This window comes from Oppia nitens, unplaced genomic scaffold, assembly GCF_028296485.1.
Source record: "Oppia nitens isolate AA-2021 unplaced genomic scaffold, nextdenovo-longstitch-racon4-pilon3 scaffold2_pilon_pilon_pilon, whole genome shotgun sequence".
Lineage (NCBI taxonomy): Eukaryota > Metazoa > Arthropoda > Arachnida > Sarcoptiformes > Oppiidae > Oppia > Oppia nitens.
In genome coordinates this window covers 4,713,862-4,783,525 of record NW_026533210.1, presented here as the reverse complement: position 1 = coordinate 4,783,525, position 69,664 = coordinate 4,713,862, and the positions used below count along the sequence as shown (strand labels likewise).

General features: G+C 25.5%; 13 protein-coding genes across 13 annotated transcripts in view; 5 read left to right on the top strand and 8 right to left on the bottom strand.

The window, feature by feature from the left end:
• Window positions 1-9,152: 9,152 nt before the first annotated feature.
• On the bottom strand, window positions 9,153-10,121 carry LOC128955455 (pre-mRNA-splicing factor CWC22 homolog). The gene is made up of 2 exons (XM_054301127.1): window positions 9,756-10,121; window positions 9,153-9,508 (listed from the first exon to the last, which is right to left on the bottom strand). Exons 1-2 carry the CDS (start codon window positions 9,994-9,996, stop codon window positions 9,201-9,203), a joined length of 549 nt encoding a protein of 182 aa, XP_054157102.1. The 5' UTR covers window positions 9,997-10,121; the 3' UTR covers window positions 9,153-9,200.
• A 515-nt stretch (window positions 10,122-10,636) lies between these two features.
• Window positions 10,637-11,472, bottom strand: LOC128955779 (serum response factor homolog A-like). Its single transcript, XM_054301454.1, has 2 exons — window positions 11,277-11,472; window positions 10,637-11,170 (listed from the first exon to the last, which is right to left on the bottom strand). Exons 1-2 carry the CDS (start codon window positions 11,397-11,399, stop codon window positions 10,637-10,639), a joined length of 657 nt encoding a protein of 218 aa, XP_054157429.1. The 5' UTR covers window positions 11,400-11,472.
• A 2,838-nt stretch (window positions 11,473-14,310) lies between these two features.
• LOC128955481 (uncharacterized) lies at window positions 14,311-15,193 on the bottom strand. The gene is made up of 3 exons (XM_054301157.1): window positions 15,083-15,193; window positions 14,909-14,976; window positions 14,311-14,836 (listed from the first exon to the last, which is right to left on the bottom strand). Exons 1-3 carry the CDS (start codon window positions 15,129-15,131, stop codon window positions 14,354-14,356), a joined length of 600 nt encoding a protein of 199 aa, XP_054157132.1. The 5' UTR covers window positions 15,132-15,193; the 3' UTR covers window positions 14,311-14,353.
• Window positions 15,194-17,488: 2,295 nt separating this feature from the next.
• Window positions 17,489-18,488, bottom strand: LOC128955471 (uncharacterized). Its single transcript, XM_054301145.1, has 2 exons — window positions 18,320-18,488; window positions 17,489-18,080 (listed from the first exon to the last, which is right to left on the bottom strand). The coding sequence occupies exons 1-2, from the start codon at window positions 18,440-18,442 to the stop codon at window positions 17,604-17,606; spliced, it is 600 nt and encodes a 199-aa protein (XP_054157120.1). The 5' UTR covers window positions 18,443-18,488; the 3' UTR covers window positions 17,489-17,603.
• A 14,561-nt stretch (window positions 18,489-33,049) lies between these two features.
• On the bottom strand, window positions 33,050-33,355 carry LOC128955778 (aldehyde dehydrogenase, cytosolic 2-like). The gene has a single exon (XM_054301452.1). It carries the CDS (start codon window positions 33,353-33,355, stop codon window positions 33,050-33,052), a length of 306 nt encoding a protein of 101 aa, XP_054157427.1.
• A 171-nt stretch (window positions 33,356-33,526) lies between these two features.
• On the bottom strand, window positions 33,527-34,279 carry LOC128956175 (uncharacterized). The gene is made up of 2 exons (XM_054301858.1): window positions 33,820-34,279; window positions 33,527-33,730 (listed from the first exon to the last, which is right to left on the bottom strand). Exons 1-2 carry the CDS (start codon window positions 34,235-34,237, stop codon window positions 33,540-33,542), a joined length of 609 nt encoding a protein of 202 aa, XP_054157833.1. The 5' UTR covers window positions 34,238-34,279; the 3' UTR covers window positions 33,527-33,539.
• Window positions 34,280-35,748: 1,469 nt separating this feature from the next.
• LOC128955777 (uncharacterized) lies at window positions 35,749-36,448 on the bottom strand. Its single transcript, XM_054301451.1, has 2 exons — window positions 36,021-36,448; window positions 35,749-35,942 (listed from the first exon to the last, which is right to left on the bottom strand). The coding sequence occupies exons 1-2, from the start codon at window positions 36,412-36,414 to the stop codon at window positions 35,749-35,751; spliced, it is 588 nt and encodes a 195-aa protein (XP_054157426.1). The 5' UTR covers window positions 36,415-36,448.
• A 577-nt stretch (window positions 36,449-37,025) lies between these two features.
• LOC128955776 (uncharacterized) lies at window positions 37,026-37,734 on the bottom strand. The gene is made up of 2 exons (XM_054301450.1): window positions 37,288-37,734; window positions 37,026-37,216 (listed from the first exon to the last, which is right to left on the bottom strand). Exons 1-2 carry the CDS (start codon window positions 37,679-37,681, stop codon window positions 37,026-37,028), a joined length of 585 nt encoding a protein of 194 aa, XP_054157425.1. The 5' UTR covers window positions 37,682-37,734.
• Window positions 37,735-44,589: 6,855 nt separating this feature from the next.
• Window positions 44,590-46,026, top strand: LOC128955774 (ATP-binding cassette sub-family G member 1-like). Its single transcript, XM_054301449.1, has 3 exons — window positions 44,590-45,204; window positions 45,264-45,590; window positions 46,012-46,026. Exons 1-3 carry the CDS (start codon window positions 44,641-44,643, stop codon window positions 46,024-46,026), a joined length of 906 nt encoding a protein of 301 aa, XP_054157424.1. The 5' UTR covers window positions 44,590-44,640.
• An 818-nt stretch (window positions 46,027-46,844) lies between these two features.
• Window positions 46,845-47,950, top strand: LOC128955773 (ATP-binding cassette subfamily G member 4-like). Its single transcript, XM_054301448.1, has 4 exons — window positions 46,845-47,261; window positions 47,322-47,590; window positions 47,711-47,854; window positions 47,920-47,950. The coding sequence occupies exons 1-4, from the start codon at window positions 46,845-46,847 to the stop codon at window positions 47,948-47,950; spliced, it is 861 nt and encodes a 286-aa protein (XP_054157423.1).
• Window positions 47,951-53,532: 5,582 nt separating this feature from the next.
• On the top strand, window positions 53,533-54,665 carry LOC128955772 (uncharacterized). Its single transcript, XM_054301447.1, has 2 exons — window positions 53,533-53,883; window positions 53,943-54,665. Exons 1-2 carry the CDS (start codon window positions 53,608-53,610, stop codon window positions 54,663-54,665), a joined length of 999 nt encoding a protein of 332 aa, XP_054157422.1. The 5' UTR covers window positions 53,533-53,607.
• A 749-nt stretch (window positions 54,666-55,414) lies between these two features.
• On the top strand, window positions 55,415-57,339 carry LOC128955770 (ATP-binding cassette sub-family G member 4-like). Its single transcript, XM_054301446.1, has 4 exons — window positions 55,415-55,941; window positions 56,002-56,533; window positions 57,069-57,213; window positions 57,285-57,339. Exons 1-4 carry the CDS (start codon window positions 55,525-55,527, stop codon window positions 57,337-57,339), a joined length of 1,149 nt encoding a protein of 382 aa, XP_054157421.1. The 5' UTR covers window positions 55,415-55,524.
• A 10,249-nt stretch (window positions 57,340-67,588) lies between these two features.
• The window catches only part of LOC128955318 (phosphatidylinositol 3-kinase 3-like), a 9,065-nt gene continuing 6,989 nt past the window's right edge, over window positions 67,589-69,664 (top strand). Inside the window, exons 1-2 of the mRNA XM_054300980.1 lie at window positions 67,589-67,613; window positions 67,887-67,960. The gene's annotated coding sequence lies outside the window, so the exon portion shown is untranslated. The remainder of the gene's footprint in view (window positions 67,614-67,886; window positions 67,961-69,664) is intronic.

Genomic DNA, 69,664 nt, shown 5'->3' with positions numbered 1-69,664 from the left:
AAATAAATTTTTTAATAGAATAAGTCTAGCAATTGCTGACTCTAATATTGGTGGCAACCCTTTAAGGAACGGTAGTTGGAATGGTTTAATTGGATTATTTCAACAAAATGTATTATTATTTTTTTCTTTGATATACTATACTAAAATATAACTAATGATTTGGTTTTTTAGCTAGCTGATTTTACTACTTCAGTGTTTAGTTATAATACTGTACGAGCTCAGTTAGTTGAGTATAACTCACTAATTATGGATAAATTTACATTAGCTATACTTTATTGTCCCGGATATGAAAATATTAATAGTTTTCAAATGATTATCAATGGATTTGATTATTTTATTTGGATATTAATATGTATTTCATATATATTTTTGTTTCTATTTGCTTACTTAATAATTATTACTTCAAAAAATAGTTATATTAATAATAGTAATACTAATAATAATATTTCAAATTTTGTTAACTTATTATTTGTTTATTTGACTATATATTTGGGAAAAGGTAAGTTTAATATTTTTATACTTATAGATATTTTCTTATATATTTATTATTTATCAATTAGGTATTGAGGTTAAACACAATTATCAAAAATCATTGATAATTTTAGCAATATTTTTGTCATTTATAATGATGCAGTTTATCAATGATATCTTATATTCAGCTATTGTGTCACAAAAATTGCATAAAATAGAAACTATTGAACAGTTAATCAATGAAATTAATATTAAAATTATATTTGTTGAAAAATCATTACCATTTCGCCAATTAACTAATGTAATCAAATTGATATTTATATAATTACAAATATACAGTATTTATTAATTTTTAAAATTTATTTATTTAGATATATCCAAATCTTTCATTAAATAGATACGAAATAATAAGTTATAATAATTTTTTTTCATTTGATACAATTAAAAAATTATTAAATGGCAACAAAATACTCATTAATACCAGTGATCAGATTGAATGTCTATATAATTATTATCGACAATATTTACTACATATTTCGCCTATTGATAATAATCCATATAGTTTTGGATTTATTTTACGAAAAAATCTACAAAATAATGTTACAAAAAATATTATGCAAAATTTGTAAGATTTATATTATCTAATTATATTATTTATATTAGTAATTTATATTAGCTATATAAATAATTATTTTATTTTTATATTTTAATTAATCTAATTATTTTATATTTAATAATTTTGTTTTATTAACTAGATTTAAAAGTTATTATTATTATGGTTATCGTGACTACTATAATACAAATATGGTTAAACTATATGAATATCTTAATAAAGTTAATAATAAATTAAATAGATTAAATTCAAATGTAAATACTATAGATATTTATGAACCAATTGTAAAATCATTGAATTATAATAATTTAAAATTTATTTTTCAATTATTATTATTTAGTTATGCATTATCAACTATAATATTGTTTACTGAAATAATAATATTTTCATATTTTTAATTAATTTGTTTATATAATGTTTATTTAATACTTAATTATCTATACAAAAATTATTCAATAAAAATAATATATTTTATTATGTATTGTAAATTTAATTATTTATTTATTTATTCTAAAATATATAACTTTAATTTATTTATAATTTTATAACTCTTATAGTTTATTATTTAATATATATTGATGTATAAAATATTATTTAATAGTAATTTTAAAAATTAATTAAAAATACATGAATAGAATTTTATTATTAAATAAATAGTAATACTATTTAAATTATAAATAAGTATATTTATATAATACTTTATTTTATACTGTAACTTATAAAAATTTTATTTCTATTAAATATTAAAGACAGTAATATAATAATAGTAGTTATTGAACTTGTTATAAGGATAGTCACTTAATAAATTGTAATTATATTATATTTTTAAAATTTTAAATTATTATAAAATGTTGGAAACACAGTGTTTTAATGGCACTTTAAATACAAACAGTTCACAAAGTGATTTGGTTCTTGGTATTTATCCTAATGAAGTATTATCATCAATATATTATATTAATAATTGTTTTTTTAATTGTTAATATTTAAATTATAATAAAATTATTTGATTCATAGATTTTAAGTATTATTAATAATACTGTAATATTTTGTCAAAATAATCCATATTTTTATTCAATACTTGTTAGTCATTTAAAATTAAAGTATGAAAATTTCGTTTTTATCATAAAAGTTTTCAATATAATATTTAAAATACAATATTAATAGAATAAGTCTAGCCATTGCTGACTCTAATATTGGTGGCAACCCTTTAAGGAACGGTAGTTGGAATGGTTTAATTGGTTTATTACACCAAAATGTATTATTAGGATTTTTTCTTTAATATACAACAAAATACTAATATGTTATTTTGTAAAAATTTATAATAAATTATAATTTTTTAGCTAGCTGATTTTACTGCCGTACGGTTCAGTTACGATACAAAACGGGCTCAAGTAGTTAATTATAGCACTTTAATTATCAACAAATTTAAATCAGCTATACTTTATTGCCCCGGATTTGAAAATATTAATAGTTTTCAATTAATTTTTAATGGATTTGATAATATAATATGGGGTTTAATATGTTTTTCTTATGTATTTCTGTTTCTATTAACTTATTTTATAATTATTGCTACAAAAATTAATAAAAATTCAAACTTTATTAGTTTGTTATTTGATTATTTGGCTATTTATTTGGGTAAAGGTAAGTTATTTTTAATTTTTAATATTATGAAATATATGTTGTGATTTATGTATGTTTATATAACAATTAGATATTAAAGTAAAATACAACTATAAAAAATCATTGTTAATTTTGGCAATATTTCTGTCATTTATAATGATGCAGTTTATCAATGATATCATATATTCAGCTATTGTGTCACAAAAATTGCATAAAATAGAAACTATTGAACAGTTAATCAATGAAATAGATATAAAAATTATATTTGTTGAAAAATCATTGTCATTTCGACAAATAACAAATGTAATCAAATTCATATATATATATATATATATATATATATATATATATTGAGTGTTAATAAAAATATGTTTATTAATTATTTAATTTTATTAATTTTAGATGCATCCAAATCTTTCACTAAACAAATATGAAATAATAGATTATAGTAATATTTTTGCATTTGAAACAATTGAAAAATTAATAAATGGCAACAAAATATTTATTCATGCATTTGAAGACATTGAATGTCTATTTAAGTATTATCGACACTATTCACTATACATTTCACCGGTCGATAACAATCCCTATAGTTATGGATTTATTGTACCTAAAAATCTACAAAATAATAAAACAAAAATTTTACAAATTTTGTAAGACATGAATTTAAACTGTATTTTAAATAATAAAAATGTGTTTCATTATTTTTTATTTAATAATTTTTTTTCATTAACTATAGATTTAAAAGTTATTATTATTATGGTTTTCGTGATTACTATAATACAAATAAAGTTAAACTATACAACTATCTTTATACAGTCAATAATAATAATAACAAAAATAATAGCCAATTCAATAGATTAAATTCAAATTCAAATGTAAATAATATTGATAATTATGAAACTGTTGTAAAATCATTAAATTTTAAAAATTTTAAATTTATTTATCAAATATTATATATAAGTTATGCAGTGACAACTATATTATTGTTATTTGAAATTTTATATTTCTTAATTCATAAATAACAAATAATTATAATATAATATTATTAATGTATATTCATACAATATTAAAATTATTGAATATTTTATATTTAAATCATATTTTTATTAATATGTTTTATTATTTTTAAAACATATGATTATATGAGTTTAAATAACACAAAAAATTATTAAAATGATTATTTTTCAATAACAAAATTATCTAATTATTAAATAAATATCTCTTAAAAATTAATTTATAATTAAAATTAATCTTATATTCATCATTTACTAATTAGTTAAAATTGAATATGCTAATTAATACAAGATTTATTACAAACAAAACATAAAAATATGTAGCAAACAATATGTCAAAACACATTCAATTAGTTTATTTATAGAAAACTTTTATAATTTGATACAAAAGCAAATATATTTATATTCAAGTCATTCAAAACTCACATTAAATACATATTTTCAATATATCTGTACATGAAATAATATAAATTATATTATATTATATTACAGAACACAAACATTATGTATAAAATACTGTTACTTATGTTTCCACAAAATACTAAATCATAAAATCATAATTAATAATTAGTTTATTTAGATTAATAACATAATAATTAATTTTAATTAATAATACATAAATCTTTAAATAAATAATATTAAAAATATTTACAATAACAAAATTTATATAATATATTAACCAATTTTAGTTTTAATCTAAACTAATGTCTTAATTTTATCTGCTGTCGAGTAAACCCTTTGTCCGGATCTTCAATTGTTTATAAGATTGCTATCAAATGGATATTATATTAGAGTTTTTATTGGGCTTATTGTTGTCATCTGTCTGTGAGCTATCATTTTCATCGATATTGTCCATCACTTCCATCCCTTGTTTACTACTTTGTTTTGTCTTAATTTTTTTGCCGTCCAATACTACAAACAGCAGAACACATATAAACAAAATAATTAAGACTTTCATTATATTTTGTCTGTATTTTGTTTAATAAAACTTTTTTTTGTGGTATTCAAAGACTACTTTACAAATGGAGATTTGATTAATAAATAAAATATTTATTTTTTAAAACACAGATTGAAATTAATAATTAACACATATTTTAAGTTTAATATTTTTTTAATTAATTTATTGAATAAAATATTAGCATTACAGTAGTGATAGTAAAAAATAATTAAATATTTTTATTAGATATATACCTGTAAATAATTATTGTAAAAACGCAATTGTAACCTAGCATCATCTATAATTTTTTTAAAATATGTATAAAAACAAAAATTAATTATATAAAATTTATATTATTTTAACAATAAATGTTGCCATCTAAAAACAATGTTAAAAAACTAAATAAAAAAATCTAATCTAGGGTGAACCAAATTTTTAACGTTGTCAAAGTTAATTTTTATACAATCCCTCATGCGCACAATTTCAAGTAATTTCAAGCAATTTTTTTTGCTAAATTGCAAAAACTTACCAACACTACTACTAATAATAATAGTAATATTAACCGTTTTAAATATTGTTAATTAAACAAATTGTGAGATCTATCTGATTGTCGTCTAAAACACAACTCCCTTAATAAACATAATATACAGGTATATAATAAAATAACTGAAAACCCAAATATACAGTCAATTAAATAAAAAAAACAGTATTATTTAAGTATCAGAATTAAGATATGAGAATAACAATAATTATTAATAACATATATTCAATAAAAAGTTTGTGTAAATTATTGTCGACCTATAGCTTAATATTTAAATATTATATAAAATAAATAATTTACAAAATTAATGTTAATTATTTTATTTTTTATAGTTTGTAGAATTTATTTTTTGTATATTATCAATTTTTCTTAAAAATATTTATGTTTATGTATTTTATATTTCTATTCATAATATAATTATTTAAGCAGTAATGGAAAAACTTTTAAATATTTATTTCTCATATTATCATTTGATTTGACGTTTTGTGGAAATTTGTATTTAAATGAAAAATATTTCAATAGTTATTCTGATGATAATTATTAACATTATTTTTATTGTAATATTACTATTAAGATTAATCATATTGACTATTGTTTTAAGTAAAATTATTGAATAGCCAATTGTTTTTTTTATAAAAATTTTTAATATTATTATAATTACGTGTTTTCTTGTATAGTAAGTTTGACAGTTAATATTAACAGTTGACAAATAATATAATTATTTCTATTGATTAAAGTTGTGATTATTATGACAGTTACTAAAATTATACATATTTAAGTAGTATTGGTTTGAATTAATTTCTATAAGTTTTTATATCAGTTGTCAAATTTGCAAATCTTTTTTTTATTTAAATAAATAGTTTTTTCACTTTTATTATTTTTATTTCATATTTATTACTATGAAAATAATTTTGTTTTGCAATTCATCATTTGCTATATGTTAACCTCTATTATCTATTAGTATTTATTAAACTGTATTAATAATATACAGTAGTATACAATAGTGTAATATATTTAAAGATATATTGTAGTTATTGTATAAATATTTTCTGAAATATACATTACATTTAAAAAAAAAGTTATAATAATAATATTAATAATAGTAGATAATATATTATAATAAAAATAATAATATTCAATATATTGTTATTGTTATACTACATGAAATTATAAAAAATATTTACATAATATTAAAATATAATTTCAATTTACTTCTGTTTCGCAAATAATATTTATGTTTAACAATAAATACAATTAAAAAAATGTTTAAATTATTTTTTTATAACTTACTGTATATAAAATTACTTGAAACATTGTGTTGATTATTTTGTATTAAAAAAAATATTTAATAATATTATAAATAACTAACATTTAATACATAAAAATGTCTAATTTTTATTGTGCTCAAGGTAATTTATATAAAGAAGATTTATTTCATAATAACACTATTAATAATAATATTAATTCTCATCATTTAATTATTGGTATTTATCCCAATGAGGTGATTAATAATAATATTATAAATATTCTACTAATTAATAAATATTATTATTATCTATAGATTATCAATATTACTAAAAATTGGGTAATATTTTGTCAAAAAAATCTCTATTTTTATAAAATACTTAGGGATTACTTTAGAGTAAAGTTTGTAAAAAATTATTTAATTATAATTTTAAGTCCTAATTACTAATAAATTAATAATTATTTGCATATTAAGTATTAGCATAAGTGTTTCATTTGATAATTTTGGTGGCGTACGTTTGGGGAACGGTAGCTGGAATGGCATGATTGGTCTATTTCAACAAAAGGTTATATGATAAATAAAAATGCTATTGTAGTTTACAATATTAAATAAATATGTTGATTTAAACATTTGGATAGTTGGCTGACTTCACAATGACTACATTTGGTTACGACACCAAACGGGATCAGATAGTCGACTATAATTCAATGATTATGTGGAGCTCTGTATCTCCAATACTATACTGTCCCACATATGAAAACATACAAAGTTTTACACAAATCATTAATGGATTTCATTATTTTGTTTGGCTATTAATGTTGACAACATTTTTCATGATAATATTGATTACATATCTAAATAATATTATTATTGCTAGAAATCAAAACACATGTTTAATATTTATAATTTTTTACTATTTTAGCATATATTTAGGCAAAGGTTTGTAATAATTATATTTTAATTAATTTTTTATAAAATATAACTAAAATTTATCTCTTTTTTTAAATATCATTACTAGCTATTAAAATAAAAAATTATGATAAAAAATCACTCATATTGTTAGCACTGTTCATATCGTTTATTATGATACAGTTTATCAATGATAATATTTATTCAGCTATAATGACACGAAACTTACATCAAATTAATACAATAAATGATTTAATTAGCGATAATAATATGAAAATACTGTTTGTAGACAAATCACTATCGTATCGCTATTTAAGTAAAGTAATGTTGTTTATAATTTTATTAATATTAAAATAATATTTGCTAACAACAACAAAAATAATACTGATTTTATTAATAAATATATTTTTGTTGCAGTCATATCCCAATATACCAGGGTCAAAATTTGAGGAAATAGGTTATAATGAATTTTTTGCTTTAAGTACTATTGAAAAGATATTAAATCATAATAAAGTGGTCATCAATACTATTGAACACATTGAATGTCTTTATAATAATTATTATCGACAATATTCACTATACATAACATCATTGAATTCAAATATTTATTGGTCTGGATTTATAACAAGAAAAGGTCTAACAAATCATATGAAAAAAATTTTACAAACATTGTATGATATTATTAATTATAAGTGATTTTTGTTTAAATAACATAATTAAGAAAAAAATATCAATTTATTATTATAATAATAAAATATTTTTTTTTGTTTACAGAATACAAATATTTAATAATTATGGATTTCGCGAATTTCATATAAATAATATGATTAAATTTTATGGTATGTTAAATATTGTAAATAATGTTAATGTAAATTACAATAAACCAACTTATGATGATTCGGATACAATTACTAAAGATATTGTGGAAAAATTGAATTTTGACCATGTTCAACTTTCGTATAAAATATTATTTTATGGCTGTCTAATTTCATCTATAGCATTATTTATAGAATATTTTAGTTTAAAATTTAAATCAAAAAAAAAAATTGTCCAAAAGTGGACAGGGATGTGGTTATACATGATTTATTATATATTAAGTTTTTGACAAAACATTTAAAAAAATTGTTGTGTTTTTATACTGCATTAAAAATAAATAAAATGCCACAGTATTTAATATAGTCTAAAATTCATAGATTTAATTTATAATAATTTCTATTATAATTGTATTTACGGGTAATAATATTTTTTCTGTATTTATTTATACAAATATAATATATTTTTTAAATAGCTATAAATTATATTAAATTAATGATATATCATAAATAAACAAAAATAAATACCGTATAATAATAAAGCAAATATATTCTAATTATAGATAATTATGAAATACAAAACATTTTTATTTTTTGTATTGATTTTAGTTGCGTTTTAAATGTTATAAATTAATTAATATTTTTAAGCAATTTAATCATTTAATTTACTCTATATTTCAAATGTAAAATAATAATAGTTATTAATCAATATGGCTGATCAGTTTATTAGTTTGTTTAGCATATCATATACAAAATATTAATTATTATATATTTAATTAATAATTATCATTTATATTAACTATTATACTTGTATAATACATTTCTTGAAAATAATTATTACATAATAAATGAAAATAAATTATATTTTAATTAAAATTTAATCATTTAAAATTAATAATTTTTACAAAATCATATAATAAAATCATAAAGATTAATATAATAAAAATTATTATAAAAATAATTTTTTAATAAATAAATAATAATATTATTATAATTAGATGAATAAATATAAATATATAATATTTGATTTAATTATTATTCAGATTCAATGACTACAGATTGCGATTGTTTTTGTTTTTGTTTGCCTGCTTTGGAAGCCTTGACTTTTTTATCACCACTGGTTCCGGACATTGTCTGAATCTGTCCGTCCTTTTGTGTGATAGCAATGGCACCCTTACTGTTACCCATAACTACTTTTTGCTCTTTTCCCTGTTTTTGTTTGGCTGACGTATTTGCCGTATCTTTTGTTTTTTTTATTTTTTTAGTTGCCTTATCCACAGCCGCCTTAGCATCTGTCGCCTTACCTAAAGCAGCCTTCGCTGGATTAGCTAATAACGAGTCCACTGATTTTTTTGGTCAAATAAATAAATTAAACAAAAATAATAAATTTATTGATAATGAAAATAACAATAATTTGATTTATATATTGTATGTCTGATGTTTGAGTTGATTGTTTGTTTTGCAATCTATAACTCAAATTGAAATTATCAATTATAGAATTTTTCATTTTTGTTTTATTTTAATTATTATTATTATTGATAAAAACTTAATTAAAATTGTATTTTATTTGACTATCACTTCTATACATACCGGCACCAGTTGTAGCCTCGGCGTCCTCTTCAGTCGCCTTTCCATTATCATCATCGCTGTCTTCATCTGCCGATTTGATGGCACCAATCAAGCCCTTAGCCTTACTGCCGGCAGTGCCGAGTAATGGACCGACACTACCAATATCTGTCTGTTCCTGTTCATTAGACTGTCGGGCTTTTATTTTTTTGCCACCCAATACCACAACAATCATTGTAAAGAAAAATACAATCAAAAGTTTCATTTTCTTTTAGATACTCGAAGTTTTCGACTACTTTACAAATGGAGATCTAATTAATGAATTAATTTTAAGAAATAGAAAAAATGTGATTTTAGTTACGACAACACAACACACAGATTGAAAATAATTTATTTAACACATACTGTATATTAAAGTTTAGTTTTTTTAAATTAATTAATTAAAATATTAAATATGGAAATATATTACGTGATCACTGGTATACAATTACTTAATTTTTTTTAGTCTAAATACATGTGAATTAATAAAGTCTTTATAAACTTTAAGCAATTTGTAAATGTACTAATTATTTGACTATATTTAACATAAATTTTTGTTTTTTTGTTGAAATAATAATTTTAGTTTTTAATCAAAAAACATATGGTCATTTATACTATAATAAATATATTTTTTTAAATTTTTGGTAATATTAAAAATTGGTTGTTTTAAAAAAAACTATTAACAAAATGATGAAAGCATTGATAGTTAAATGTTATTATCATATAAAAAATAAATCAAAATATAATAAATATTTGAGTTAAAAATGATTTATTTTTATAAAAACAAAAAAATATAATAAATATTTTAATTCTAAAAATTATAATTATAGAAAACAAATATAATAACAATTTTTTAAAAGATAATATTATAATATTGGTATTACAGAATTGATAGCATCAGTTTTATTATTATTAATATTATTATTATTATTAGAAGTAGTAGTAGTAGTGATAATATTACCGGTTATAGTAGTAGTAGTAGTTGGCATAGTAGTTGAAATAGTAGTTGTTTGGGTGATCATCTCAGTGTTGCTTCCGATGGTCTTCTCAGTGCTGCTTCCGATGGTCTTCTCAGTGCTACTTCCGGTCACTATATCTTTGACCTCATCATCATTTCCCGACAATGTTTCAAAATCTTCATTACTTTTTGTGAACACTTTTTTGTGAACCTTTCCGTTAGCGACCGATTGTTTCTGTGAATCGATCAGCTGCTGGATAGCCGTCTTTTTGCCCAATTTGGCCAATTGTTGACCCATTGACATCTGTTGTTGAAGCAGATAGTGTTTTGTGCCGAACGATGCGGCCAACTGTTGTTGACCCATATGGGTTTGCTGGGAGGCGGCACTCTGTTTGCTTGCTGTGTGCTCCTGACTGGACTGGGAGTCCTGTTGAGAACCTAGCTATATATTTATATAGCAATAAGATAGATAAAAATGTACGGATGCTTATTGAACTGTATATTCATTGAACAGGTAGTTTAAAAATTGTATGACAAACAAGCTCTACCTTAATACCGGACGGCAGTACGTCATCGGTGTCGTCCGATTCCCGTTTAATTCTGAGGCCTTTAGCCAAAGGCAATGTTAGTACTGTTAGCAAAGCTAATGCTATAATAACTTTAAACAGCATTATTGTTGCAAAACTTTTTTTTCAAAATCTATTCAATTAAATCTATTAAATAAAACCTCAAATGTGTTATTATAAAAAATGATTTTTTAATAATTTAATTAAATATAAATTTATAAATTATACAGTATATGTACTTAATATATATGAAATAAATGTTAGTACTGTATTTCATTAAATTTAATATAATAATGATAATAATGTTCGTAATAATTATTAATTGTAAAACTATTAATTTTATTAAAATTGTATTTAAAACACAATTTTTTTTTGTATTTTAAAATTATATTTAATAAAATGTTAAATAAGTAGAAAATAATGTTTTAAAAAATATTTAGACTTTATCTCATTAGTTTCTATTAGTAATTAATAGGGTATCCAATTGAAGTTATTTAACTATTTTTACCGATTTCGGAAAATGAGTACTCATATTAAATAAATAAGTATATGATATAAAAATAAGAATTTATACAAAATTTTAAATCGTTTATAAAAATCTTTTATTTGTTTTTTCAACTTTTAGTTAACTTTTGCTTAATTTTTGACTAAAATCCTCTAATTTTAGACAATTTTAGTGATAAAAATGGAAAATTAGTATATTAGTAAAAATTGCTTGAAAATAAATAACATTTAAGTAACTATTTGCCAATTTTATTTACTAACTTTTATAATGACTTAAAACTAGTGTTTAGCACCTTTAAATGGACAGTCTAGCAATTAATATCATGATATTTTATTAAATGAATTTTTTTGCTTAATTTAATAAAAAGTAAATTATTAATTTTATTATACATATACATTACTGTACATTAGTATAACATAATATTAGTTTTAAATTATTTAATTAATACTATAAATTGTTAGCAGATGTCGTTCACTGTTTAAAAGTTATAAAAAAATATAAATATCATTGAAATAAACCTAACAAAAGTATTTTATCATAAAAATCAGATTTAACTAAAATATTTTTAATTATTTTTTTTACATATTTTTATAATCAAATTTATTTCAGATTAATTTCAATAAATTTCAATAAATAATATTTAGATTATTTAGAAAATCAATTATTTCAATATAAATTTATGAATTGAAATTAGAAAAATAATATTTAAAAAGTTTATATCAATAAGTATTATATTTAATTTTTAAAAAAAAAATTAATTAATAATAATTTTAATTAATTTTGGACATAATTCTAATAAATTTTTGATAACTTGTTGTTCTATACCAATGACACCATTAATATTAATAAACTGTATTTTTGACAATTTAGTCAATGATTGTATGGATGTCGGATCAGTTATGTTTACGTTATGTATGTCCAGTGTTTGAAGTCGCGGTAATCGGCGATCAATATCAGCGAAAAACCGGTCATCAAAATGTGTAAAACTTAGATTAGAATAATACGACCGAAATGTAAAATGTCGTAACATTTTCATGCCGTCCATAGTTTGAGGGTTTAAAACAAAAGGTTCATTAAAATAGCCGTTTATTGTTAGTCGCTGTAAATATGGAAAAAATTGGCCAATAATTTGCATAATATCCGAACAGTCGTTAGCTTTTCTACAGCCGTTCAAAATTATTTTCATTGATTTTATGTTTTTACTTAAATTGCGGCCAATTTCTGGTATGACATGACTTTTGATGCGCTGTTGAAACCAAAAGCCGAGCTCAAGATATTCCAGTTCTTGCATTTGTGTCACACCTTTGGCCAATCGGTTCAATAGATTATCGTCTAATTCAGAGTCGATTAAAATATACAAACTTTTCAATTGTTTGCCATAGTTTTGAACTAATTGTTCAAAACAATTGCTGTCAGAGTAGTCTTGTTTGTAGAAAAATGATATACTTTTAAGTCTTTTAAATACTGGTTCCAGTGGTTCATCACCGAAAACATCAAACAGTGTATTGATATCCCAGCAATAGTTAGTATTAATTGATGTAATATTAGTACATTGCTTGAGTTGATCCCTGAGCTCATCATTTATCTCTTCATACTTATCAAAGACTAATTTGTTTAGCTGTTGAGGAAAGTTAGTTATTATGATTTGTGTCATAAAACACTCGTAGATCATGTCGACTGTCTTCAACTGTCGACACAATTTCTTAATCAATTCAATAACATTATCTCTAATATTATATTCAATACCACATAACTCAATATGTGATATATTATCACATTTTTTCAATAATATCTCAAATGATTGCAAACCTTCCGGTTGTTGTAATCTATGATATGTACAAAACAATTGCCACACTTTGAGCACCTGTTGGCTCCGGTATGTCAGTCGATGCCATTGTCGGCTAACACACTCTGTTCGGAGCTTATCATCAATCGATTGATAGCTGAGAATGTGTTGACACAAGTCATCACCAAAACGATCAAATGAGTCTCGGATATAATTTTTTGACATTTAAAAAAAATTGATTTAATAACTAAATTCAAAATAAATTATTTGAAAAATACTTTTAAATTTTTATTTGTTTTATATATTACATTACATAAATGTATGCGTAATATAAATAAACAGTATTATCAAGTATTACATATAACTTATGCAACAAATAAAACAGGTATAATTGAACATGCGCTATAAACTATGCTAAATTACTAACATTTATTTATTAAAAAATAACCTTGAAACAAATATAAACTAAAGTTATACTGTTTTGTAGACATAAAATCAATTGAATTATGAAATGAATTATAATAATCAATAGTTTGGTTTTTAATAATAATAATTAATTAAAATATATTTTAAGTATTAAGTAAAATTATTAAGATTGTTAATTAATTTTAATTTTAATAGCATTAATTTAGCATTATTTCATAGAAAACATATGATATACTAATATAAGTGACCATAAAAATTATAACTATTACCTGAAAAAAACAATTAACATTAAAATCAATAAAAATTAATATACAGGTATTTATGGTATTAAAGTTAAAATTATTATAATGCAAATTTGTTATCAACTTTACTACTATTAAAACAATGACATTTGAGATGCAAAAGACCGACACATTTTCCGTCGGTAAATCTGCGACGACAACAATAGTGACTACACGACCACTCATCGGGACAATGAATGCCAAGAAATGAGCCATCAGGTCGACAGGAGGCGTCTTTCCATGAATCGGTGCACAAACACTGTGACGATAGGGTGGGTTCAAATTTTACGTACATATCGGCTTTAAGTGGATCCTTGACAATCAAATTGGTTAACTGTGTCCGACAAAAACCGCTTAGCCTTCCCTGTGAACAACAATAACTGTCGCAATTGTCGTTTGACCGGACCGATGCACCCAATACTGCTGTACACTGGACCGGGAGGTCATGTTTGCCGCACACCTCGGCTACGGCGGTAACATTGGTTCGTTGATCGGGTGTCAGTGCTTGATATAGTTTCAGTCGGCTCTCCAACTCACGTCCTGTCTAAACAGTTTAGTAATTTAATTATATATTAATTAACGACTAATAAAATTTATTGTCTATAAGTTGGCTAACCTGAGTGGTTGGTCCATCAAAATCAGTATTTTCTTCATCAGTCAATATATAACATGTTATATAATGTGCTTTTATTTAATTAATAATAATAATAATTTTGTATTACATTTTGTAAAGCATTTAGAAAAAGTTTATAAATTCAAATAAAATACAGTTTATTCTTTGCATACTTACAATTAATTATTGCCAGTAAACACAAAACTAAATATTTAAATAAATACATTTAAATTCAATATAAGTTTATATAAACTATATCTCAATTTATGTTATTTTATTAAAAATCAATTATTTTTTAATATACAAAAATTAAAAATAATATATGTATTAAAGCTTATACCAACTATTTTATAAATAGTTTTATCTTTAATTTTGCAAATTAGTCTAAATATTTATAAATGTTATCCAATCTTTACTAATGATATTAAGAAAACACTAAAACTGTTTTTATTTTAAATTATATAAAAAATGAAAGTATTTTTTTGTGTTATTTAAAATAATGTAATTCTGATTGAAGTTCAGTTATATTAAAATATTATTTCTAAATATATATATATATATATATATATTTTATCTATTTAACGATCAATTTGTCTTAATTAAATGTATTAACATGTAATATGTAATATAACATCTACTATTCGATAGTAAATATAATAAATATATTTTTTATAAAGATTTAATTTATTTAGACAATTTTATTTAATATTTATTTTTCCAAAAATATCCAATATTGATAACTAAGTTATCACAAAATTTATTATATTTACATTAAAATTAAAAATTATTTATCAAAAGTTAAAAAATAATGTAATGCATTATTTTATATTTTCGTAATATAACAATTTTTTTATTAAAAAAATAATTTTATTTCTTATATTCAAAAATAGATCTTTAAATCATTATTTGACATTGATTACATAATTTTATTTAAAATATCTAATATGTTTCAAAATTTCAAAAACATCAGCAATCATTAATATAATATTTATATTACATACATAATCAATATATACAATTTAATATCAGCAATATATATATAAATATACTAAAGCAAATAATAATATAAAAAAATATAATGATTGATATTAATTAGTAATGTCAGAGATTAAGTTAACTAAATAAAATTAATAAAATAAAACTTTATTAAACTAAAAGAAATAAAAAATATATTTTTAAAAAGTTGACTTATTTTTTGTTATTTAAACAAATAAATAAAAAAATAACAGTAAATCATTTTTCACAATAAAACAAATATATTCATTTAATACATTGAATTTAGACAACAAAAAAATAACAAAAACTTAAAATTTATAATATTTAGACAAATAAATAGTTAAACCTAGAAAATAATGTATTAATTTAAATAATAATAATAATAATTAATGAACTACTGGTATGTAATGGAAACCGACACCAAATAGCAGATACTGTGCACACAATCTTAGCGGAATGTCCGCCATCCCGGTGCTGCCGGTGCCGGCTGTGTGGTAATCGGCGAATTACGAGTAGAGGGCGCCATACGCGACCATAAACTGGGCGACGGATCGGCGAGTCGGCGGCAACGGCCACGAGCTGCTGTGTCCTTAACGGTGCCGACCTTTTTGGCAGTTTTACGCACATCCCTTTTCTCATCTCCATCGTCGTCATCATCAGTGGCGCCGAAACACATGCAACAGCGTCGCTCATTGGTCAGCATACAGCCCAGACAACAGCCGCAAGTGATGCCAAATACAAGGCCAACGAACAGACCAATGGCAAATACTGTCCACAATATGCTGGCCATCGATATGTTGACTTTGATGTCCAGCGCTTCCGATAGTTGGCGCTCAAATTTGCCGTATAGTTTGCCGATCAGTGAACTATCGTTTGTCAATGACTGTTGACTATCGGCAACTGTTTCGTTGATAAGGCTGTTGGTTTTGTTTGGACCGTTGGCCGACAGCCATTCACCAGTAGCCGCGGGAACAGTGGTAACCACTTCATAGTTGTCCACATTTGCCGACATACGTGTCTTTAAATCGAGTGCCGACACTACTGTTACCGACAGAAAGCCGATAATCAATATCAAACCCATAGTATTGGACAGTAATTTGGTCGACATTTGCATTGATGGTTAAAACTACTGACTATTCAAGTGATTATAAATTGATTTTTTTTGTTTCAAAATCAATTTATCTCTTTTTCCTCTACTATTTGAACCGATAATTAAAGACTTATTACAGTAATATTGTGTATAACAGTTGACCGTTAATACTATAAAATTTTAATTTGTTTTTTTGTTATTTATTTAATTCACTTGTATTGTAATCTCTCGTGAAATATATCCTAAATATCTTTTTTTACTCAATAATACTATTGATTTTTACAAATAATATTACATACATATATTGTTATTTTCATATATAGGTAATACTGTATTATTTTAATCTCGTATTAAACGATATTATATTATCGATAGTAAAGAGTTTTATAATAATTAATAAGTTTTAAAGTTTTAAACATATTAAACTACAAACCTAAACAAAACAAATATTAATAAAAGTTATCAAATAAAAAAATAATGTTAAATTTTTATTTTTAATTGATAAGCCAAACAACATTATTGTTATATTTGTTTTTATAAAATAATTATTTATTTGTTTGCTAAATGCATACTAAAGTAAAGTCCTGAATACAAACAATTTTTCATAAAATATTATAAATGATCTCTAGTTTTATTATAACAATTGCATTGTAGGCCAAACCTGCCCTCACATCGGCCATAATCATACCGTTTTCGACAACAATGTCGATCACATGTACCCAAAACATTGGGACATTCAATGCCAAAGATTCCGTCATCCGATTTACAAGAAACGTCTTTCCAGTCATTACTGCACCGACAGACGGCCCCAAACACCACATTATTGGTCGTATGTTTGCCCCGTTGTAAGGGACGTATGACATCCATATTGATCGACAATTCGTTATCACAATAGCCGCTTATGTATCCCTGTGCGCAACAATAGTGATCACAATTGGTCCCTTCTCGACCCGACTGACCAATAAATTTGGTACAATGAAAGCCAAGGTCATAGGCTCCACATATGTCTACGACTACCGACACGTTTTGTTTCTGTTCTGCCGACAGGGCTTTCCAGCGGTTCCATCGGCTCTCAAACCACTTTCCCTTCTGTTTATATATTATATAATAATAATAATATCTTACAATATATTTAATTATAAAATCAAATATTAATAATTAGCAATAATATTTGTAAAATGTTTATCAATAGATATTTTTATTTTCAAATAGCTATGAGTTTAATAAACTATAAGCATATACTGTATAATGTTTAATAAATACTACATTATATAGACTCGGATCTAATTTTTTTTTATATATTAATTAAATTTATAATTAATTCATACGTCTGTAGTGGGACCGGTAAATTCAATATCATCGTCATCATCATTATTACAGTTAACTATCAACAATATATTACAAATAAAATATATAATTAATAGTTTATTAGTTAAAAAATTAAAAATCATTTTGTTATTTAATTACTAAAAACACTTATTGAAAAAATGGTTAAAATGAGTTAAATAATATAGAGATATAGTAGTATATATAATAATTTTTAATAATAATTTGTTTATATTAATTATTTGAGATAATGATGTTATTTCTATATTATGATTATATATTATATTTGTTTTATATATAAATATATAAAGTAAAAATGGTTTTTATTAATTTGTTTATTGAATTAATTAGATAAACTTAAATGATTAATTAAAAATACAGTAGTTTATTGTCTATTTTTCTTTCAAATAAACTTTACTTTAGTTTAATAAAAAATAATGCAATAATAATAACATTAGACAAATATGATAAATATGAAAATGTACAAAAATAATTATAATATTATATAATATAATCAATTAATAATACATAAATTTATATTAATATCTTTACTTATGTAATAAATATTATAGATATAAAATATCAAAAGTATATAAATATACAAATTAAAAATATCAATATCAATTGTTTAACATTATATTTAATAATAATTATGTCAATAATAATAGTATTATTTTAATTTAAATTATTAATTTTCTACAAATGTTTAAAATATATTGTAGTGTCCACTACATTACCTTAAGCTAATTTAGTTATAAAGTATTTTTTTCCTTATACTTACCGGTTGCTGACCTCAGACCTCTGGCACCAAACTAACTGTTCAACGGTTCCCACATTCAAACTATCCAATGATAGCTAACCATTCCCTATACCTACCCGTCCTCTCTCAAACACTATAAATACTGTACTACAGTATACACATACTTTAGTACAGTGCCAGCCGTCATACATAGCAGTCATACTGACTCCCATACAATACTGTACTCACATCATACATGTGCTCCACTGATAGCACCATTTTAACCATACAATCCATTGTATCCTCAATTGTCTTAAACTAATCAATAAATTGTTATAATTATCTTATACCTGTGTTAATCATACGATTCATTACCATCGCTATTATCATCATTGAAACTATCACTTCAAGAGTCCAACCGGTTGTTCACATCATTCAAGACATACATACAACGCGGTTGTCCATCAACTCTAACCTACCGTTCCGTATCGCGTGATATCAAGAGATAGGACAAAAATCCAGATTGGGATCAGCTCTAGCTTTATGCTTGGCCACCACTACTGCAAGTGATCTACCCTTTTGTCATCCGATAGGTCTCATACCGACCCTTCAGGTGATAATCTATAAGGAATTGGTTGATAATCGGTTGTAGGTCTCATACCGACCCACGCATAACAACCGGTGCTCTCCTATTCCTTTAAGTTGTGTCCAAACATACAAACTCAGGCACAACAATTGGCGCAGTCGGCACAGATCATTAAAAGATCCATATCTTCGCGTATTGGATGACGACTATCAATACAGGGTTCACTAGACACGGAACTCCATATCTTCGACGAGATATCTCAACTAATAGCGATTCAGACAACACAGTAACCAACAACACATCAGACATGTCCATCAATGGTGAAGACAACGATACACTAAATCCGGTTAATGCCATCGCAGACAACACAACCGGTATCTCATCTAATTGTGTACCAATCGGTACAAACGGTAACTCAGTAACCACCGGATCCTCTACCACTGGCTCAGCACCGATGCTCTCAGTGAAGATACCAAAGTTTAATGGTACTAAAGACTCATCTCTACGTATCGAAGCATTCCTCTTAATCTTCGACAGAGTCTTCGCTCATCTCACAGATGATAACAAACTCATCAAAATCGTTGAGTTCCTCGAATCAGACGCAGCCAACTATTACGGCTCAGATCTACTCATCGACACATCCATCAATTGGATTAAAGCTAAGCAACTGCTTACCAACCGATATACCCGACTGGACATTCCTCCAGAAGTGGCCGCCAACCGCCGGCGCCAACAACGATCGGAGTCAATCCGCGCATACTTCGATGATAAAATGGAGATCCTAAGACGTCTCCAAAACTATACCGACACTCAAAGAGCAAACCTACTCACGGAAGGCCTACTCCCTGAATACCGTGAATACTTCTATGGCCGACGCTTCAAGACTCCCAGTCAATGGTTCGAGATGGCTCAGGACATCGAGACCGACAAGCAACGAACCGGTAACCGCATCAACCGACCTCACGGATCATCACATTACACAGATGACAAACGAAATGACAACCGGTTACCTAAACGCGACAACAAAGACAAACAACGTCCGCCCTATTCCTGCCGTATCTGCAGAGATCTTGGCATCACTTCATGGCATTACCATAAGGATTGCCCAAACAAATCTGGTTCTCCAGCAGCTATCAATCCAAACACAGGTTCCACAAATGGACCACCTACCCATATATCAGCCGCATCTTCACATCTAATCCGTAACAAAGTTATGGCTACCGAAGCCAAACCACTGGATATGATATTGATCCCGGGCCGCATCAATCGCTTCGAGCTATCAGCCTTCGCCGATCCCGGATCAACTGTAGACATCATACCATTAGATGTCGTCAAACACCTCCGACTCCATATTGACCGCCGCCGCTCTACCGACGTATCACTGGCGCGTGGATCAGCTCGTACTCTCGGAGAAGTCACATTTGACTTAACCATCAATCGGATGACCCGCACCATCAAAGCACAGGTCATCAACGGATTTCATTACACATTACTGCTATCTCTCCAATCTCTTGGCCAATACGGTGTCATCATTGACACACAGACACAAACCGTATCATTCAAATGGCAACAACAGAGAAACTCATCCACTTCAGGGCCATCAACCGGTTACTGCAATCTCATCAGTCGTATACCTTCTCCAAACCGGTTGCCTAACAAATCCAATGGCCATATATACAAACAAAAGCACCGCATCGTAAAGATAGACAAACAGTCCACCGCACAGCGCACCCGTCAATCGCATCCATTTGCAGCCAAAGCTGCACGTCAAGTGAAGGATCACCAAATCCATGTTTCTCGGGACAGCCGTAACGCTTTACCGATCACTTCGACGATGAATACAGACGGAAAACCTCGCTTGTGTAAAGACTACCGTCCAATCAATACGACTTCTAATGCCGCAAAACCATCGCATCCATACAAACATCGGCATTACTTAAGGGACATCACACCTACTATTACCGTTACACCACTACGCGCTGTACATCCGGTTATTCGCCCTCAACAGTCCCGACTCTCACGCATCGATACATACAACAAACATATTTCCGGTAATATCCATCGCATCCCATCCAACTCTCCCACTCTACGATTCCGTAACACACGACTCCAATTACCGGACTCTCAACGCGGACATCCATCACAACCGGCTAAACGTCTCACTCCTGGTCCACATCGTCTCACTCAACCGTTTAACTCTTTGACCAGTCTTAAACCGCCGGGGAGTGTAGTGTCCACTACATTACCTTAAGCTAATTTAGTTATAAAGTATTTTTTTCCTTATACTTACCGGTTGCTGACCTCAGACCTCTGGCACCAAACTAACTGTTCAACGGTTCCCACATTCAAACTATCCAATGATAGCTAACCATTCCCTATACCTACCCGTCCTCTCTCAAACACTATAAATACTGTACTACAGTATACACATACTTTAGTACAGTGCCAGCCGTCATACATAGCAGTCATACTGACTCCCATACAATACTGTACTCACATCATACATGTGCTCCACTGATAGCACCATTTTAACCATACAATCCATTGTATCCTCAATTGTCTTAAACTAATCAATAAATTGTTATAATTATCTTATACCTGTGTTAATCATACGATTCATTACCATCGCTATTATCATCATTGAAACTATCACTTCAAGAGTCCAACCGGTTGTTCACATCATTCAAGACATACATACAACGCGGTTGTCCATCAACTCTAACCTACCGTTCCGTATCGCGTGATATCAAGAGATAGGACAAAAATCCAGATTGGGATCAGCTCTAGCTTTATGCTTGGCCACCACTACTGCAAGTGATCTACCCTTTTGTCATCCGATAGGTCTCATACCGACCCTTCAGGTGATAATCTATAAGGAATTGGTTGATAATCGGTTGTAGGTCTCATACCGACCCACGCATAACAACCGGTGCTCTCCTATTCCTTTAAGTTGTGTCCAAACATACAAACTCAGGCACAACAATTGGCGCAGTCGGCACAGATCATTAAAAGATCCATATCTTCGCGTATTGGATGACGACTATCAATACAGGGTTCACTAGACACGGAACTCCATATCTTCGACGAGATATCTCAACTAATAGCGATTCAGACAACACAGTAACCAACAACACATCAGACATGTCCATCAATGGTGAAGACAACGATACACTAAATCCGGTTAATGCCATCGCAGACAACACAACCGGTATCTCATCTAATTGTGTACCAATCGGTACAAACGGTAACTCAGTAACCACCGGATCCTCTACCACTGGCTCAGCACCGATGCTCTCAGTGAAGATACCAAAGTTTAATGGTACTAAAGACTCATCTCTACGTATCGAAGCATTCCTCTTAATCTTCGACAGAGTCTTCGCTCATCTCACAGATGATAACAAACTCATCAAAATCGTTGAGTTCCTCGAATCAGACGCAGCCAACTATTACGGCTCAGATCTACTCATCGACACATCCATCAATTGGATTAAAGCTAAGCAACTGCTTACCAACCGATATACCCGACTGGACATTCCTCCAGAAGTGGCCGCCAACCGCCGGCGCCAACAACGATCGGAGTCAATCCGCGCATACTTCGATGATAAAATGGAGATCCTAAGACGTCTCCAAAACTATACCGACACTCAAAGAGCAAACCTACTCACGGAAGGCCTACTCCCTGAATACCGTGAATACTTCTATGGCCGACGCTTCAAGACTCCCAGTCAATGGTTCGAGATGGCTCAGGACATCGAGACCGACAAGCAACGAACCGGTAACCGCATCAACCGACCTCACGGATCATCACATTACACAGATGACAAACGAAATGACAACCGGTTACCTAAACGCGACAACAAAGACAAACAACGTCCGCCCTATTCCTGCCGTATCTGCAGAGATCTTGGCATCACTTCATGGCATTACCATAAGGATTGCCCAAACAAATCTGGTTCTCCAGCAGCTATCAATCCAAACACAGGTTCCACAAATGGACCACCTACCCATATATCAGCCGCATCTTCACATCTAATCCGTAACAAAGTTATGGCTACCGAAGCCAAACCACTGGATATGATATTGATCCCGGGCCGCATCAATCGCTTCGAGCTATCAGCCTTCGCCGATCCCGGATCAACTGTAGACATCATACCATTAGATGTCGTCAAACACCTCCGACTCCATATTGACCGCCGCCGCTCTACCGACGTATCACTGGCGCGTGGATCAGCTCGTACTCTCGGAGAAGTCACATTTGACTTAACCATCAATCGGATGACCCGCACCATCAAAGCACAGGTCATCAACGGATTTCATTACACATTACTGCTATCTCTCCAATCTCTTGGCCAATACGGTGTCATCATTGACACACAGACACAAACCGTATCATTCAAATGGCAACAACAGAGAAACTCATCCACTTCAGGGCCATCAACCGGTTACTGCAATCTCATCAGTCGTATACCTTCTCCAAACCGGTTGCCTAACAAATCCAATGGCCATATATACAAACAAAAGCACCGCATCGTAAAGATAGACAAACAGTCCACCGCACAGCGCACCCGTCAATCGCATCCATTTGCAGCCAAAGCTGCACGTCAAGTGAAGGATCACCAAATCCATGTTTCTCGGGACAGCCGTAACGCTTTACCGATCACTTCGACGATGAATACAGACGGAAAACCTCGCTTGTGTAAAGACTACCGTCCAATCAATACGACTTCTAATGCCGCAAAACCATCGCATCCATACAAACATCGGCATTACTTAAGGGACATCACACCTACTATTACCGTTACACCACTACGCGCTGTACATCCGGTTATTCGCCCTCAACAGTCCCGACTCTCACGCATCGATACATACAACAAACATATTTCCGGTAATATCCATCGCATCCCATCCAACTCTCCCACTCTACGATTCCGTAACACACGACTCCAATTACCGGACTCTCAACGCGGACATCCATCACAACCGGCTAAACGTCTCACTCCTGGTCCACATCGTCTCACTCAACCGTTTAACTCTTTGACCAGTCTTAAACCGCCGGGGAGTGTAGTGTCCACTACATTACCTTAAGCTAATTTAGTTATAAAGTATTTTTTCCTTATACTTACCGGTTGCTGACCTCAGACCTCTGGCACCAAACTAACTGTTCAACGGTTCCCACATTCAAACTATCCAATGATAGCTAACCATTCCCTATACCTACCCGTCCTCTCTCAAACACTATAAATACTGTACTACAGTATACACATACTTTAGTACAGTGCCAGCCGTCATACATAGCAGTCATACTGACTCCCATACAATACTGTACTCACATCATACATGTGCTCCACTGATAGCACCATTTTAACCATACAATCCATTGTATCCTCAATTGTCTTAAACTAATCAATAAATTGTTATAATTATCTTATACCTGTGTTAATCATACGATTCATTACCATCGCTATTATCATCATTGAAACTATCACTTCAAGAGTCCAACCGGTTGTTCACATCATTCAAGACATACATACAACGCGGTTGTCCATCAACTCTAACCTACCGTTCCGTATCGCGTGATATCAAGAGATAGGACAAAAATCCAGATTGGGATCAGCTCTAGCTTTATGCTTGGCCACCACTACTGCAAGTGATCTACCCTTTTGTCATCCGATAGGTCTCATACCGACCCTTCAGGTGATAATCTATAAGGAATTGGTTGATAATCGGTTGTAGGTCTCATACCGACCCACGCATAACAACCGGTGCTCTCCTATTCCTTTAAGTTGTGTCCAAACATACAAACTCAGGCACAACAATATAACAAAATCTTTGATAATTGCAGATAAACAATAAAAATTATAAAATTGTATATTATTTATTATAAAAAATTTTTAAAAAAATTATTGTAAAACCAATTTTACAAAATGTTTGATAGAATAGTTTAGTTCTGTATAATAAATATATTGTTATATTGTTAATACAGTAAATATCAATAGCCTATTAAGTAAATATAGACATGAAGTCTGCTATATTTGTGTAAAATCACTTTATTTAGACTTAAAATTAAAAAAAATTAAAAGGTTCACTTTATACACATAATAAAAAAATACTAAAATATAAAACAAATTTGTTTACTATTCAATGTAATTTTAAAAATCCTAATCAAAAAATTATATTTAATATTTCAATTGTTTTTTCTTATTAACAAATATATAATATTTAAGTTTAAATGCACTGTAAATACTATTTTATTTATGTCAATTATTTGATATTTCAGATGTTGTTCAAAAAATATATATTTTTACACTATAAGCTTTACAATAGAAAAATTATATTGATTAGTAAAATGTTTATAAATCACTTATTAAATATTATATATTGAATTAAGTAACACTACAGTATTCATTGATAAATAATAAAAATTAGTTTATATTTTTTCAATATGATAATTATAGCAAATAAAACATAATAAACATATGAAATTTGAACATGTGCATACTATTATCTATACAATAAAAATCAATATTTCCAAACATATAACGATAAAAACATTTTATAAAATAATCTAATATTTTATCACTACATAATAGAAATAATTCTAATAATAAATTTTTATACAGTCTATTGTATATATTTTACTATTGTATACAATATAATATTCAAACACTTTTGTTAATTTATTTTACCATTAATTTACAGTTATGTCACAATTTCAATTTTGTAGATATTTTTTTTTATAAACTATACTAAATAATTAATTGGTTTTTTTTATATATAAATAACTAAATTTTGTACAGTATTATATTTGAGTAAACTTAAATTTATATATTATTTGAATATTGAAGTTGAATAAAATTAAATACCATTGTTTTTAGTTTAAAAAATGATTAAGTATTGCCGCCAAATGCCAATAGTTTTTGAAAATCAACAATTGTTAAATAATTCATTGATTATAGGCATTTATCCCAATGAGGTAACAATAAGTATATAAAAATTTTTAATATTTATATTTTATTAAAATAAAATACAATTTTTATTATTAGATTATTACACAATATTCCGATTCAATCAAATTTTGTCATAAATTTATTCATTTGCTAGATATAATAAATTCAACATTAAAATTTCGGTAATATAAATAAAGTATTGTATAATTACTATCTATAAACAGTAACATTGTATCTGAAATAATAATAATAATAATACAATATATTTTTTATACATTATCTTAGTATTTTAATAAGTTATTTTATAATGACATCTAAAAAATTTTTTAAAATATAACTTTATTATTAAATAGTTTAATAAAATGATTATTTGAATATTATATAATGTATTTAACACTTTTGAATACATACTAGAATTCATATGAATATTGCCCCCATTGATAGCGGCGGTTATTTAATGAAAAACGGTAGTTGGTCAGGGGCAATTGGGTTAATGCAAAATAATGTAAGTTATTTATTATTTATTTTTTTTATTAAACACTAACTATACTGTACTTAATTGTTTAAAATTATTTATTTATTAGCTAGCAGATTTTTATCTACCAGCATTTATTTACGATAAAAACAGAGGAAATGTAGTCGACTTTCCCTATATGTTGACAGAGGAAAGTTCGGTAGCTATGCTCAGTCATCCGCTTGTGTTTCACAATCATAGTTTCGGATCAATTGCTTACTATTTTGATCCAATAACTTGGATTATATTAGTTATGTTATATACAATACTTGTAGCTATTAATTGTCATCGAGTATACAAATGGCGACAACGTTTTAGTATAGCTATTGACTGCTTAATGTTATGTATAGGTAAAGGTAAAGGTATTAGTACAGTATTTTTTTAATAAAAACTTTATTAATTTATTCAATTTTGAACAATTATTTTTTTGCTRTAGTTAATTACAAAGGTTTTGTGGCAAAAATATTTCATTATTATTATGGACACTATTTTGGACAATACTGTTGATAATAATCCAAAACAATATACTATCRTTTATCGTTAGTAATAATACTTATATTATTGAAAGTATTGAACAATTATTAACACACAATACCAATATCCAAGTGCTGGTCGTCTACCAGTCACACGCATATAAATTGCTAAATAATGTAAATAAATGCAAAAATTATTATATAATTTGAATTTAATTAATTATTTACTTTATTGTATATTTTGTGTGTGTGTTAAGCATTATAAATTTCCGAAAAGTAGACTGGATTTTATTAATTATTTTGATACCTATCGAATTAAAACCATAACAACCTTACTTAAGCACCGGCATGTGTTGGTCAGTGCCAAACATGAAATAGACATTTTGCTGGACCACTACTGTGAATATGATTTAGAGGAGACGTCATCCAATCGATATCCATATCATTATAGTTATGTTTTGAGAAAAAAATTGGATTCAAATAGACGCAAAATTTTGATCAAATTGTAAAATAACAATATTATGAATAGAAAAAAATACTTATATATATATTTTTTTTATATATCATATTTATGTGTAGATTTAAAAATTTACATCACTATGGTTTGGATAAATTTTTCTATAAACAAGAGGTTGTATTTCATATAGAATTGGATAAAATGAAAAATAATTTTATTGACAACAATTTTGATAAAAAATATAATATTGATAATACAAACAATCGGATGCTTAATCTACATGATTTTCAAATTATTTTTTACATATTAATTATTGGCTTCACTATAGCATTAATTTTTTTGTTATTTGAAATTTATTTACTTAAATCAAATGCACACAATTATATCATTGTACAAAAATAGAAATAAAAAAAAGTAAAGTAAAATTAAGTTTTACTTAATTTAAAAATATTTATTGCTAATTAATGTAAAAAAGTAGAAATATATAATAACTATTAAAAAAAATATTAACTTAATTAAATAATTAAATATTGTTATATACAAAAAAAATAATGTTGTATTATCAATTTGTGTTAATAAATTATAAACTTTAATATATTGATTAATTTATATTATTAAATGTTTGGTTTAAATATCTAAACTATTGTTTCATACTATTTTAACTGATTCAACTAATAAAACATTTTAAACACACATTTCTAACTAAAAGAGATATTATTAATATTAATAATTATTTAAATTAAATATTTAATAGATAAATAATTTATTTATGTTTTTATTTATCAAGTAAATTATTGTTCTTTTGATAATTTATATTATGTTATTAAAAATTTTTTATTTTGGTTTTAAAATCTAACTAATTGTAATAATCCTTTAAATATGTACTTATGATATATTATATCAATAAATTTATTGTTTTTTAAATTGATTTTTATTTATTATTATTACTAAAATAAAAACAAGTAATATAATAAAAAAAATGTAATATTAATAATAATAATAATAAAATGACATTTTGATTGAGTGATTGAGTGATAATTAATTTTTTTTGAAAATTAAAAAATAGCTATTAGTAGTCAAACAATAAATATGATAAATAAATAAATAGTTTTTTAATAATCATAAGAAATATCATAAAAATAAATGACGGGTTCGGACACTACAGGACGGGATTGGGTTTATAAAAGTGTCCAAAAAATATAAATAAAAAATAATTAATTGACTGATATTTTGCCACTAAGTTCTAGTGATATCTTCTCTATAAACCATTGAATCAGACGAAGAAATAAACATTTTTCGCTTACTTTTTCTTCGCCGTCTTCTTCTTCTTTTTCTTCTTCATTTGGTTTATTTTGATGCGAAAGAGATGACGAGTCGATAGTTTTCTTCTTTTGCTTCTTCTTCTTCTTCATTGACGACGACGGAGAGGAACTATCGTCGTCTTCGTTATCGTCAGTTATTGTCTGTTTTTTTAACTTTTTAATTGCATTTTCAACTAAAATACTTTGCATTTCTTCTAATTGTTTAATTGAAATCATTATTTCTTTATCAATCAATTCGATGATCACTTCCTGATGACTATGACTATCAATAAGATGTGTTCCAAGACTTTGTTCAGTCTCTTGTTTTTGTTGAGTAGATCTGGCTTTCAGTCGCTTAAAGTCGGCCGCAATGGACAACAACTTTGTTCGACTTAAGCGGAACTGCTCGACACTGACACGTCTAATGGCCGCTCGTGTAGACCGTAGGTCAACACCGCGATGGCTGTCGTCACCGCCGAGTAGACCGTCGTGTAGGGCGTCGGTCACTGCTGTTTCCATTTGGAAGACGGCCTCATTTGTAACCATTTTTATTTGACGCATAACGTTATCATTGGTGATAATTAATGCAGTGTTAGGAGGAATAGTAGTGGTAGTACCGGTGCCAGCGGTCATAGTAGTCGTGGACGTGGCCTCGATAGCAGTGATGGCAACCGATTTAAGTGTTGAAATCGATATCTCCGATAATGATGACGACATTGATTTTGTTGATTCATTGGTTAGTTCCGATTGATTGACAGTTTGGACACTTATAAGTGAAATAAAATAATAAATATTTTCTTTTAAATAAATCATTTTTTTAAACAAACAAAAATTTTTTTTGTATATTAAAATAAAAACTTGTAAAAAATTTTTTTATATATGAATTAATAATTTAATGTATAATATTAACTAATTATTTGCGTATTATATACAATATATAAAGTATAATGATTTATATATTAACTTTTTTTTAGTTGGATTATTATTATTATTCAAAATAAAAGTTGAAACATTTTTAGAAATATTAGTCAAAATATTATCATTATTATTTGATTTAATTTTTGTTATTTTAGTATCGCCAGTTTGTATAGTATTTATGTCAAAATTGATTTCTAAAAAAATAATAATTAAAAAAATAAATATATTAAATCTCAATTATATATATATACAGTACTGCATATAAAACAAACCCATTTTTGGTAAACAGTTAATAAAGTTTATTGTAATAATAATTATTATTACAGTAAATAAATTATTAGACATATTAGATGTACAGTAATATACCGCTAAATTAGTTTATAAGTTATATATATATATATATATATTTATATATTAATATCAGTTGATTGTATATATAATTAAAAAATTAAATCAATAATTATAACAATATATTATAATTACAGTATAATATGTATGGATATAATGCATTGAAAGTTATAATTTCAATGTTTAGTAAATTTTTTTCTATCAATTGAATTATCATTTTTAAAACAATTTTCGGATATAATGTAAAGTAGGAGCTGTGATCGCACCCTCTATTAGATTGAAACTTAACTATTGTGTTAGCACTACTAAAGCTACATATTGTTAAATATATACAGTACATCCACAGTATAGCATACAGCTAAGTGAAAACACTAATTGGTAAATAATAAGCACTTTATAGTTTATTAATTGTGTGTATAATTAATTATTTAGAAATTATTAATTATAGTGTAATACCATTAAAATTTAGGTTAGGTTGCGGGGCGTACACCAGGTTAGGTAACGTTAGGTAACACTAATTTACTATTACTTGACTACTACTGCTTGCTTTCTATGTATATGTTATACTGTATAACATACACAGTGTATAGTTTTAGTTAAACTAAAATCCAATAGAGGGGGTATACACAGCTCCTGCTCTAAATTTTGCCCCAATTTTTTTGTGTTTCATTTAAATACTAGATTTTATTTTAATCCCCTCATTAAACACATATACAAACTGTTAATCTAATCTATAATAATAATTTTAATCCTTAAAAATATTGATTTCCTATTATAACAATCAAAGTTTAGTATTGTTGTACAGTAAATGATTTTATTTAAAAATAAATAGAAATAACTGTATTTATCGATAAATATAAATATTTAATAGATTTAAGTGTATTATAATAATAATAATTATAAATAAAGGTTAGTTCACATATTGCGTTTGCACTTGAGGGGAGTGGGGGGGGGGGTTTGGCCAAAGCGTACTTTAGCAAACAAATGGGAGGGGAAGGGGAAGTGTCTTAATGTAAAAAATAAAGAAATTATGTGAATCGCCCCCTAATGTTAAACTTTAATTAATAATAAATTTTAATCTAAAATATCATTTATTTTATTTATTGATTAATTGATAATTATTAAATTATTAATAGTTTAAAAAATCATAAGTTTTATAATATATTTTCGGTTATTATAATTATAATTTTCAAATTTTAGTTATCAAAAGTTAATATAAATTGATTGACAAAATTAAATATATAAAAAACCAGTTGAGAATGCTAGAAAGCATTTCCATACGAACTCCTAATTTAAATAAAATCAAATTCTTCAGCAAGACAAATAAAACTCGTTTTTAGTCATATAGGGATTCAAATGACTCAGAATGACAAAATAAACTAAATCTTATTCATGTGGGGTATCAAATGACTCAGTATGACAAAATAAACTAAATCTTATTCATGTGGGGTATCAAATGACTCAGTATGACAAAATAAACTAAATCTTATTCATGTGGGGTATCAAATGACTCAGTATGACAAAATAAACTCAACTATTCATTTAATATAAAATAACTAAAATAAATTATTATATTTATTCTAAATTTAACCTAAATTTAAAAATTATTAACTCAAGTTTCATTTTTTATCTTCTTTAAGATAAAAAAATTAGTATGCTAATTGCATATAACTTATTTATGATGCTTAGTTCCAATATAAGAATTAAATAATAAATTAAAATTTTTTGTACATTGGCCGGCATTTTCTCTATTTTCCCGAAGAGATATCAAAATTTTAATGCTGATCCCCTATACCTTATTTTTGTTGCTTAATCGAAATCTGAAGTAAAAAATATAAAATTTAATAAAATGCGGACGGACGGAAATATAGAATTCAGATACGTACTCCTTTCAGGAGTTCGTGATTATGACATTTTAAAGTATTATATGTGTCGCACATGTATACCAGCAAACTTTGCATAGATAGTGTGGAACTACATGTATATACAAACACACAGTCTGTTATATATAGTGAATGAAAATATATTTAATTAAATAAATAAATTTTAATTAAATATTATATACATTTAAAATATAAATACATACAAAATATTTAATTAAATATTTAGCATTTTTCGTAAATATAATAAAATATTAATACATAAAACTGTAAATATATGCATATCAATAGTACTGGTCATCAAAAATCATTGAAAAATTGGAGATCAAAACAAGTGTCAGTACAAGACTCACTACTAACACCAAAAAAATGATTTCAATAGTGATTTGTGTAAACTGTTGGTGACATTGAATATACCGTTTCATAAAATGATAATCAAAAATAAATATTTAAATAAATATTTCGGTATTTTTTAGCAAATAAATAAATATTTTGATATTTTTTAGCAAATATTTTATTGAATATTTTCAGTTTTTAAATAAATATTTTTTAATGCACTAGTTATATATCTATGAATTTTTAACGGGAATCCTAATGGTCACTGCCTTACACTCTGTATACTCCCGTATACCGTCTTCGCCCAATTCACGGCCATAACTGGACATCTTATAGCTGCCAAACGGTGTCTTAACCGCTGCCGTATCGTAACAGTTAACCCAAACCGATCCGGCTTTGACTCCCTGTGCAAACACCAGTGCTTTATTTAAATCATTGGTCAGTATAACCGAACCTAAACCATATTGTGTTGAATTTGCTCTTTGAATCACTTCATCAATTGATTTATATTTCAATATTTGCTGAACGAGTCCAAACATTTCCACACATATATAGAATCCATAAAACAAATTTGAAAATATAATGATTAAAATACTGTTTGTAAATATTTATCAATATTTGTTTATTTTATGTAACAAATCTTTTTTAAAAAAATTTTGATTTAATAATAATTTTTTTAAATAAAATAATTTCTTTGACTTTGTTTAGTGACTTAAATTTAAATCAAGTATTTTTGACAATAATATCTCCAAACTGATGGCTAGATTGTCGTTCATCATCAATGTCTTCACAGACGTCATCCATGTTTTTCTGTAATTTATTGATTCTATTCTTTAGATTATCAATCAATTGATTCCATTCGTTGTCTAAGTCTTCCTGAGTCACATCCGATAAGTCTTTGCCAAACTTTCTTACTATAATAAAATCAATTGGATATGAATTTACAAATATTTTTCGTAATATAAAGTCATTAATTTAGTTATATATATATATATATGAATACCTAAATCCTCTTTTTCAGCCGTAAGTCTAACCCTTTCTTTATAGAGAACCATAACTTTAGCATTTTGTTCATTCATTAGATCATAATTATTGGCCATTTGTTCAATACTTTGTCTGTAATGAACATCGATATCCATCAGCTCAACGGCCAAAGCCTCTGTGTCTTCCGGTTCGCTATCATTTTCATCAGCACCTGTAGCACCAGTAGCTACTGTTTTATTGTTGTTCAACTGTTTTTCTTTAATTTTTCTAATTATCAACGAATCGTACTGTTTTTGTACCTCCCGGTCCTCATCGGACACACGTCTCAATGTTTGTATTTGATGGGCAAATATAGGAATCATATCCGATAATTGTTGTACCAATTGGTCGCATATCTGACGCATAGATAGATCGACCGTTTCTGACATTATGCTCATTGAAAATAAATTGACTGATTATATCAATTAGCTATCAATCAATAACTTATTAGATATTTAAATTAAATCATTATTTTAATAGCGCGTAATGTATAAATTCAATAATATTATATATTTAGATTATACGAAATTTTGATAACATATAAAGTAAAGTAAAATTAATTAATACTAATAATAGTGAAAAAAATAATCTATAAATATTATAATAGAGGGTTTAACAAAAAAAATGTTTAAAAACTTAATTAAGTTTATAATCAAATAATTTTTAATCGATATAAAATAAAATAAAACAAAAAAACATAGAGAAAAAACTATATTTTATAGCAAACAATTTTGTTCAAAAATAAGATTTAAATTAAAAATTCATGAATTTTTGACAATTTTTTTGATCAATTGATGACTTGATAGTCTCTGTTGATTAATAATATCAATAATATTATCAATAATTTTCTGAACACTATTTTGTTCAGCTCTGATACTATCGATCAGTTCATCCCATTCTTCATCGATCTCTTGTTGACTACCATTATGTGAATCTTCTGTTTTTTCATTCAGTTTAATCAAATCTATTGTAATTTTTAAACTTTGTTCGCATTTTTCTTTGATTTGACCGAAAATATTGGACAAACTGTCGATTTCTTCTCTGTACTCATTAATCAAATCTACTAATTCTGTGACCAATATTTGTTTGTCTTCTGATTGTCCATTAGTTCCATCTTTTTCCTCATCTTCTTCTTCTTCCTTTTGTTCATCATTTTCTTCATCGACTGTAATTGTATTGTTAGACTGGTATTGATTGTGTTTTTTAATCATAAACGAAATATACTGATCCTTTATTTCCTTGTCTTCAATGCAAACACTTCTAAATGTTTGAATTTGATGGTCGACTACAACAGACAATTCAGACAATTGTTGTACCAATTGATAGCATATCTGACGTTTCGAGAGATCAATCGTTTCAGACATTATATCTTTGTTTGATTATCAATGGGACTGTTTATATCACAATTATTAGTCAAAAATTTGGCTGTTCTATAGTATAGCTCCCACTTGTTGAGCACGCGATTATTATTTCCATATATTTATATGTATTTTAATTTAGTTTAGGTTAGGTTAGGTCACGTGCGATTTTGTAAATTTAACGTTAAAACTGTATTAAATAATAATCGCGTGCTCAACAAGTGGGAGCTAACTATAGAATCCCCAAAAATTTAAATAAAATTATTTATAGCACATAATGTTTAAATTTATTTAATAAGTTATTTATTAATTAATATTAAGTTTAAACTAACTCATATTATAAAATATATTTAACTGTAATAGATGATAGTGCTAAAAAATTTAAAATACAATTATTTAATAAAAATCATAATATTTTTAATAAAATCATAGTTTTATTAAGAATTTATGACAATAAATATTTTATTGCAAATAATTTTCTAAAATACAAATTTAATCGATAAATAATAGAGTATATACTGTACATATATACTGGTATTTATAATACAAATTTATGTATTTTTAACAACAATATCGCCAAACATATGACTAAACTCTCGTTGATTTTCAATATCTTTGGCAATTTTGTCGATGACTTCCTGCAACTCATTGATCTGTTTAATGATACTATCAATCAGTTCATCCCATTTCTCTTTGACGTCTTCCTCATTCCGATCAGATTCTCCGATCTTTTTCCATTCAATCACTATTTATATGTATATAAAAATAATTTTAATTATTGATATATTAAGATAACTAAATAATAAATAATATTTTTTATTACCTAAATCTTCTAGTTTTTCAATAGTTTTGATATGTTTTTTGAAAATATTGAGAATAGATTTGATATGTTTTATGTATTCAACAAAATCATCGGCCATATCGTGGGTTAGTTGTCTGGATTGGACATTCAATTCCCTGTATTCAATGGCCCATTCGTTTGTGTGGATCGGTTGGTCATATTTTTCCTCTTCAACGACTGTAGATGTATTGTTTGACTGCTTTTTATTGTAGATTTTAACCATCAAAGTGACGAACTGATCGCTTATTTCTTTTTTCTCATCGCTTACGAGTCTCACTGTTTGGATTTGATGGTCGACTACTACTAACATATCTGATAATTGTTGTATCAATTGGTTGCATAACTGGCTTTTCGACAGACCTACCAATTGGGTCATTATTTTTGTTGTTTGATACCCAACTGATAGATTTGTAATTAATTATTTAAAACATAATAATATTTATAATTTATGCAAATGACAATTATTATTATTATTTATAATAATTTTATAATCGCGTGATATTACAATTAAATTATAACTAAATGATGAAAATAAATATATAACTTTCGGTAATTATATTTTTAAATTATTAATTAAAATCTTTTCAATTAAACTAATATAATCATATAATTAAATCATTTTTTAAAAAAGCACTTTATATGGCATTGCCATCATAATGGCAATAACATTTACGATAATGAAATATTATACAGTATAAAAAAAAATCAATTATCTACTGTATCAAAATTTATTTAAGATATTAAAACTTCAGTTAAGTTTAAGCTAAAATTTTTATTAATTTTTATAAAATATATTTAATAAATAAAAGTGGCAGATATTTAAAATACAATTATTATTATAAAAATCATTTCTTAAAAAATCATTATAACTCTATTAAGAGCTATTTTATTGATAACAGTTTTGTAAATAAATACAATACATAAAACACATTTAAGATGATTTGTATTGAAAAATAATTTACAGTATAAACTGGTATATAATATAAATTATGTATTTTTAATAACAATATCGCCAAACATATGACTAAACTTTCGTTTTTGTTCAATATTTTTATCAATTTTGTCGATACCTTCCTGTATATCATTGATCTCTACTTTGATTTTATTGATCATTTCATCCCATTTTTCTTCGACCTCTTTCTCACATTTATCCGGCAATTCATTTCGCAATTCATTTGCTATTTATATTTTAAATACAAATTATATACAAAACTAATATTAGATATTTTAAAAACCGTATAATTATTACTCAAATCTTCCAATTCTTCAATAGTTTTGACATTTTCTTTGAAAATATTCAAAAGTGATTGAATGTGATGTTTGTATTCAACAAAACAATCGGCCATTTCGTGGGTCAGTTGTCTGGTCTCGTCATTCAATTGCTGGTATCGTTTGGCCCATTCGATTGTTTGAACCGGTTGTCCATCATTTTTCTCTTCAACGACATTAGATGTATTACTCGACTCTTTTTCAACGTGTTTTTTGATCATCAAATCTAGTAACTGATCGCTTATATCTTTTTTCTCATAGCTTACGAGTCTCACTGTTTGTATTTGATGGTCGACTACTACTAACATATCTGATAATTGTTGTACCAATTGGTTGCATAACTGGCGTTTCGACAAACCTATCGATTGTGTCATTATTTTTGTTGTTTTTATTTGCTTTGATATCTAACCGAATAGTTTCTAATTAAACAATCAAATAAAATGCTAACAATATTTATAACATTAGTACATATTATAATAGTTGTTATTATTTGTTTAAATATTTTTATCTCGTGTTATCTAAAAAAATTTGATTATTAAAACTTGCAATTAAAACACTAGAACTAATATTGTAAAATTCTATAAATATAATAATAATGCATTTTTTAAAAGTTTAATTAATCTTTTTAATTAATAACGCTAATAATCTATTTATATATAATTTGATTAACAGTTATACAGTTAGCAATGCAACTCAAAAAATTAATTTAATTATTTAAGATTAATAGATATATAAAATTAACATTTAAAATAATATTTCATTGTAATTATGAATTTTATCTTAAAGTATTAATGAATAAATAACTATTAAATTGTTATCATTATAATTAATAATATTGATTTTAAAAGTAAAGTTTAAAAAAAAATTATTTTTATATATAAAATATTAAAGCTAATCAATACTATCAATACTAATAAATAGATTATCATTATTAAAAAATACATAATTTTACTATTTAACATTTACGGTAATATGATATTTATAAATAAATAATAAACAACAATATTAATATTACAAATTAAAAGAATAATATGATATATTCTTTATTTAATTTATATAATTTTCAATTGTCTATAATTGTTGAAAATATTTATATATAAATAAAATTATGCTATAGTTAAAATGAAACATTTGAATAATATTTATTGCATAAATAAATAAGTACAATATATATATATATATATAATGTATAATAGTAATGTTGTTTATATCAGTTCATTCAACAACAAAAATACCACATTATAATACTATAGATCAGGCGATATCACGATTATTATACGGTCCCTTATTTAAAAACATAATTACTGACCAAGATAAAAAACAAAAAAATTATAATACACAAATTTAATAACCTTTTTTATATAATATTAAATAAAATATACCACTTAATTAAAATTAATATGTAACAGTGTATTTGAGCTAGATCAAATATATTATAATAAACCATAAGCTTCGACAATGCATTTTAATCAAAAGTAATCAGAAATCATTATACTGATCACCAGTGCTATAGATTGTCCTAGTTCAGTTTGTAAAAAAATAGTTTTTTTGAAAATTTTATGCTCCGTCAGGTGCTGATCCTGGTGAATTTTTTTGTCAACTAACCCATGTTAAAATTAGTCAATTTACATATAGGGGCTTCAAAATATATGATATACTACCCTATTTATGAAAAAATTTATTATAAAATAATTAAATATACATATTGAAGCTATTATTATTTAAGATCGGGTCTCACGATGAGGTCGATAATCAGGGTGACGCTTGGGGTTCACTGTGAGGATAGAACTCAATGTGAGGTTGGGATTTACGGTGACGGGGTGAGTTATGGTAATGTAGAAGTCAGAGTGATTCTGGGAATCACGATGACGGCTGGTTCGGGTGACGTCAATAAGAGTACCAATATTGTTAAAATGATACACAAAGAGTTAATGCACAATAATAACTAACTTTATTAATAAAACAAATAAATAGTAAAACACGTGTAAATAATAAAAATAATTGGTAATGATATCTCAGGTGTGTACTGAGTAAAAGGTAAAGTGTTAGAGAGCGATGCGGATGTATTACAGGTGCTTATATAGGGAAAGGTAAGTCAAGTGGTCAATCAGGTATGAAAGGGTTAGTACTAGGAAGGGTAGGGTTGACATCTATTGGCATCATTCCCCCGCCGTTATCGTTCGCACGGAGGTTGAACGGCTTCAGTTGACTGGAGTGCGCGACGTAGGATAAAGTGTCTGGGGATTCATCATGAGTTGGTCGAATAGCATAAGTTTCATCACCCAGACTCCTGATGATGATATATGGTCCCGTATTTGTAGGTGAAAGCTTGTGTTTTGATGGATGATGTGCTGCAAGTTTGCGCACAACTAGATCTCCGGTTTTGAAATTGGATGCTGTGTGGGATTCATTGTGAATTTGTTTTCGCTTTTCTTTGTCTTCATCTGAGCGTCTTATTGACTCTTGTCTAGCGATGTCAAGAGATTTCGTGTCGCAGAGAGCGTCAGATGGAATTCCAAAATGTAAAAATTGTGGTGAGTATCCTGTTGTTCCATGTGGTGTTCGGTTATATTGATCAACGACCTCAGGTAGAAGCTTTGACCAGTGTCTGTTAGGTTGATCGAGTCGAGTTGATTTAAGTTTAGTTATGATGATGTGGTTTGCTTTTTCACATAAACCATTGGCTTGAGGATGATACGGTGATGATAACGTGTGATTTATGTTTTGCTTCGATATGAACTCAGCAAATGTCTTTGAAATGAAATTAGTTCCTCTGTCGGTAATGAGTTGTTCGGGCCTCCCTATGAGTTCGATGAGATTCTTCATGAATCTGACTACAGTTTTAGCTTTATTGTCGGCGGTTACTTGTGTCCATACGTGCCGAGAATGATGATCGACTATTAGTTGTATGTATTTTGATTTTGCACTTCCAGTCGATCCCATGACAATTGTGTCCATTGCCCATAAAATGTTTGGTAAAATCGGTGTTGGAATAGGTTGTAGGAGTCCTAATGATTTCCTGTTTGAAGGTTTTACTAATTGACAAGTTTTACAAGTTTTGACGTATGATTTTATACTGTCATCTACCGATGGCCACCAATAATGTCCAGTAAGCAGCTGTGTTGTCGCGGCAATTCCCGGATGTCCCATATCGTCATGATAATGGCGTAAAACCTCTATTTGTAACGTCGGAGGCACGTAGTATCTGTTGAGACCTTTATGTCTATACCTTATTATCCCATTATCATCAATATGACATTTTGAATCAATGTGATTCCAAGACTCATAATGAGTTGCGAATTCATTATGATTTCCGGATTCACTATGAGTCATTGGGTTTTGCTTTTGTTGAGCCATTTTCAAACGATTTTGATCAATAAGAAGCGATATTACCGGATTACGGGATAATGAATCCGCTGCCTGATTACGAACGCCGGGCCTGTGATGAATTGTATAGTTATAAACAGATAGTCTTACTGACCACCGAAACAGTCGATTATTTGAAGTCATTTTGATATTCAATAGCCATTGTAGTGCTGAGTGGTCAGAGTGGATGTCAACATGTTTGCCGTGAACGTATATATGCCACCTTTCCATTGATTCAATAACGGCTAAACATTCAAGCTCGGAAGTAGTATATTTGCTTTCGTGAATATTAACTCTACGTGAGTAGTACGACACTACGCGTTTATGCCCATCATCGTCGGGTTGCATGAGGATCGCTGCGATTCCAATTTTACAGGCGTCAGTATGAATTACTACTGGTTTATCATCTCTATAGATAGCCATCACTGGCGGTGTTGATAGAGCCTCTTTGAGAGTATTAAAAGCAGAGATTTGTTCGGTACCCCAAATAAACAGATTATCTTTACGTGTCAAACGTGTTAATGGTTCAGCTATCGATGAGTACTTGTTGATGAATCTGTGGTAAAAGTTACACATAGGAAGTTCCACGAGGAACTGTTGGATATCGTGTTGGTTTTTGGGTGTTGGATAATTGCGGATTGCTGTACTTTTAGATGGTGCCGGAGATACGGTTCCGTTTTCGATTACGTGACCTAAATATTCTACTGAAGTCACTGCGAATTTGCATTTCTCTTCACGAAGTCTAACATTGGCTTCACGTAGACGCTGAAGTACTTTATTCAATAAGAGGTCATGCGAACGCTGATCCGGTGCGTGGATTATTATGTCGTCGAGGTATGGTATCACGCCATTGTTTAGTAGGTCTCCCAATACATGTCGAATGATTCGTTGAAATGTTGGCGGAGCGTTCTTGAGACCAAAAGGAAGAACAAGCCACTCATAGTGACCGTCGGGAGTGACAAATGCTGAGCGTTCGATTGATTCGTTACTCATAGGGACGTGCCAATAGCCCCATGCCATATCGAGTGACGTAAATCTACGTGAGTTCGATAGTTGGTCAATAATGTCTTGAATTCGGGGAAGAGGTTCACGTTCGTCGATTGTGATAGAATTAAGTCGTCGATAGTCAATACAAAGTCTCGCGGATCCATCTTTCTTCTTTGCGAGTGTTACTGGTGAAGCGAATGGAGACTTTGAATGACGGATTAGTTTCTTGTCGAGTAGTATTTTAATTTGTCTTCTGATTTCGTTGAGATCTGCGATCGAGTGGCGATAAGGTCGTTGATGTATTGGCTGCTGCTCAGGAAGTAGTCGAATGTGATGAGATACGTTTGGAATGCGGCCCACGTCATTAGGATCCGCTGAAAATAATTGAGGGTACTGTTTCAGTACGAGTCGTGTAGACATTGGAATAGATTCATATTGAGTAGATGTCATGTTGACTTTTATGTGACTCGCGTTGAGTCCGCAAATCTTTGGTCGGCTTGTAGTGAGACAGAGCTGTCTTTGCGACGAGAGTGAGGTTTCTTGTGTAACGAGCTTCCGTTTGAAGTCGAGATGCAAGCCGAAGTCAGCACAGGTGCCGTCACCCATGATGAATGGCTTGGGAGAGTCTTTGAGGACGTGCGCGTGCACTTTAAGTACTGTTTTGTTGATGCGAAGAGTGATTGTTAGGCGGCCGTCTGATTGAGAAATCCCATTGATTCCTGCAACGGGAATAGCGGTTCGTGGGTCAGGCGTTTTGTTGAGTACTCTGGCGAAAGCTGTGCTCATTATGTTTATGGTAGCACCAGAGTCGATAACTGCTTTAGTAGGAATATCGTTGACCCGTACCGCGATCTCAGTTAATGACGACCGCCCAAAGCGTTTCCCTGAGCGATGATGTCCTCAGACTGATTATCGTCTCCAGTAAAATATGATACGCCTTGAGGTCGCGGATTCACATTGAATCTATCTCTATATGATGCTTGATTTGGTCGATTTGTCTGGACAAATGGATTATTTGCTGACTGTTGAGTAGCCAAATTTCTGATATTTGGCCATTGTCTACGACACTCGCGATGCCAATGCCAAGCAGTGACACCAGCTTGGGAGCATTTGCGGCACGGACCGGGAGGTTGATTATCAGATTCGTTTTGACGATTCGGTTGTACGGCCATAGCATATGTTTGACGTCGAAATTCAGGTTGAGTACGGGCGTCAGCTTGAATCTGAGTACTCAATTTGAGTTCCTTCATTTTAGATTGACTACAAAGTCGAGATGATTCCAGTCTCTGAGCCAATGTTAACCATTCTATGTGAGTTTTAGGTAAGGCACACAAGAGGTAACCCTTATATGACTCGGGCATTCCCGCAGTGAGTTGTCCGACGATATTGTTGTCGTTGAGGTCTGCCTGTCGTAGAAATCGCATTTTCTCATCAAAGTAGTCTTTAACTGTCTCATTGTTGTTTAGTTTTCTTTCTTGTGCAAGAATTAAGGCGTCCTCTCTTTGAGATGCAAATCGTTGTATGAATTGTCCTCGTGTTTCAGCCCAAGTCATTGTGAGTATATTCGGGGCAATTTCGGTTGCATACCAATTCAAGGCATCGTCAGTTAGGTATGTCATAAGCTCATAGGTTCGGTCGCTTTCGGCTAAATCTCTTGTTGCGACTTCAAAGAGTCCGATCCAGAGATCGGCTCTTATAACAGTTTTGTGGCCATTAAACTTTTCAAGAGCCGGGCGTTTATTTCGACTCTGATTGAATCCGTCCGACATTGTATTTGTAGAAGTGCTTGTAGTCATTTCAGTTTGATTTCCGGTTATTTCCGGTGTTCGAATTCGGTGACCTGAGCGGAGAATAATTTTGGATTGCGGAGGTTATCCTACCGACGGTGCGCCAATTGAAGCTATTATTATTTAAGATCGGGTCTCACGATGAGGTCGATAATCAGGGTGACGCTTGGGGTTCACTGTGAGGATAGAACTCAATGTGAGGTTGGGATTTACGGTGACGGGGTGAGTTATGGTAATGTAGAAGTCAGAGTGATTCTGGGAATCACGATGACGGCTGGTTCGGGTGACGTCAATAAGAGTACCAATATTGTTAAAATGATACACAAAGAGTTAATGCACAATAATAACTAACTTTATTAATAAAACAAATAAATAGTAAAACACGTGTAAATAATAAAAATAATTGGTAATGATATCTCAGGTGTGTACTGAGTAAAAGGTAAAGTGTTAGAGAGCGATGCGGATGTATTACAGGTGCTTATATAGGGAAAGGTAAGTCAAGTGGTCAATCAGGTATGAAAGGGTTAGTACTAGGAAGGGTAGGGTTGACATCTATTGGCATCAATATAAATATTATATACAAATATACGATCTGTTGTGAAATAAAAATATTATGAAATATTTTTAAACATAAATTAAAATCTTTGTTTTTGTATTTTATAATATAAAATACATTTATTAGTACTGTAATTATCTAGATTTTAACTGAGAAAAAGTCAAATTTCATTTGATACTAAACAAGTATTTTAGTTATCAAAAAATAAATAAAACAATCATTGAATTGTAATATTCAGTTAATAATAACAATAATTTATTAAAGAAATTATAGAAATATAGATTTTGACTTTATTTACATTAAATTTGTTATTAGACTTTAAATAACAACAATTTGCTTATTAGTAATCAAATTATTGCTTAACGCATCATAATATAAAATTGACTTTTATTTGATTAATTTATTTTTTAATTTTATTTATTTTATTATAACTTATGATAAACAAGCAACCTTGGCAATAGTTCAGATTTTTAAAAAATAGTATTTAACTACTGTAGAATAGATATATTTAATCAAATTTCATTTAATAAAAATTATTAAAAGACTTTATAAAAATAAAATAAATAATTAATAATAAATCAATTTTTTGGGGTAAACAATTTAATAAGTAATAATTTATAGTAAAAATCAATCAAAAATGTTAACAAATAATCAAATATCTATCGCTTGGAAAGATCTTAATGTAAGTGTGAAGTCTTTGTTTGGCAAAAATGAAACAACAATATTGTCGGGCATTTCGGGAGAATTTTATGAAAAATCGTTGAATGTTTTGATGGGAGCGTCCGGATCGGGAAAGTCAAAACTTTTAAAATGTTTGAATGCAAGTAATAATTATATAATAAGTAGTGAATCAAAAATATATGTCAATAAAAATGTGACAAATATTAGAAAATGTTTTATATATCAAAATCAAAGTCAAAGACTAATGACTGGATTAACAGTTAGTCAAGCGTTGACTTATTCATCAAAATTGAAAAATCCGATTCAATATAATGACCAAAAAGTTGACCACAAAAAAATTGTTTCGGATATAATGCAAGAACTATTGATAAGTGATATCAAAGACAATAAGATAGACAACTGTAGCGGCGGTCAAATCAAACGCTTAAGTATTGGCTTAGAGTTGACATCAGTTTGTAAGCCATACCTATTGTTTATCGATGAACCGACAACTGGTTTGGACACACACTCAGCAATTATGGTATTATTTTAAATAAACTTTTAATTATTCATAAATTATTTATTATCCTTTAATATTAGGTAATCTCTTGTTTGAAACAATTGTCTCGCAATCATAACATGTCTATAATTATTAGTATACATCAACCAAACAATGAATTATATCAAATGTTTGACACAATCTATGTGTTAGCAAAAGGTGGACAAACATTATACTCCGGTTTTACTAATAATTTATACCAATTTATTACTGATAATCAAATTGAATGCAATAAAAATCAGTTTCCATTAGATATGTTAATGAAACTCAGTTACAATGGCAATGATATACCTAATATTAATAATAACAAACAAACAAAAATAACTAATAATATTAATAATAATCTAATTCTAATGAAATCACAATCTGTTTATCAAACAAAATCGTGGCTTAATTTATATGATATATTTATTAACATTAAACGACATATACATAGTGTTTATATATCTCAATGGATGATCACATGGACATTATATTTGTTTTATTTTCTGTTAAACATGATATTTGTTACATGTTTTTCATCTGATATGTCTACCATTGATGGCTGTATTGATTTCAGTAACTATTTGGACGCCAAGACATACGCCGATATGACATATGAAGCATATGTTTTATTTCAGACACAATCATATCTTTTTATGTCATCATTTAAATTGTGTCTTATTATTTGCTTATATACTATTTATACAGTTTATCAAAATTCAAAAATTATATCATCTGAATATAAAAATGGTAATTATATTAATGAAATTTTGAAATTTTTATGTTAAAAATTTGTACATTTGTTAGGTTGGTATTCAATAACAACATATTATTTAAGTAAACTATTTGTCGATACTTTATGGACATCAATATTTGCTATTATTTACCTTGTTTATTTTTTCTACGTTTTTAAACTTGATACTATTGACAAACATATTTATGCGACAATTATATTATTGATGTTTATATTATGTGCTCAAAAATTTTCGTCAATTATTGCAACAATATTAACAAAAAAAACTACATTAATATTTTATATAACTATAGTTTTTATAATGCTTTTTTATCTTAATAGTAATATGATGTTTCGTATTGACAAACAATCAGATTTAATACAATTTATTAATAATTTGAATTTTGTTTATCCATTTTATAATTCATTTGTTGTTATAATCTATGGTCTCGATAGATGTGACACAAAATCATTGCCGTTAACTGATTTACATTTAACCGATAATATGCTTTACAATAGTTTATATTATTTTCTCTATTGTTATCTAACACTATGTTGTTTGGATTATTTAGTTATATATATTAAATTTAATAACTTAATACATTGTTTATCTATTAGTTTAAAATATTTCAAAAATAAAAGCAAACAAATTATAATAATCAATAATAAGAATAGTCTGAATCATGTCGATGAAGAAAATAATAATAATAAAAATCAAAATAATATTATGTGTCAAATTGTAATGGACAATATAAATCATATGCAATTGTCATCAGTAAATAATGACCTGGATATATTTATATTATTTAGAGATCTTTCATATAAAATTAGTACAAATTTAATTAATAAAAAAATTATATTAACTAAACTGAACGGATATTTTAAAACAAATACCATATCAGCTGTGATGGGACCGTCCGGTTCGGGAAAGACTACTCTATTAAAATGTTTGAGTAAACAAAATAAAAAGACTTTAAATAATGAAAGTAAAATATATATGAAAAGTGGAAAATATAAAACATGTTTTATAGTACAAGATATTAGTGAACACATCCTATCGTCACTGACTGTCAGACAAACACTATTATATGCATCAAAACTGAAGAACTCATTAATAAAGGAAACATTGGATCATAACTTAATAGTCGATTCATTGATGACTGAACTGGGAATCGATGACATCAGACATAACAGTGTCGACACTTGTAGTGGAGGACAACAGAAACGTATTGTTATTGCTTGTGAACTGACATCTCATATAAAACCAGATCTCATGTTGATTGACGAACCGACCTCTGGATTAGATAGTAGTGCTGCACAAGTGGTTAGTAATATTGATATAACAAAAATCAATTAATTAAATTATTATATATATTTTGTTTAGATTATATCACATATGAAACAATTATGTCATAAACATCAGATAACTATCATTACATCCATTCATCAGCCAAACTACGAGTTGTTTAATATGTTTGACAACATATATGTATTAGGAAAATGTGGACACGACTTATATTTGGGTCAACCACAACATCTTAAACAATATTTGACAGATTTGAATATATCATACGATGACAATCAGTTACCACATGAAGTGCTACTCAAAATTGCATCCGATGTCAATCATAATGATTTTAAAACACTTCAATTGTGTTACGAAAACAACAACAAAATATTAGAGAAAAATTGTAATCAAATGAAATTATTAATTAATATGAGAAAACAATTTCGTATAATTGATATCTACTATCTATTGGTGCGATCACTCAGTTATTTTGTCCGTCATTTATATTCTGTGTTAATTCTCGAGATATTTGCATACATACTGTTTTCAGTGATAATTAAACTTAACTTTAAACAAGAGATTACAGAACCCGATGGTTGTCGGGATCCCAGTGCTCCCATTGACAGTTGGTTTATTGTATTAACTGAATTGGATAATCAATATTTGATTAAACAAAATTTTTTGTATAATATAGTAATATATACTTTAATAATAGTAGCCGATAGTGTATTATCATTACAATTACTTCACAACGAGTTTAAGCTATCGTGTCGTGAGATATCTAATGGTATTTATTTAAAATTAATATAACTATTTTAAAAAAATAATTGACTTTACATTAATTTACTAATTAATAATAATCTTTTATAAATTAGGTTGGTATAGCTCGAGTGCATTTATTTTGGCTAAAACCGTAACCTATGCCATAATACCTACTCTAATACTTATACCTTATTGTTATATAATAAATTTATACGATATTCAAATGTATTTTATATACTATACAATACTGTTTATATCAATACTATGTTCTCAAAGTTTAGCACAAATTTCTTGTATTATCTTTAAAAACAATTATCAGTTGGCATTAATAATGCTATTGTTTTCTGTTATTAATTGTGGAATATTAAGCAATAATTTTATAGCTATTCGTGAATTGCATTTTACACTTCAATGGATCAGTGAATTGTCATTTACAAGAATGGGATTTGAATGCACATTGATATCAATTTATGGTAACTGTGCCGATGGACAGGTGTCATCCATATTGGAAATGTATGCAATCGATGGCACTATGTTTTGGTATAAATTCATACAATTAGTAATGATTTGTGTTGTTCTAAAAATCGTATCAATTGTTTTAACAGTCTTTAAAACAAAACATTAATCAATTTTAAACATATTTTAAGTTTGTTAATGTTATTAATATTTAAAATTTTTATTAGATTAATGTTATAAAATATAATATATTGTCATTTATTATATAATTTATCCATATACTGTATATAAACATTTTATACACATCATAGTAGTCTAAAGATTAATTAAAATTTAAATGATTTAATTTAAAAGTGACACTAATTGTATATTTGTATACATTTTAGTACAATATTTATTATCAAATCATTTTTTACTTATATTTAGAATTTTTAATAGATTTTATTAAAGTTTATACGAAATAAAAATACTTATATTTAAACAAAATGTTTTGATATCTCTAAATGTACTGTAAATTTACATAATTAATTAATTAATATTAAATATTGTTGTGTATTAAAGTAAAATTAATATATTTTTGGAAATAATTATAAAATGAAAATCGAGAATCAAAAATAAAGTATTTTAAATCTCATTTCGGGGATTATAACCCATACCTTCTTTAGTACCCACCATAACATCCCTATCTGTTTGCAAAAAAAAGATTACAATTGTTTAATTGATTATTTAAATTATCTCTCTATATATTTGCAAAAGTTTAGATTTTAAGCTGAAAAAAATCTGATTCAAATGTACAGTATATGTCATATATATCTGTAATGATATTAAGATATCAAATATTTATATAATGGATAGTATTTATTAAAATATATTAAAATAAGTGAACAGTTTTTAATTGTTGTTCAATTGGATTATTCTGGAAATCAGTTTAGATATAAAAGTTGAGAAATAATAAAATCAATTTAATTTGTTTTTAATTTATAAAATAAACCAGTTGAGAATGCTAATATAGCATTAGCAAAACAAATTTTTAAAAATTAAATAAAATTATATTCTAGTTAACCATAAATCGGTTGGGCAAACCTTCCGAACCCACCCCAGCCCACCCCCAGTGGGTTAGTAGGGAGAGGTTTGAACTGCTTTTTAGGGGAACTCAGATGTTTGGCCGATCGGTATCTCAACCGTCGGCATCTAAACACTCGGCAATAAGGAAACATAATACAGTAATCAAACAACAAAACTATTTATTATCACTTAATTCAAACATAACAATACCATCGGATCGGTTGTACTAAAGACCGACCTTAACTTAACATAACTAAGCGATTAATATGATTGTCACTAATAAAACAATAGTTAATATACCAAATAAGTAATATACGGTACGGCCACCAAATGTGACATCCGTTTAATGTTAGAACTTAGACTAAGACTAACTATATATACAAAAAAAAGTATTCAAAAGTATTGGGAAAATTACTTATAAAACATTAATCATAAAATTATAGTCAAAACAATGTTTGTACAAAATGTATGACAGATTTGAATATAACATGTGATGACAATCAATCATTTATTGATAAATTCTTTAATCATTTACTTCATATAAATTTCTTAAACATTAAATGTTTAATAATAAATAAAAATTATAAAATTATACATTATTTCTATATAAAAGAGATTAATTATATTATATATTCTGTAATTGTCAATAATTATTTTATTTTAAGTATATATATATCTAAAAAAGTATATAATTGAATTTAATAAATATAGTAAAATATAGTTATAATATTTATTTAAGACAACTATTTTATAGAGTATTTATCAAATAAAAATTATTAAAAAATAAGAAAATGAAACATGTAAAATATTATTATTGCAAAAATCAATAAATATAACAATAGTTTGTATAATAATAGAGTTACTTTATATCAATATAATAAATTAATTTTTTTATTACAAAACTTTTTTTCATATTTATATATATGATAATTTAATATATAGTACATGTAATACACAATTAAATTCAAACAATGCACCTAAAAATAAATTTAATTAGCAAATATAGTATTAATTATTATAAAATAATCATGTCAAAATAATATTGAATTGTAATTATGAATCAAATGTTAAAATATTGTAACAAAAATAATTAATAAATTGTTTTTATTATAATTAATAATATTGATGTTTTAGTTATAAAAATCAATAATTTATTGTTATACTAATAAAATGTTTTAAATAAAACAATTGTTTGTAAAAAATACTATAATTTGAAATATGGATACTTATTGTGCTAAACAAAAACTATTTGATAAACTTTTATCACATAATTATAACAATAATACTATTATTGTTGGTATTTATCCAAATGAAGTAAGTCAACTTTTAATAATTAATTATTATAATGATTAAAAATTAATAATTAAAATTATTTAAATTATGTTGAATAATTTTTCTCAATAAAATTGTTTGTTAATGTTTTTATGTAATAATTGTCAATAATTTAATACTTAAGGTAATAAAGAAATGGTCAAATGCTGTACTATTTTGCAATAAAGTTATACATTTGTTGGATATATTGGAAAATACACTTAAATTAAAGTTAGTAATAGATTATTCCGGTATATATATAATAATAATATTAATGTATTTATTTATAATTAAAAAAAAAAGTTTTTAAAAAATAAAATTTCATATACTAATTAAACTGTAGTATAATAATCAACATAGCTGATAGTAATAGTGGTGGCAGTATTAAAAACGGTACATGGACAGGAGCTATCAAACCTATGGTTAACAATGTAATAAATTATCAATATATCTATTAAATTTTCTAATAAATAATCTAGATAAACAAATTTTAATAATGTTTTTTAATAATGATTTATTTATATTTGAAGCAAGCAGATTTCTATTTAGTTGTTTTCATGTATGACATCAATAGAGGAAATGTCGTTAATTTTCCATTTCTCTTATCAAATGAGGGCTCAATAGCAATGCTAAGTCATCCGTCTATACATAATAAGCAAAATATTGTATCACTGTTTCAATATTTTGATCATTGGATTTGGATATGTATTATCCTGTCATACATTACTGTCTATACTATTAATTGTTTATCAATTCCTAATTTGTTAAAAAGATTACATTTATTAATTGATTATTTGAAAATTTTAGTTGGAAAAGGTATTTGTACTTAATTTACAATTTACATGTTATGTATATTGTATTGCAAATATAATTTTTTGAATTTTATTTAATAAAAGTATATAATTAAACTTATTTAATGCTTTAATTGGCATTTATATAATACTGTATATAGATATAAAAATGATTAATAAAAATTATCTACTAATTTTATGGATAATTATGTGCACTATATTGGTATATGCACTGCAAAACAGTATACTAGCAATTTTGGCTACAAAACAATATCATATTATTGAATCAATTGATGAGCTCAGATACGAGCACAACATAAAGGTGCTGACAGTTCAAAACTCACAGTCACATATCAAACTTAAACATGTAATTATCATATTTAGATTTTTTAGATTTCATATTAATAAGTTATAGTTGTGTACAAACACACACACACACACACACACACACACACACACACACACACACACACACACACACACACACACACACACACACACACACACACACACACACACACACACACACACACACACACACACACACACACACACACACACACACACACACACACACACACACACACACACACACACACACACACACACACACACACACACACACACACACACACACACACACACACACACACACACACACACACACACACACACACACACACACACACACACACACACACACACACACACACACACACACACACACACACACACACACACACACACACACACACACACACACACACACACACACACACACACACACACACACATGTAACACATTGTCATTAAAACATTGTTTTTTTTTTGGTATCAGGAATATAGATTTCCATCAACTAGACTTATTTATTTAGATTACATTGATAAATATAAACCATCGACAATATTAAAATTAATAAATAATAATCAAGTATTTGTTAGCACCAAACCAGAGTTAGACCTAATCTATGACCACTATATGCAATACGGTATCATTGAAACGGGTGACTATCAAGAGTCCTATTACTCCAGCTATATATTTGGCAAACGTTTCAATAGTAAACTCAAGAAAATGCTGATTCAAATGTAAGTCATATTTATATTGTGATTATAAAAATATCAGCAAATATTTTTATAAATGGATAGTATTTGTTAAAATATTTGTTTGTTTTTTTTTGTTTAATATAGGATCAAAAATGTTTATCAATACGGCATTTATCTATATATTAATAAACATGAAGTCAAATTTTATTTGATATTAAATAAGTTTAACAGTTTAAATAGTTATCAAAATAAAACAACCATTGAATTATCATCAGTCAATAGTAGCAATGATGAGCACCGGGTGCTAAATATTATGGATTTTGCATTTATTTACATAGTATATGTTATTGGACTTTCAATAGCAACTGTTTGTTTATTAGTTGAAAAAATTATTGCTAAACAAAATAAATGATAAAATAACTTTTTCATTTGATTTGATTAATTATATTTTTAGTTTACTTTAATTTTATTTTGTGGTAAATTATGAGAATTAAATAACCTTGGAAGTAGTTCAGGGCCTTAATTAAAAGCAATACAACAGTATAATTTCAGTTAAACAAATTTAATATTATAAACAATTATGAATAATAAAACGACAAATTAATAAAAATTATTTACTAAATAATTTTTTATACAATAGTTTTTTAAGTAAATATCAATTAAAAATGTTAACAAATAATCAAATATCTATCGCTTGGAAAGATCTTAATGTAAGTGTGAAGTCTTTGTTTGGCAAAAATGAAACAACAATATTGTCGGGCATTTCGGGACAATTTTATGAAAAATCGTTGAATGTTTTGATGGGAGCGTCCGGATCGGGAAAGTCTACACTTTTGAAATGTTTGAATGCAAGCAATAATTATATAATAAGTGGTGAATCAAAAATATATGTCAATAAAAATGTGACAAATATTAGAAAATGTTTTATATATCAAAATCAAAGTCAAAGACTAATGACTGGATTAACAGTTAGTCAAGCGTTGACTTATTCATCAAAATTGAAAAATCCGATTCAATATAATGACCAAAAAGTTGACCACAAAAAAATTGTTTCGGATATAATGCAAGAACTATTGATAAGTGATATCAAAGACAATAAGATAGACAACTGTAGCGGCGGTCAAATCAAACGCTTAAGTATTGGCTTAGAGTTGACATCAGTTTGTAAGCCATACCTATTGTTTATCGATGAACCGACAACTGGTTTGGACACACACTCAGCAATTATGGTATTATTTTAAATAAACTTTTAATTATTCATAAATTATTTATTATCCTTTAATATTAGGTAATCTCTTGTTTGAAACAATTGTCTCGCAATCATAACATGTCTATAATTATTAGTATACATCAGCCAAACAATGAATTATATCAAATGTTTGACACAATCTATGTGTTAGCAAAAGGTGGACAAACACTATATTCAGGGTTTCCACAAAATTTAGACCAATTTATTGCTGATAATCACATCAAATGCAATGAAAATCAATTAGCAATAGATATGTTAATGAAACACAGTTACAATAGCACTAATATATCTAATGTCAATAATCATCTGAAAACTAACATAATTAAGAATATTGATAGTAATCTAATTTTAATGAAATCACAATCTGTTTATCAAACAAAATCGTGGTTTAACTTATATGATATATTTATTAACATTAAACGAAATATACATAGTGTTTATATATCTCAATGGATGATCACATGGACATTATATTTGTTTTATTTTGTGTTAAACATAATATTTGTTACATGTTTTTCATCTGATATGTCTACCATCGATGGCTGTATTGATTTCAGTAACTATTTGGACGCCAAGACATACACGGATATGACATATGAAGCATATGTTTTATTTCAGACACAATCATATCTTTTTATTTCATCATTAAAATTGTGTCTTATTGTTTGCTTATTTACTATTTATACCATTTGTCATAATTCAAAAATTATATCATCTGAATATAAAAATGGTAATTATATCATGAAAATGTTGATATTTTAAGTTTTACTTATTTTATACTTATATATTATATTTGTTAGGTTGGTATTCAATAACAACATATTATTTAAGTAAATTATTTGGCGATATATTATCAACATCAATATTTGCCATAATTTACCTAGTTTATTTTTTCTACGTTTTCAAACTTGATACTATTGACAAACATATTTATGCGACAATTATTTTATTATTGTTTTCATTGTGCGTCCAAAAACTAGCATCAATTATGGCTACAATATTCACCGATAAAATTATATTTTTATTTTATATGACAGCAATGTATATATTAGTGTCATATTTCTACAGTAATATAATGTTTCGTATTGACAAACAATCAGATTTAATACAATTTATTAATAATTTGAATTTTGTTTATCCATTTTATAATTCATTTGTTGTTATAATCTATGGTCTCGATAGATGTGACACAAAATCATTGCCGTTAACTGATTTACATTTAACCGATAATGTACTTTACAATAGTTTATATTATTTTATTTATTGTTATTTAACATTATGTTGTTTGGAGTATTTAATAATATATATGAAATTTAAAAAGTTTATTTATAGTTTGTTTAATTGTTTTAAATGTGCTTTCAATAAACATCAACAAAAACAAATTAATATAAAAAATAATATGAATGGATATAATGATGATAATTATAATAAAAATAATAATATGTGTCAAATAGTAATGGATAACATTAATGATTTGAAATTGTCAAATATAAAAAATGACCAGGATGTATTTATATTATTTAGATCTCTTTCATATACTATTAGAATAAATTTAATTAAGAAAACAATTATTTTAAATGAATTGAACGGCTATTTTAAAACTAATACCATATCAGCTGTGATGGGACCGTCCGGTTCGGGAAAGACTACTCTTTTAAAGTGTTTGAGTGCACAAAATGATTACTCTTTAGATACTGAAAGTAAAATATATATTAAAAATAGTAAACATAAGTCATGTTTTATAGTACAAGATATTAGTGAACACATCCTATCGTCACTGACTGTCAGACAAACACTATTATATGCATCAAAACTGAAGAACTCATTAATAAAGGAAACATTAGATCATAACTTAATAGTCGATTCATTGATGACTGAACTGGGAATCGATGACATCAGACATAACAGTGTCGACACTTGTAGTGGAGGACAACAGAAACGTATTGTTATTGCTTGTGAACTGACATCTCATATAAAACCTGATCTCATGTTGATTGACGAACCGACCTCTGGATTAGATAGTAGTGCTGCACAAGTGGTTAGTAATATTGATATAACAAAAATCAATTAATTAAATTAATATATAAATTTTGTTTAGATTATATCACATATGAAACAGTTATGTCGTAAACATCAGATAACTATAATTACATCCATTCATCAGCCAAACTACGAGTTGTTTAATATGTTTGACAACATATATGTATTAGGAAAAGATGGACACGACTTATATTTAGGTCAACCACAACATCTTAAACAATATTTGACAGATTTGAATATATCATGTGATGACAATCAGGTGTCACATGAAGTGCTACTCAAGATTGCATCCGATGTTAATCACAACAATTTCAGAGAACTTCAATTGTATTACAAAAACAACAATAGTTTGCCATTAGATGATAATCTTAAGCAAATGAAGTCAATAATAAATATGAGAAAACAATTTCATACAATAGATATCTTCTATCTATTGATGCGATCTTTAAGTTATTTATTCCGTCATTTATATTCTGTGTTAATCCTCGAAATTATTCTATACATACTGTTCTCAGTTATATTAAAATTCAATTTTAAACAAGAGATTACTGAACCCAATGGATGTCGGGATCCCAATGCTCTCATTGACAGTTGGTTTACTGTATTAACTGAATTGGATAATCAATATTTGATAAAACAAAATTTTTTGTATAATACAGTACTATCTGCTATAATAGCAATACCTGATAGTATATTATCGTTACAGTTATTTCACAGTGAGTTTAGATTATCATGTCGTGAGATATCTAATGGTATGTATTTCAAGATATCTAATATATTAACATATTTTAAAAAAATAAATAAAACAGACTATACATTAAATTACTAATATGTTTTTTATAAATTAATACATATTTAATTTATAATTAGGTTGGTACAGCTCTAGTACATTTATTTTGGCCAAAACACTAACTTACGCCATAATACCTGTGCTAATAATAATACCTTATATTTATATAACCAATTTATATGATATTCAAATGTATTTTATATACTATACAATACTGTTTATATCGATGCTATGTTGTCAGAGTTTGGCACAAATATCTTGTATTATCTTTAAAAACAATTATCAGTTGGCAATAATAATGCTATTGTTTTTTATTACTGTTTGTGAAATATTAGGCAATAATTTTATAGCATTTCGTGAATTGCATTACATATTACAGTTGGCCAGTGAGCTGTCATTCATAAGGATAACATTTGAATGCATATTAATATCCATCTATGGTAACTGTGCGGATGGACAGGTGTCATCCATATTGGAAATGTATGCAATCGATGGCACTATGTTTTGGTATAAATTACTACAATTGATAGTAATTTGTGTGGTTTTAAAAGTTGTGACAATTGTTTTGACAGTCTTCAAGACAAAACATCAATCAATTTTGAATAGATTTTAAGTTTATTGATGAAATTAATAATTTTTAATTTAAATAATATTTACTTATTTTATATATTTATTAAAATTATTATTATATTATTAAAATAACACTTTAATATTTAGGTTTATTTTATATATTTATTATTTTATTATTAAATATTACTTTTAAACATACGTTAGTTTTTATTTCTTTATGTAGATTTTAATTTAAAAATTATGGATGTATAATAGATTAATGTTTTTTATAAAAGTAAAAGTAATCTATTATTTTTACATTGCTAAAATAAATATATATGGTTAACTCTAGATATATAAGAAAATTGTTCATTATTTATAACTATTTATATTAACGGGTTATTAACGCGATTAATAAAAATAATAATTAAAAATTTATTTATTATACAAATAGCGTTTTAAAATACTTTAGAAAGTTTGGATAAATTACTTTCTTTAATTGTATGACTAATTTTTCTTATATTTATTTACAGACAACTATCAATTGGCAGTAATAATGCTATTGATTATTATTTTTTTGTAATATATTAAGCAATTAGTTTATAGCATTTTTTGAATTGCATTATACGCTTCAGTTGGCCAGTGAATTGTCTTTTATAATGGTATCATTTGAGTTCATATTAATAACCATAAAATAATCATCAAATGGTAACTGTGCCGATGGACAGGTATCATCAATATTGGAAATGTATGCAATCGATGGCACTATGTTTTGGTATAAATTCATACAATTTATAGTCATTTGTGTGGTATTAATAGCGATTACAATTATTTTGAGAATTATTTTTTGAAAAATTAATTAATTTTAAATTGATGTTAATTTTTGTGATGTTATTACCGGTTATATTACTCTATTTATTACACTAATATACAATTTTATTTAAAAAATTTATGTTTTTAAAGAATTGTGTTTTATAAACTTCATTATTTTTAATGTTATAACTTTTTATGATTAAATAATATATTAATTTATATTAAAAACGTTTTTAAAATAAATTGTAGTGTCTAATTATTAATTTAATTATTAAATTATTTTTTATTTGATTTAATTTAAGAAGTACATTGTTTTATATTTATGTAAAATAATAAATAATAGTAATAAAAGTAATAAACATACAAATAAGCATTTTATTTACTTTAAATCATTTTTAGTATAAAAATTCTAAGTTTAAAATTATTTATTTTTCTCTTATTGTATTTTATTTAATATATTTAAATAATAATCAGAGTAGCAAATTGATAAATTATTTAATTGTATTTCTTATATATATTCATAAAAATTACTCTATTATCAATTTAGTTAGTATTTTGAAAGTTTTTTTATTTAAGATAAATAAATAAATATTATAATAAAAATTAAATGTATTTTTAAAGATAACAAAAAATAAGCGATTTATATTGAAATTTTAATATATTTATAGATTTTGTAATTTTATTTCTATCACAGTAGGCGTCAAATAAATGTATTTCAATTTTATTAAATGATATATGAATAGTAAAAAAAATTATTGAAATATATGTAAATACATAATATAAATATACTTAACATTTATATATCATCTATTGATACAAAATATATACAATAAAATCAAAATGTTTATGATATCTATATATCAATTCATTTAATAACAAAAATAACATACAGTTAATAGATTATTAATCATGTATTTTATTTAAATCATGTTTATTATTATTATTTATAATGTATATAAAAAAATTAATGATTTAAATATTAAAATTACTTTGAATACAAAAAAACTGAACAATATATTGAAAATAATTTATAGTATATTTCAACTAAATATATAGCAATTTCTCACAAATGATGTGATTATATGTAAAGCAATTAGAGTTTTCGTGAAAAAATATTTTATACAATTGGCTGAATATTTAAAATAATATATAATATTATGTTATTGTTGTTGTTATTATTATTATTATAATATTAAAGTCCATACATTGTGTAACACAATTTGTGTCATAATAAATGGCCAATTATTTGCTTATGATATTAATCTTTAAGTTGAATAAATTATTTTATTATTATTATTATTATAATAAATATATTGAAAGTCTAAATCTTGATATAATATAAAGATCTTTTATTGTCTGGCATATGTCTACATATAAAATACGTTTATATTATTATTATTATTATTATTGTTATCGTAAAGTTAAGGTTTTTTTCAAATATAATTATTATGTAATCTTTTTGTGTGTGCAAATATATGAGTAGAAAAAAACAAAATAAAAATCTAAGTAAATGATGAATAAAAAATTATAAATTAAAATTGTCTAATCAAATGTTGCTTTTAGTAATAAAATTTTTTTTTTCTCTAAAAAACAAAAAAAAACGTCTGACAATAAAAATAATAAAAACATTGATGTAAAATATTAAAAATTAAATATATTCTACAATAAAATAAAATTTGAATACTATTTATTGCTACACTCCTTATGGTTTGTGTCATATTAATAGCATTTTTTTACATAAAAATCTAAAGTGAAAAATACTGGAAAAATTTATTTGCAGAATAATTGTTTGAAAATTTAAATTTAAGAGCCAATCCTATGTTTTTTATTTTGTTTTTTTATTTCTTATTATAATTTTTTTTCATATACTATAGTTTTTCTATGAATCTCTCTTTTTTCTCTCTTTCTATAATAATAATATAATGCTAAATAAAATAAAGTTATTATACAACCTTTATAGTGTTTTATTAATACTATAACATAAGTAACATTATGGTCTAATATAGGAGTGTCCCATTTAAGAAACCAACATATAATTACCAATTAACATTATTTTGATTTAGAGATTTGCAAATAATATATTCATCAAAACATATATCAATAAATAGTAATAAAGTGTGAATTTTATATACACTTATATACTTTTATATACAGATATTACAATTTTAGTATATATGAATGTATACAAAATAAAAATTATTACTTTTAAATAATAACATTTTGATTTTTAATGTAGATTTTAATGTAAAAATTATACATTAGTGTAGTGTTTTAAAGTAAAAGTAATCTATTTTTGAAAATAATATTAAAATAAATATATATATCTTATAAATAAATAAATATATTATAATATACAGTATTTACACTAAAAATATTATATATATATATAAATTTAATCAACTTTCTATACAATAAAATAAAGATTACAAGAAATGTTATAAAAATTGAAATCACAATAAAAAGAAGGATATATTTTTTAATTTAAAATTTATTTCAATACAAACAAAAAAATTTATGGGAAATGAATTGTTTATTAACATTAAAAAATGGTAAAAACTAGTTAACACATTGTAAATATATAATAATTGTTACATATGTATTATTTACAATATACTTAGTATTAATCATTATATTAATAATAATAATATTTACTACCGTATTCAAATAAGGATAAAACTTTTATTATATATATATATATTTGTCAATGTAAATTATTTATGTTTTTTAAAAAATAAAATTTTAATACAATTGTTAATAATTAAATAAAAAATATTTCTACAAATAAAGTATATTGTAAATTTTATTATTAAAAATGATTGTATTTACTGTACTGTATTAATTAAATAATATAATAGATATCAAATTTATTTTATATTATATTATTGTATTATTTGAAAGTAAAATTTTTTAATAAATTTTCACTTTTCTAGTTAATAAGTGAGAGAAAAAAATTTATGATATTAATCAATAATATTAATTTTTATAATAAAATCTAATAATATTATTTTCTCACAGTTTGCCTAATGAGTAATTTTATTCAAGAAATTAGTTACTTATTATCACACATTTATCTAATGAGTAAACAAAAAAAAACAAAAAAAAAATCAGTTAAGTGTTAATTAAAAAACTATTATTTAGTAACAGAGTTGGGTTTTTATAGATATAAAATGTTATCTTTTCATTTCATGCGGGAATAAAATAACAACAAAAACCATACAATTGTTTGGTGAGATTTTCACAAATAATTTTTTAACCATAAAATGCAAATCACGACTTTCTATTAGTCCCTTAAATAGGGTATTAATCTATTAATTTTCTATTTAAGAAAAAGTATTTTATAATTAATTTTCACTCATTTATTTAACTCTTAAATCTTATATATTTTCAAGATATCAATATATATATAGTTTAAAAAAAAACATTTGCTAAAACATAAATAAAACTGAAATTTAATTATATTTTAGTGGGTTTTCATAGAGATTTATAGTTAGAATGAATATACAGTATATATACAGTATATATACGGTAATAATAGTATTATAGAAATAGTTATCTAAAGATTTGTTTTTGTTTTTTTAACAAAATAAATTTAATCTGATTTTAATGATTCATTCAATTATACGATTAAATGAATGTGAAATAAACTAATAATAAAAACAATTATTTTGTTATTTTTTCAGACTATATTTAGTATCAAATAGTATATTATGTTTAATTTAGTAATATTTTTAACTATATTATAAAATACAATAATAATATTTTTTTTGCAAGACTACATATATCACTGCAAAATAAATTATACTGGTATTTAATAAAATAAAATAATTTTTATTATAACAAAAAATAATTGTTTATAAATATAAATAACGTGTTGAAATAATCATTAATCTTGATGAAATTATTCAAATTAAGTTTGCATTTAAAATAAGCTTATTAATAAAAAAAAATTATAAGTACATATATAAAAAAACAAATAAAATTTGTAAATTTATAATATAAAAAAAATTAATATACTGTATATTTAAATATAATGTGTACAATATGCATTTTACATTGTTCTCATATTAATAATAACAATAATAATAATAATAGCTGCTAACCTATAAAACAATAGTAAATTATTTTATTTATAATTTTATTAAAAATAATAAAATAAATAAAACATTTTATTTAGAATCTAAATAAATATCTGATATTATTAATGTACATAAATTATACTTTATTTATAATTAATACAAAGTTTTTAAAAATTATGATTTTGTAAAACAATAAATCTTCATAATAAATAGTTAATTGAATTTTATTATAAAATATAATAATAAATAGTATTTTATCATATTTATTTATATTGATTGTCAAATGCATGTATTTTTATAAAATATGTTATATATTATATACTATATTAAATAAAATATTATTATAAATAAAAATTAGTAATTATTTTTAACAAAAATATTTATTTATTTTAAATTCATATTATCTAAAGTATAATTAAATGTTTTATATTTTATTGCAGATTATTATTAAAATAATACAATATTCCTAATAAATAATTATAATATTAAAATTATTGATATAATATTTAAACAAATATTTTACTTAACATATATTATTTAAATATTGTTAACAATTTGTTTTTATATCATAAATATAACTATCAGCACACTTACAATAAATTATTATTACAATCACGTAATTAACTTTTTATATATAATAGTAAAACACATTATTGTTACATTTTGAATATTTATATGTTATATTTTTAGATTATTTAAATCATTAATAATTATTTTGAATAAATTTTAATTTACAATTCAATTTAAATAAATAAAGCACTTTAAAAAATATTTTGAAATAATAGTTTGCTTATTTAAAAAAAACTGTATTTATATTATAAAACATTTAAAATAATTTTAAGCTATATAATTCAAAATATTTCACATATAAAATATATCGAAAATTGTTACACAAATTATAATAGTATATAAATTATTATCAATATTATTATTTATGAAAATAATGTGTTAATTTGCTTTAAACATATTGAAATTTTTAAATTAAATATTGACAATCAAATACAGTATAATACGTGACAATAACAATATTTACCTAAATTTATAAATAAAATAAATTTTATTGGTTAAAATTAAACACAAATATAATAATAATTTTTAAATTTATTTATTTATTTGTGTGTTTGTGTCTGATTAAGTGAAATGAATGAAAAAATAATAATAAAAAAGAGAGAGAATGAGAAAGTGAGTGAATAAGTCAAAGAGTGAGTGAGTGAGTGAGTGAGTGAGTGAGTGAGTGAGTGAGTGAGTGAGTGAGTGAGTGAGAGAGAGAGAGAGAGAGAGAGAGAGCATATAATGAAAAAATACAAATCATAATAACAATAAAGTTATGGTTTTTTCTAAAACAAAATTCTTACAACAAATCACTTAATAGATTGAATTGATTATTAAAATAATGTAAAATAAAAATTCTAAGTAAATGGCAAAATAATAACTGCCTTTCATTGTATTTGACGACTGCATAGATATCATTGCCCGGGGCTAAAAACAATCTACCTGTGCCCACAATTAGTTTTATAGTAAACATACTTTTTTCTTACTTTTCTCAATTACACATAAAAAAAATCTGCAGCCAAAAAAACAAAGGTATCACTTATTTTTTTATGTATGTCTGTAACTATCAACACACACTTTGACGTATACATACATTACTGGACTATTATAAGGGATTATATAATACATGTAATTAGTAGTAAAACTCTTATATATCGTACTACTAATATCAAAGATAATCTCTCTTTTAGTGAGTAAAGTAAATGATAGGTACAATCCCTATCCTATCTATTTATATGACATGAAAAACATATACCAGTGCTCCACTTTAGGTCCACTCAATTGGCAATAATCAGTGTATACTATCAGTGGTCTCATTGTTGCCAAATGTTGTTATGTATTATAGGATTATTTGTGCGGAAAGTTAAGTCTATCTTAAAGCCCTTTAAGCTAACTGTAAATAATTTATATATAAATATATATATATATATATAAAATAATTGATGGCTCAACTCATTATGCAATTGTAACATCACTTTTACATAAATATATTATTTAATGTATAATATATTTTTTAAATTGTGGCAATAAAAATGATATTTATAGGAAATGCGGTTTTTATTATTTTTTATTATTTTTAATACTTTTAAAGATTTAATAGATGGATAAATGTGTAACAGTTTTCCACTGTCTGAGAAAAAAGTTTTGAAGGAAAAAAATATTAAATTTTTTAGTTTTTATTACTATTATTACTATTAATATTTGAGTGCAACGATCAGCAAACCTATGATAGATTGAGGCTATATTTTACTCATCACTAATAATTTTATTTTTGTAGTTTTTTTATATAAATATTGTATAATAATCTAATTAAATTAAATAATATTTCATATTATTTTTTGGTTAACCACCTAAAAATACATAATAATTTATACAATCAAAATGCTAAAAATTAAAAATAAAATGCTATCGGATTTGTCTTATTCATCAATCAATTATTTAAATAATAAATGGTAATAATAATTATAAGTACTGTATATAAATCAATAAAAATACATTTCATATGATTTTTTTAAAAAGCAAATTTTTTTTTTGTTTAAATTGATAAAAACTAATTATTGATAAATGCAAATTTTAAGTTAGTTGAACAAATTTTGAATTAATTTTGTTATTGTTTAAAAAAAATTATTTAAACAGATCTATTTGCATCAATATTTTTATTATCAATTTATAATATAGTATAATACAGTGCATTTAATATTTATAATGTATTACTAATTTTACTTGTATTTTAATATTATTATTATTACAATTTGCTTTTTTAAAGAATAAACTAATTGTAGAAATAATTTAAATAAAAATTAATATAATATTATTGGTCTAAACAGTTATTTTCAAAAGTGATTGATATTAATAATATACGTGAATATCATAAGAAAGAGAAAAAAACTGATTTCACGTTATTTTCTAAACAAAATCTAAAATACATGATATGTATTACATATATATATACAGTAAATAAACAATAGATATGTAAGCAATGAGTTGAACACACCTATCGATCATTAGCTTAAAAATGACTGTCAGTAAAGGTTTGTAATTAATTTTTTGTTTCATAACAATATCTGCAAATGTTTGCAAAATAAAGAGTCAAATAAATTATTTAAAAATAACAGTTTTATTTGCTTTATAGATATTATACATTTGATATACATTTTATTTAATTGTATATATTATATTTAAACTTCAAAAACAATTAACAAAAATAAAAATTAATTGTTAATACTGTATTATAGCAATAAATATATAATTGGGTTTTTCATTAAATGGTGAATAAAAACAAACAAAAAAAATGGTATAATGTGAATTAATTGTTTGATAAATTTATCATGACCATGCTTAAACAACAAACAAACAAAAAATAACAAACAATTATTTAAATAAAGTAACAAAAAAAAATTAAATAATCACAACAAATAAAAATAACAAAAACAAAAGAAAAACTTTTATTTTAAAATCTTTTTTTTCAAAAAAAAAATAAAATAAATTTTGCTTTAAGAAAAAATATGTTGTGAGTTACACTAATTTATTTTATGATTATTATTATTATTATTACAATTATTTCAAAAAATAAGGTAATCGAACTCATAGTTTTTTTTAATTTTAAATTGCTAATTAAAAATCCAAATTATATCGCTATTTATAAATTATTTTCTTATATATATAATTGTGTTTAACAAATGAGGAGATGAGTCAATAAGATTAAAAGAAATATCAAATGTTACTAAAATACAAAAAAAAACATGAAATTACTGGCAATTTATAACAAATATATTAAGTTTTTTTTAACTCGCTTTTAATTTTAAGTTAAAACCCCATTTATTGCCGACATTTGATGACATAAATACTGAAAATCTTATTAATAATATCACATATTGTGTAAATGTATGTTTGTCTGTATACTGTACTGTTTATCTACAGTATCATATGTGTGTACAAGCACTGGTAGATTGCATTGACACTGGACATACCTTCACGCAATAAACACAGGTATTGCATACTATATTAGGAATCGCAGATCGCTTCGGGCTATATAACTGTAAAATACTTTTATGGTTAAGTATGTGCACTGATTACAGATATATATACATTCATGGACTGGATTTTTAGTATTTAAAATGTTATTATTATTATTATTTTTACTCATCTCTTTACTCTAACAAAAGTTATTTGTTTACAAAATTATTGTTAAATTATTGTAAAACAAAAAAATCTTTCTAAAAGCTTATGAATAATGAGAGAGAGAGAGAGAGAGAGAGAGAGAGAGAGAGAGAGAGAGAGAGAGAGAGATTAATGTAGTTTTCGAGTGAAATGTTAGTTTCAAATCACGTAATCATTTAACGAAAAATAAAATAATTTCAGTTAATATATAGTTTAAAGTATTATTTTTAGCGTACTCTATGCTTATGTAATGTGTTATATACTGTACTAACAAAAATAGTCGACCAAAAAGGCTCTCTATTATCATTATATAATAAGTTATACATTGAGAGGGAATTGCAGATCATATATGCCTTTATACTCATATTATATAACCAGAAAAAAAGTTGTTTTACTACAGACCGTCACTTAAGTGAGAGCTGTGTTGGCCCTTAAAACCTAAATACAGTTCCCATATCTTCTTTGTGCTCTCTCTCTCTCTCTCTCTCTCTCTCTCTCTCTCTCTCTTTCTTTCTTTATATATGATAATAATAGGAAACACAACATAACTGGCTTTCCATAGGATATAGAGTTCGCGAAACTTCATTCATAAGTCATTTCACTTGAGTCTACATCTCTGTGTTTACTGTATGCCTGAGTGTGAGTACATATATAACAGTGTGTGTGGTTTTTGGTAGACTTATAATACAATTCCTCTCTATAAGCATCAAACGAGAGTTTACAACAAATGTTGGCTACAATTGATAGCCTGTGCCCACTGTCTCTATTTGTCTCTATAATATGATGTAAGAGTGTGTATGTGTCGGGACAGGTAGCTTTTTTTTAGTAGTATTGCTTTTCTAAATGAGTTCACTGATAGATAAAAGATGTCAAATAAAAATCATATAATAACTGCTTATAGTGTTTATTTAGTAATCAAACGTTGAATTGTATTGAAAACTTTGTGTTTATTTTGTTTTTATTTTATTTTTTTATTCAATAATAATAATAAAAAAGTTTTCAGAAAATAAACTATTTTATTGAAATGAATTTAAACAGTTTGTTTAATAAAAAGTGTTTTTAATTTATTTAATAATAAAAAGTGATTGCCAAAAAAAAGTTATTATTATTTCTAATATAATAATAATATTTTATAATAATAATAATTTAATATTATAACAAAATTAGTAATATTTGTTACAATATATATATATAAAACCATGAATTTCTCAATAAAAATCATTAATTTAGGTGAGACTTTTGACGACTCCTTAATAATTTTATTTATAAAAATTTATTTCCCTGTTGCTTTAAACTATTAATGTGAAACTATATTAAATATATTGTTGTTGTATTAAATTTATATAGTTTTGATAATTTGATTTTTATTGTTCAATGCATTACCACTTTATACAATAGAAATTTTGTTTATTTTTTAAATTTTATATTAAATACAATGTATATTTTTATAATTTTTGTTTTTCATATATATGTATCTTTAATATTTCTATTGTGAACCCCTAGTGTTATCACTATTACTGATATATGTGTCCGCTATTAAATCACAACCATCACAACAATACCGGTCCAATCGTGGGGTAAGTCATTAATAACAATATTATTAACGGTTTTATTATTATATATTTTTTTATAACTTTTTTATATTGATGAATACTTATATTTTTATCTATCAATGATTTAAATAAAAACATAAAATGTTTGTTGTTTATTACAACTAATATCAATTTTAGATCAAATTTAGGTGAAATATCTTAATTGTTGTCATATCTAAAGTTTTTGTTGTTATATTTCAAATATACAGTATTATAAACATTGTATTTATATATATATATATATATGACAAAAATAATATTGTATATAACGTTATTAAAATAACTTCATGTATTACTCCAAATTTAAAATATAAAATAATTAAAAATCTTATTATATTCAAAATTCAAAATAAATAAATTTTTACTTTAAAAATAGTACTTAACTATATAGCATAATAAAAATGAATTATTATTGTATTAAAAAATATTTTTATTCATAAAAGTATATATAGTATATTCAGTACAATATAATAATATTATTAAAAACACATGTTTTATATTTTTTATTCGCTTAACTATATTATAATGAGATTTCTCAAAATAAATTAATATAATATTGCATTATATGTTAATACTTGCGGTCAACTGTTGTTTTCAGTACTTATTTATATTAGATTTTAAAAATATGTTTTAATTTTTTTTTACTTTATGAAAAATTATTTTAATAAATAAAAAATTTACTTTTTATGGTTTCTCCTTAAATTCATATTACATGAACTTATAAAATAACTAACACAGACATACACTAAATAACAAAAAAAATAAAAATCAAAACAATTTTTGCATAAATTTATTGTTATCTTTTTAAATGTATAAATAGCACTAATTATGTTATATTTTATACAAAATAATTTTAATATAAAAATTATTATTATATAAGACTATTATTTTAATTAGTAATATATTGGTAAATTTTTTAAAAAAATGTAAAAATATTATATTAGTAATTAATACATGTTTTTAAAAACTTAATCATATCATTAACTAATACATTAATTTAATGAGATATTAAATGTTCAAACAAACAAAAAATGAATTTTAAAATACTAAACAAAACAGCTGTACTTTTAGATGTTTTTATTGCTTATATATATATTTTTTATTATTATGTCGATTGAAATTGATGTCACTTCAGACATACATAAAGTTAGTAAAATAAAATTTATTTTTAAACATACAATAAATCAAATTATATAAAAAACTAATTGACCAAATAAGGTGATAAAAAGCAGATTAATAAATTAATTTATTGACCAATAGATTGATAAATTATATTTTTTTTGTGTATTAATATCTGATAAGTATAAAAATAAATAAATAAATTCATATGTATTTAGTATTACTGGTTTATACATGTTTAATAATCTAATGCAATATTTGAATGCAATTGATACTCAAATTTGTTAAACAAAGTGATGATAAAATTATTTTTTTTTCAAAATTTTATCTGTCAGTCAAATCAATGAATTTGATCAAATTAATTTCAAAATACATTATAAATAAAAAGTTAGGAAAATGTGTTGATTGAATACTATAACTTTAATAAAATTCAGTGTATAATACAAGTATAAATATATAACTTAAACGATATCTTATATATGTTTTATTGTATATAATATTTTATATATGTAGGCATCGATAAGTTTTATGATATCTATATTATCGACAAGTAATGTATATAACTTTTAG

Coding starts and splice junctions, on each gene's coding strand:
- LOC128955778 (XM_054301452.1), bottom strand. CDS start 33,355: ATGTTTGGACTCGTTCAGCAAATATTGAAATATAAATCAATTGATGAA.
- LOC128955772 (XM_054301447.1), top strand. CDS start 53,608: ATGACTGGATTAACAGTTAGTCAAGCGTTGACTTATTCATCAAAATTG. Junction 53,884..53,942: donor ACACACACTCAGCAATTATG/GTATTATTTTAA, acceptor CTTTAATATTAG/GTAATCTCTTGTTTGAAACA.
- LOC128955776 (XM_054301450.1), bottom strand. CDS start 37,681: ATGACACAATCGATAGGTTTGTCGAAACGCCAGTTATGCAACCAATTG. Junction 37,217..37,287: donor TGAAGAATTGGAAGATTTGA/GTAATAATTATA, acceptor AAATATAAATAG/CAAATGAATTGCGAAATGAA.
- LOC128956175 (XM_054301858.1), bottom strand. CDS start 34,237: ATGAGCATAATGTCAGAAACGGTCGATCTATCTATGCGTCAGATATGC. Junction 33,731..33,819: donor GGCTGAAAAAGAGGATTTAG/GTATTCATATAT, acceptor ATTTTATTATAG/TAAGAAAGTTTGGCAAAGAC.
- LOC128955773 (XM_054301448.1), top strand. CDS start 46,845: ATGGGACCGTCCGGTTCGGGAAAGACTACTCTATTAAAATGTTTGAGT. Junction 47,262..47,321: donor ATAGTAGTGCTGCACAAGTG/GTTAGTAATATT, acceptor TATTTTGTTTAG/ATTATATCACATATGAAACA. Junction 47,855..47,919: donor AGTGCTCCCATTGACAGTTG/GTTTATTGTATT, acceptor TGTATAATATAG/TAATATATACTTTAATAATA.
- LOC128955481 (XM_054301157.1), bottom strand. CDS start 15,131: ATGTATTTATTTAAATATTTAGTTTTGTGTTTACTGGCAATAATTAAT. Junction 14,977..15,082: donor TTTACTGGCAATAATTAATT/GTAAGTATGCAA, acceptor ATTAAATAAAAG/CACATTATATAACATGTTAT. Junction 14,837..14,908: donor TTGATGGACCAACCACTCAG/GTTAGCCAACTT, acceptor TAAACTGTTTAG/ACAGGACGTGAGTTGGAGAG.
- LOC128955770 (XM_054301446.1), top strand. CDS start 55,525: ATGGGACCGTCCGGTTCGGGAAAGACTACTCTTTTAAAGTGTTTGAGT. Junction 56,534..57,068: donor TCCCAATGCTCTCATTGACA/GTTGGTTTACTG, acceptor GTGAAATATTAG/GCAATAATTTTATAGCATTT. Junction 57,214..57,284: donor GTGTCATCCATATTGGAAAT/GTATGCAATCGA, acceptor TGGTTTTAAAAG/TTGTGACAATTGTTTTGACA.
- LOC128955774 (XM_054301449.1), top strand. CDS start 44,641: ATGTTAACAAATAATCAAATATCTATCGCTTGGAAAGATCTTAATGTA. Junction 45,205..45,263: donor ACACACACTCAGCAATTATG/GTATTATTTTAA, acceptor CTTTAATATTAG/GTAATCTCTTGTTTGAAACA.
- LOC128955455 (XM_054301127.1), bottom strand. CDS start 9,996: ATGAAACTTTTGATTGTATTTTTCTTTACAATGATTGTTGTGGTATTG. Junction 9,509..9,755: donor CGAGGCTACAACTGGTGCCG/GTATGTATAGAA, acceptor CAAAAAAATCAG/TGGACTCGTTATTAGCTAAT.
- LOC128955779 (XM_054301454.1), bottom strand. CDS start 11,399: ATGCTGTTTAAAGTTATTATAGCATTAGCTTTGCTAACAGTACTAACA. Junction 11,171..11,276: donor TACTGCCGTCCGGTATTAAG/GTAGAGCTTGTT, acceptor ATAAATATATAG/CTAGGTTCTCAACAGGACTC.
- LOC128955777 (XM_054301451.1), bottom strand. CDS start 36,414: ATGACCCAATTGGTAGGTCTGTCGAAAAGCCAGTTATGCAACCAATTG. Junction 35,943..36,020: donor TGAAAAACTAGAAGATTTAG/GTAATAAAAAAT, acceptor ACATATAAATAG/TGATTGAATGGAAAAAGATC.
- LOC128955471 (XM_054301145.1), bottom strand. CDS start 18,442: ATGATTTTTAATTTTTTAACTAATAAACTATTAATTATATATTTTATT. Junction 18,081..18,319: donor TTACCGGTCCCACTACAGAC/GTATGAATTAAT, acceptor ATATATAAACAG/AAGGGAAAGTGGTTTGAGAG.